This window comes from Arachis hypogaea, chromosome 5 (assembly GCF_003086295.3).
Source record: "Arachis hypogaea cultivar Tifrunner chromosome 5, arahy.Tifrunner.gnm2.J5K5, whole genome shotgun sequence".
Taxonomy (NCBI): domain Eukaryota; kingdom Viridiplantae; phylum Streptophyta; class Magnoliopsida; order Fabales; family Fabaceae; genus Arachis; species Arachis hypogaea.
Window position 1 is genome coordinate 4822602 of NC_092040.1, and position 51749 is coordinate 4874350.

General features: G+C 32.1%; 5 protein-coding genes and 1 non-coding gene across 7 annotated transcripts; 2 read left to right on the forward strand and 4 right to left on the reverse strand.

Moving 5' to 3' along the window:
• Positions 1–4592: 4592 nt before the first annotated feature.
• On the reverse strand, positions 4593–5714 carry LOC112800351 (ethylene-responsive transcription factor ERF039-like). The gene has a single exon (XM_025842585.2). The coding sequence runs from the start codon at positions 5617–5619 to the stop codon at positions 4933–4935; it is 687 nt and encodes a 228-aa protein (XP_025698370.1). The 5' UTR covers positions 5620–5714; the 3' UTR covers positions 4593–4932.
• Positions 5715–11429: 5715 nt separating this feature from the next.
• LOC112800352 (peroxisomal acyl-coenzyme A oxidase 1-like) lies at positions 11430–17122 on the reverse strand. Its single transcript, XM_025842586.3, has 14 exons — positions 16784–17122; positions 16590–16698; positions 16448–16509; positions 16072–16281; positions 15797–15884; positions 15560–15722; positions 14736–14934; positions 14115–14312; positions 13463–13594; positions 13152–13272; positions 12895–13005; positions 12482–12551; positions 11915–12098; positions 11430–11809 (listed from the first exon to the last, which is right to left on the reverse strand). The coding sequence occupies exons 1-14, from the start codon at positions 16919–16921 to the stop codon at positions 11600–11602; spliced, it is 1995 nt and encodes a 664-aa protein (XP_025698371.1). The 5' UTR covers positions 16922–17122; the 3' UTR covers positions 11430–11599.
• A 766-nt stretch (positions 17123–17888) lies between these two features.
• Positions 17889–17960, forward strand: TRNAQ-UUG (transfer RNA glutamine (anticodon UUG)). Its single transcript has one exon. It is a non-coding gene; the product is annotated as a tRNA-Gln (tRNA).
• A 1274-nt stretch (positions 17961–19234) lies between these two features.
• LOC112800353 (transcription factor KUA1-like) lies at positions 19235–21896 on the reverse strand. Its single transcript, XM_025842587.3, has 3 exons — positions 21313–21896; positions 20581–20789; positions 19235–20088 (listed from the first exon to the last, which is right to left on the reverse strand). Exons 1-3 carry the CDS (start codon positions 21608–21610, stop codon positions 19597–19599), a joined length of 999 nt encoding a protein of 332 aa, XP_025698372.1. The 5' UTR covers positions 21611–21896; the 3' UTR covers positions 19235–19596.
• Positions 21897–24588: 2692 nt separating this feature from the next.
• LOC112800354 (E3 ubiquitin-protein ligase HOS1-like) lies at positions 24589–31556 on the reverse strand. The gene is made up of 10 exons (XM_025842588.3): positions 31264–31556; positions 30088–30460; positions 29787–29921; positions 29515–29690; positions 28617–29006; positions 28353–28511; positions 27399–27887; positions 26666–26803; positions 25088–25800; positions 24589–24945 (listed from the first exon to the last, which is right to left on the reverse strand). The coding sequence occupies exons 1-10, from the start codon at positions 31378–31380 to the stop codon at positions 24777–24779; spliced, it is 2859 nt and encodes a 952-aa protein (XP_025698373.1). The 5' UTR covers positions 31381–31556; the 3' UTR covers positions 24589–24776.
• A 519-nt stretch (positions 31557–32075) lies between these two features.
• On the forward strand, positions 32076–33504 carry LOC112800356 (uncharacterized). Of its 2 annotated transcripts, XM_025842590.3 has the most exons (3): positions 32076–33016; positions 33093–33164; positions 33266–33504. In XM_025842590.3, the coding sequence occupies exons 1-3, from the start codon at positions 32342–32344 to the stop codon at positions 33269–33271; spliced, it is 753 nt and encodes a 250-aa protein (XP_025698375.1). In that variant the 5' UTR covers positions 32076–32341; the 3' UTR covers positions 33272–33504. The 2 variants fall into 2 exon arrangements, with proteins under 2 accessions (XP_025698375.1, XP_025698374.1); XM_025842589.3 differs by having other exon boundaries at positions 33093–33313.
• The last annotated feature ends 18245 nt before the right edge of the window (positions 33505–51749 follow it).

A 51749-nucleotide genomic window follows, 5' to 3' on the forward strand; every position in this document is an offset into this window, starting at 1 on the left:
AACTTTAAAACCTGCTATATTCTGATACTGAACATATAATACTCTGACATTGAATATACATTGGCAGATGCATATATAACATTGCTATGGAAGATATATTGACAGACGTATAACATCGTAAAGAAAAAAAACTGACATATACATTGAAGATACATTGGCGGATGATGTATAATATTAGCTATATTCTGGCTTTGAAAATATATTGGCAAATATGTAGACCAATAAAACAGGTGACCTTAAATATGTTATATTCTGATATTCAAGATACACTGACAAATGTATAGCGTTGCTAATTGGAGAATCAAGATATACTGACTGATATATGCACCAATAATAATAATAATAGTGCAGAATTAGTATTTGTCTGTTTTATAGATGTGATGCATGGACAGAATTGTATTTTTTAGGTAAGTTTAAAAAAAATAAATTAGAGAGATTTTAGTATTCTCTGTATATATTTTATTTATAATTTATTTTTAATATATTTATTTATTCATGAGTTTTTATCATTTTTTATGTATTAAAAGTTAAGATAATAAAAAAGAAATGAAATAGACCAATGTGTGATTGTTTTAGGCAATATTGACTTCAATAAAAAAATACAAATTTTGAGAAGGAGAATGCTATGCATTTGGAGTATTATTAGAGAATTATAAAACAGTGGATAATGTTAATGATTTAATGTTCATGTTTTGTTAGTACACAAAATTCTGGAACATCTACAATATTTTCTTTATGTTTTGAGTACTCTTTTGCTTTATAAATATATATTTTTTACTTTTTAAGTTTTTGTTTTATTTAATTTTGTTCTTAATGTTTTTTATTTATATAAAAAGTATTTAAAAAAGTTTAATTTTGTTCTTAATATTTATATAGAGTAAACGTCTAAATAATATTGATATAAACTAAAAAATATTAAAAAAATTAAGTACAACTAAATGTTATTAGAAGTATTTTTGATAAAATCGCAAACGTTATAAATAAAAAATACTATTTTCTATGTATATATATATTGAAATTTAGATCACATTTATAATTTTTATTATTCACCTTATATAATTACATTAATTATATAATATACAATATTTTTTCAAGGACAAAAGTCAAAACTATAATATTAAATTAGGGTAATGAACTAATGATATTAGTCAAATTAGGAGTCTATGTCTTTCTCTCTCCTTGTAACAAACTCCAATAAATATTTTTTATAGTTTAAACTTTAATGGACTGCCAAATACTATGCTTTATCCTCTGTTGGCTCTTAGGCACGTCAACAAATAACCGGAAGTAACAAATGATAATAAATCATCACAGACAAATTCTAATTAAAAAAGTTTAGACCCAACAATAGATGTATTAGCAAAATTAGTTGAAGTTTTTTTTTTTCATTAGGTTCAATAATTCTCTAAATTTTTATAATTTTTTAATATTTTAATTAAATTTTTATAATTTAAAATTTTTTTAATTAAATTCTATATTGAATAAAAATTTTAAATTAAGTCTCTGTTAAATAATTTTTAAAAAAAATATTTTTATAATATTTCATTTCTCTTTAACGAGAATTATTGATAGAGATCGATCTAATTAATTTATCTAAGACAAATGCCAAATTATAAACTTTTAAATTTGAGAAACTTATTTAAAAATTTAATAAAATTACAAAAAAAATCTAAGGGCCAGCAATTTTATCAAATTCTGACCAGTATGTAACCAGCAAAGAAAAGTGAACAATTGGATGAAATTTCACACCAATTTAACACCATTAAAAGTCTCATTAATGGCTATTTGATGGCTATAAATCCCAAAAGTTGTTGGCCCTAACATTATTCAATTATATAAACCTATGAAATAATTAAAGAAAAAATCTAGTAGGCCAGGAATTTTTATATTTTGTAGCCAGCACTTAACCATAAAAAAGAAGAATAATTTTTCACATACAAGCGTTTTTTTATACAAGTCTTTACAAGTCATAACGCGCTTCGAACCGTACTGCACGTTTTCACTGCACCTTCCTCTTCCTCTTCTTCTTCTTCCTCTTCTTATTTTCTTTCCTTTCTTGCCTTCTCTTTCTCCATCTTCATTTACGTGCTTTTCTCTCTGTTTTCTTTCTTCGTTATTCTTGATTTCCATTGTTTTTTTCACTGCACCTTCTTCTTCTTCTTACTGCACGTTCTTCTTCCTCTTCCCCTTCTTCTTCTTCTTTTCTTTCGTTTCTTGTCTTCTCTTTCTCCTTCTTCATTTACGTGCTTTTCTTTCTGTTTTTTTCTTCGTTATTCTCGATTTTCATTATTTTTTTACATCAAGCTCTGAAATCATTTTTGAAGAAGAAGAAGTAGCAAAAGATTAGGAGGAGAAAGAGAAAAGATTTATGAATTATGCATAAGGTGTACTTCAACGAATTTTGGGTGTATTTCTGTAATTGTTTGGGTGTATTTCTGAAGTTCCATTATCTTCAAATTTGGCAAGAAATTCGTTTTCATGGACGAAGAAGAAGAAGAGTTGTTCATAATGCATAGTGAGTAGTGCGCTTTAGAAACAGGAAGTGGTTGAATAACATGCATTTATTTACTCTTGAACGTGGGAGTGTAATGCATGTGTTTTGTTGGACTTGTGTCAACTTGTAAGACTTGTAAGCCAAAAAAACTTGTATGTGTAGCAGCCCTAAAAAAAGAAAAGTAAGTAATCTTCTACCATTAAATGTAATCTCACACCATTAAAAATACTATTGATGACCAATTAATTATTATAAAACACAAAAATTACTAACCTCCTAATCCTCCTCTTAAATATATTCAATCATTTTATAAAGAGGTTCAACTAAAATATAGTTAATTCTCAAAATGAAATTATCTGAATCATTAGATTATTATTCTACCAAATGACTTTTTATCTAGTTATTATTCTAGCTAGATTTTATGCACAATTATATAAGAAACCTTTTTTAAAAGTTACAACCTTTTACTCTCTTTTTTCCCGCTTAAAACTCTATAATGAATTAGTCTATTTTCCATGTCCCACCACTCAAAAAAGTAATTTTGGTAGCTTTTTCTAACAATGCCTTGAAGAGCCGGTCCCAAGAGAAGACATCGTCCATACTACATTGGTCCTATGCCTATAATTGGCATGCATTTTTAATGTCAATACAAAGAATTATGAATTAATTGTGAAGATAGTACTATCGTAAATGTCAAATTGGTTCTAATTGGTCCTGAAATATATTATTGTGAGTCTAATTAATTCTTTTGTAGATATATCATACTAAAGGTTATGTGTCACCGGAATATACAGATTACTTTCACATACCACATAATGATTTAATGGTTAATTACTTCTAGTAATAATTATTATTTATATTCACAATTAGATACATAAAGAATAATAAAATTGAAAATATATTTTTTTTTTAATTTTTATATCTGGACAAAGAATTTTGTTTGAGTAGAATAAGATAAATGATATTAAAATTAGTATAATTGAAAATTCTAAAAATTCAGTATTTATAAATAAAAATAAGATAAAATTGTCTAACTAACTTTATTTATTTTTTAAAATTTTAAAAATAAAAATAACTTACATAGTCATTTTTGTATTTTTAGAAACAAGCTAATTTACTCTACAAAAGTTTATGACATATCAAATGTTGACATAATAAGTCAATTAATCATTTTATAACATATGACATGTCATATGGCATATCATATAATATTTTAGAAATGAGCAATTTAACTTATATTGGTATCTTATAATAATTAATTTAAAGTATTTAATCTTTCGATGACCAATGTGACGTACATGTAATATTTTTGAAACTATTCTAACCATCAACCTGAAAAATTATTACATGTTGAGTGACATGTAAAATTATATTCATTACAATATATATAAAATTATGGATTTTATCATTTACCTTTTATTTTTTAAATAAATAATTTGTTTAATTTTATATATATTGTTAAAATAAAATAAAATAATTTTGTATAAAACTTAGGTATATCTACTATCATCTATATAATGAAAATTGAGACGAATTTGATGTACATTTTTTTCTAAAATATATATCTTTTATAAAGCTTTTTAATTTAACTTTAAGGTATTTATTGTATTACCATCTAAATTAATCTTACATTATTTATTATTGTACAGATTTGATAAATAAAAATAAACTAATAAATACTGTTATACCTATCATGATTCAAGTTTGTGTCACTAATAATGTGCTTAAATATAGTAATTGACAAGACATCATAATGATACTAACATGTAATAGCCAAAGAAATAGTCGTACTAACTAAGATTTTATGGTATTTACTTGAAAATGGTTATTTTTTAACATGTAATTATATTCAATATACACATGATATCGATCATCTCCAATTACGGTTGAATTCAAAAAGTTGAAACACAAGACTATACTAAGTATATATTGTTGTGTTGTTTTCATGAAGACATTTAAATCAAGCTTCATAATAATACTTTCGCTTTTATCAGTACTACATTTGATCATATCGGACTAGCTGTTTAATTATAATATATTTGCATGAACCAAAAAAAAAAAAAAGAAAGCAAAATAGAAAACAGAAAAAAGAAAGGAATAAGTAATAACACAAGTACATTTATTAATTGCCGAAGAACTGACGTACAAAATATTTATTCAAGTGCTAAAATTAAAAAAAAAACACACTTTTATTCAAGTGATGGAGTTGGAACTCAATTATATACAACACTTCTCAGAAATTCCAACTCTATGCACTCATTTTTATTCATCTCCCTGATTGCTCCTCTAACAACCTTTCTCAGAAACGAAAAGAGCTGCGTAATTTGTGTCCAACATCAGGGTGCGAGTGTGCCACCAGGGAGAACAAAAAAACAAAGAAAAAGACAAAACAAACAACACAAGAGAGAGAGAGAGAAACAGAAGAAGAAACTAACAAGTTAGTAGGGAACTGACTCCCACTGGAAAGGCTCTGCGAGCTGGAAAGCCGAGTCGAGTTGGTCGGCTTCGTTTACAAGCCAACGCGTCGAGTAATCAAATTCACTTCCTCGACCACCGTGATCCAAGTCAATTATCAGGTCAGGGAGGTCCACAAACATGTCATCATCCTTGTCCATCGATGAATTCGGTGATTCTTCCTTGTCCTTAGGGTGGGAGGAAGAGGATGAGGAGGACGATGAGGACGACGCGGACACGATTCGGCTGGGATTGGCTACGGCTTCATGGCTTGGAAAGTAATCCAATGCGGCTGCCTTGGCAGCGGCGGCTTGTATGTCCTTAGGGGAATTGGTCGGCGGACGTGGAAGGTGCGGGCCGAGTTCGGGGAAGTTAAGGATAGCAGCGCGGCCTTTGATTGCTAGAGCCGCGGCGTCGTGGGCTCGAGCCGCCATTTCAGCAGTGGCGTAAGTTCCGAGCCAGATTCTGTTTCTCTTCTTGGGCTCTCTAATTTCAGAGACCCATTTGCCCCATTGGCGCATGCGTACTCCGCGGTATCCACTAGCAGCGGCCCTCTTTTTGGCGCGTGGTTTGGGTGGTGGAGGTGAAGATTGATCGGGGGAAGATGAGGAAGCGGCGGAGTTGACAATGATGGGAGAGACAAGGGGTTTTTGCGGCGGGTCCACGTCCATGGAAATGGAAGTGAAAAAGCAAAGATGGAAAGGGGAAGGAAACTTTGTGAGTAAAGAGGTTCAAACTTGAAAGATCTTTGGGATGAAGTTTTCGGCTATGCTATCAATTCTTTTTATAATATTAACAAAATGAAAAAGACAAATATTTCTACTATATGTGTCTCAAAATTAGTAGCAGTAAATTTTATTCATAGTAATTCTAATTGTACATGCATGAACATAAACAATAGTTTTTATATATATTTTATTTAAACTAAGATAGAGTGTCCTATTTAAATTTAACTCTAGATAATTGATTTATTATTGTATTATTTCTATTCTCATACGATTTTAAAATTTGCAAATGCATACTAGTTTTAGAGTACATATAATCCTTGTTCCAAAACAATTTTATCCAAACTTAGGCTACATTTTAATGGGAGATTGATATTGAAAGACAAAAACTAAAATTAAATAAAGTTTTTATATTATATTTAGTGTAAAGTATATAAAATTATGTTATGTTCTAGTGTTTGTTTGGTTTAAGATAAATATAGAGATAAAATAAAAATATTTACTAAAATATCTTTAGTTTTTTAAAAAATATTATTAAAATTTTAGTTTTTGTTTTAAAAAAAATTCAATCTCTTGTGTTTTTATTTTTTAGAGACATTGAAAAAACTAAACAAAATTTTAATTTTTTTTAATTATCAAACACAATACTAAATTTCAGTCTCTTAATTCTAATAGAATAATAGACATGTTAGATTGATTAAGTGTGTGATTATATATCAGTAATTTTAGAGAGATAATAAACTAAAATTATCTTAGTTAATTGTACATTTATAATTTTATTGTAATATTCATAATCATATACTTATTATATATAATATTATCCAATTATGTTGGTGATAATTAATAAATATAAAATAAAATAAAAAGTTTTAAATTAATTTAGATATAATTTTATTTTTTCCTAACTATTTTTGTTAATTTATGTTACGAATAGACAAAATAAATTTATTATATAAATATACATGAGAGAAAGAAAAAATTACTCTCGAGTCTTTCAAAACTACTGAAACAATTCCGAAAAGAAAAAGAATGGGTCCAGCTGGAAAAGAGAGAAAACAGTTGTAATCTAATAATTTTATGAATATTTTGAAAAAAAAATATTTAAGCACATTTAGTGGTTTTATTATTCAAAAAGATAAAAAAAATTTTGAAGGTTTAGTTAAAGTGATTATCCACATAAAATATTTTTATATAAAGACGACAACTAAAAATTAGTTTAATATATTTACCTAAATTATTTAATTAAATATACTTTTACATACGAAAAATTAATTATTAAATTAATTAACTATCATATATTTTTATATAAATGTATGTATATTGTTTACCTCATCTTAAAATATATTTTATATTTTTAATATATATTTTATATAAATAATTAATTTAGTCATTAATTTTTTTTATGTATAATCACTACAATAATATAGATTATGTTTTAGGGTTATATGTATAAAAAAAGAATTAAAATTTGTCAAAAAAATAAATTTTGACACTATTTTAATTATGAAAATATGTTAATAAAAGTTTTGTCAAAAATAGTATTTTTAACGTATAAGTAATTGTGAAATAAATTTAAATCTTATTTTGATAAATATTGGCTGTCAAAAATAATATGTCAGAAAAATTTGAGAATATATTTTCTGTAATACTTATTGACCGTCAAAAATACTATTTATTTTGACACTTATTGACCATAAAATATTCTCAACAAAAATATTTTTACAAAGAATGAGATGAGATCTTGAAACTGAAGAATAAATTGAGATTTTAAAGATAAAGAATGAATAGTATGATCCCAAACTAAGAGCACTGTGATGTCAAAATTTTCAGAAAAAAAATAGTGGAGTAAATTGAAAACAAATGAGTGTCAAAATTGAGAAGTAATTTTTTATGGTCAAATTATTCATCAAAAAACATAAAAAATTTGACATTTGTGATATTTATAAAAAATATATATTAATTTTGACATTTAACTATAGTGTTAAAAAATAAAGTATTAAAATAATTTTCTTTTCTTGTAATGAATATAATTATTGTTTAACATAATAAATATCTATATCTTATCTATTATATTAAAATGAAGAGTGTTAGAAGATCAATAAATTTTATAATTTATAATCATTAATTAATCATTATTAATATTTTTAATAATATAAAATTTTATCTAATAATATAAAATTATTTTTTTTTTAAATAATTAAGTGCGACCAAATTTTAATAAAAATATTGGCCTTAGACTTTTTCTATTAAAATTTCTTTTCTCAGTTTCGTGACGTCCATCCAGCAGGATTAATATTAGTTCCTCATGAGTTAGAACATAAGTGGCATTTTTTAGGTATCACAATAATTGAAGTTTACTTGAAGGAGTAAGTGTCCGTCCCCATTGCCATTCGTATCTTGGAATTAAAAGTACAAAAAGAGGAAAAAAGATAGAATTAAGGAAAATGAATATGGACCGCTAAGGTCATTTTATATTGAGTTTCAGAATGTGTCGTTTTTGTTATTTCTAGTTAGAACAAACTTTGGTGGACCAATGTTGATTGTTGATCCATTATATTTATTTATATATATATATATATATGCATCTTCAAATCATAGCTTTAATGTCGTTTTTGCGGAGGCAAGATCTTCTTCCATTACAATAGTAAGGAATTCATGAGTTTATTATTATTTGTTTATTAGTTTACTCGTTTCTTTGATTTGGGGTAATATTTAATATTGAATGGACAATGTCTGGCCCATGAAGATGAATGAAGTTTTGGTACGAATTTCATTCAACTGCCACTATGTTCAAAATCTGCTATGCGGACCCATGATCACTAATGCCTGATGCTTATAATTATCCACCGCAATTAATCATCATTCTTGGCATCTTATGTTTGATTATCCTCGTGAATTTCAAGGAATCCGTGAAAGATGAGGACTCAACCACTCACTACTGTTTGCATCTACAAAGCCTGAGTCACTGGAGATGCTTCGTTACCCTAGCTCTAACTTCTTTTTTCTTTTCAAGAAATCAGAGTCGAATTCGTGATCTCTAACTAAATATAAAAATTATATCATTTAAATTATAACTTGTTAGAATGTTAGCTACCAGCTCTAACTTAACGCAGTAATAATTCAATAAATTTATAAATATTTGAGTCGAATTTGAGTCTAAATTTAAATTTATGTAAAATAAATGTGACTTTATTGATTCTCAAGTTGATTCCATTATAATTATATATTATTTATTTCATATTTTTTATTTATATGACATACATGCACGTTTATATATATTATTTGAGTTAATTTATGAGTTTTATTGGAGTTAGACTTAAACTTTATAATTAGATTCCATTATTCTAATTTTGAATTTGACTTAACTTAGTTTAATTCGACTTACTTTCACATCTAACAGGCTAATACAACCGAGATATGTTTTTTGTAATTATTTTATGAGTAAGCCATCAATAATTTACACTTATATTTATAGACATTTTACACACAATAAATATATAATTTACACTTATGTTTATTTAAGTTTTACACATATAAATTAATACAGGTTATACTAAGTTTTTTAAAATTTATACACATAAATTAATAAAATTTAATATTTATACTAACAAAAGATATTAAAAATTACTGACTCTAAGAATTTCTCTTATTTTATTTGTACTTTGAATAAAACCATAATTTACTTTTATGCCCACCTTGCAAAGTTTTAAATGAAGTATCAGTCTCTTTTAATATTTTTTTCTTCAAATTTGAAATATCTAATAGATGATAAATGTGTCGAATATTATAAGATATAATAACAGATATGCAAAATAATTCTCATAAGAAGAAATCAGTAGTTTACCCACGTATCATACTCAAATATCATATTCTCTCCGATTATGCCAAGTTGCAACAAATTAAAACAATCATTTATTTATTTCTTTGTCTAGGTTATTGTCAATCTTATAACAAAATCCGTTGGGATTGTATGGAGTAAGCAGGGACACAAAGACAAAGCGTTGTGATATGCAAATCTAGGTCGTTTTCTTTATCCTGAATTAGATGTGCACTAATAAGGTAGCAAAAATTTGGTACAAACTTTTCAAATAATATTGTAACTACATAATGTCAAAATCAAAGATAACATAACGGTAGCAAAAAGTTCTCGATAATTTATAAGGTAGCGTTTGTTTTACTGGAATAGAGACTGAAAGACTGAGACACAATATCATGTTTGTTGGTTCAGAGACTGATACTAAAATTTCTGTCTCTGTCTCCAAAATTTCAGTACCTCCAAAATGTAGGGACACAGGGGACTAATATTTTTAGAAACAGAGACTGAAACTTTAATAATATTTTATACCTAAAATACTTTCATTTTAATTAATTAATTCTAATTTTATCTTTTGTGCAAATTAAATTAGAGTTTTATTCTTGTTTCAATTTTTGTCTCTCACTTGACACCAAACAAAATACTAAAACTTATTTCAGTCTCTGTCTCTTAGTTTCTGTCTCTCAGTCTCAATTTTTCAGTATCTGTCTCTCCATCAAACGCTACCTAATAGAACAGTAGTAGTAAGCAATTTTACTCCAACAATTAATGGCTCTATCTCTTTTGTTCAACTTTTTTCCAAAATGAAAACTCCAACATGTTAGTAAAAATTTATTTAATATTTAATTGAGACATTGCTGCATAAATTAGTTGGCAAGCTATAGCTAGGTGCATTTTAATTTGTTAGGGGTAGCCCTATATTTTTAATGAACCCCTTTCGTCATATCATATCGTCTTTCAAATATCGCTCATCGCTCTCACAAGTCACAACTACAATAATACACGCTACAATAATTTAAATCATTTTAGCGACTGTACCCTTGTACCATTACAACACGAGGGGAAAATGTTATTACATATACTCCTTTTTTTATTTAAAAACAAAAAAAGAAATATGGGATCTAATATATAGTACATGATGCCTATTAATACACGTAATGTCTTACCAAAAGAAATTGTAAAATTTAAAATTACAATATTTAGGAAACAATCATCACATTATTATAATTTATTAAAAAATTACACGAATAGGAATATATATAGGAGTTATTCAAAATTCTGTAGAAATGATTATTATACACGTTTCCCTGAATCCGTCCAAAGTGAGTTGACATGAGAGTCCAATTTCTAATAATTAACAAAATTATGGTCCTAATCAATCGTCATGCTATGTTATTCTCTCCAAATTGTTGTTATCGAATCATTTAGTTAAACATAATAATTATATACACGCACTTAGGAAACCAAAGCAAGTGAGATACACATAAACGGTAACAATTATTGGTGATTGTTCGTACTTTGTAGCATTGCTGTATTATATTAGATTTAAGATCCCAAGATGATGTGACAGAAAGCCACCATAACATTGTTATTTAATTATTTTTGTGGTTGCATGATTGCCTTAGATTCGTTTATTAGCTTTAATTAACTATAGTCCGTTGGACTTTGCACACGTGATTGTTTTGGAAAATCAGCCATTAAGCAACTTCCATAATCCATACACCCATAAGGCCCCAAAACTCTCATATGACCTTTGCTTTTCATGGTCATTAAATAAATTCTCCAAATTTAATTTGAAAAAATTAATTATCTTGTAATTTCCTGTAGTACATGTCTTGTGTAGAGACTCCATACTTGTTAGTAAGATCTTTTTTTATTATTATCAACTTTAATCTAAGATGAAAGAATGGATTTCCAAAATTTGACAAAGAATTCATCAAGGTAGTCCATAACCAAAAGCATCTTCCTTCTAATCAACAATTATGATTGTTATGTTCCTCACACCTCTCTTTATTTATCCTTCCGTGCAAGTTTATTAATTCACTCTTTAAAACACAATTAAAGTAGATAGAATTTACTAGGTGTAAATTAACAAACCAGGTATTAAATCATCTAAAGCCTAGCATTACGAAGCTGCTGCTTAAGAATTGGTTGAACATACTCATGGAAGCCATCAGGAACGATTGATTCATTCAAAGGATCCTTCCATGCCTCCTCATACAATTTTGGATACACATTTCCGTCGTACCGACCAAGAACCGAACCGAGGTAGTGATCAGTGTAGTTAAATGCGTCAACAAGCGCAATCGCATTAGGCCGAACCTAATCATATGCATATAATCACACTATTAGTCTTCAGTCTTCACATTAATCACATATTATTTATAAAATTATGATATCAGATGTTGAAATTGTTTTGGGACAAACCTGGGAATACAAGGACCTCAATTGCTCATTGGCAAGTGATCCTTGTTTTGGAGTGATGCAGCCAGCAGAGAGAAATTCACCCAAATGCATGTGAAGAAGAAACAGAGCATAAACCCCACAAAGAACTTGTAATTGCTGTTTCACACCCTTTCCAGGTATATCTTGTTGCAACTTCTCAAGGAATCTGAATGAAAGAGTTTGATCAAGCTTTAGACTGATTCAAGCAGATCCTAGTTTTAAGTACAGAAATCTAATATCTTGAATAAACAATTAAGATATTGATTAATAATAGACTATTATGTTTTGAGTTAGGATCAAATAGCAACGTTGTTGATTTTTGAAAAAATTACACAAACAAAAAGTTATTCAACAGTGCAACATTTATTTAAATTGACACTGATGTCATTTAATGCTAACACATTATGTTTTCCAATAGAATATCATGGAACTCACTGTTTACCGAGGCAATCTAATGTAGTATATATCTAGAGATCAATAAAGTCAACAAGTATAACAATTAGCAGCTATTAACAATTAATTAACATAGAAAATCTTGAAGAAGCTCACTTGGAAACAACAATTAATTGGCAATGAGCCACTGCTGCCTCAGCGAGATCAGCTGAGAGTGCTTGGAAACCTGTTGTAAAAAAAGATTATTAGCACTAATCATAATAATATTTAAGCATGTTCTGCAAATTGCAAACTATCTCAACGAATGCACTTACAAGAACTTTGGTATATCCTGGGGAGTTTTTTTGGTTATTATTTAAAATTTTAAATGATAATATCTTGAAGTGCTAATGGCTTTGGTTAATTCTTTAGGACTTAAAATTAATTGATATATATATATATATATCTCTCTGTGTGTGTGTCATCTTATCGATAGTTATTTTTCTTTTCTTTTGGGAAGCTGCACAAGAAATGGAAAATTTAAGCAGAGCTCCATAGTCAAGCTTAGTTGAAGAATTTGAATCATTTACCGTCTTCAGGATTGGTGAACTTGCTAAGGTTTTGAGCACAAGCAACAGACAACCAAGCAGCCCTAGCTTCAAATGCTTTCAGCAAAACATTAGGCTCCAACCAATCCTCGGCTGCATCGAGTAAAAGTAAGTATACATAACAAAGTTACAACAGAACAATGACAGACAAATTTTATGTTAACTGAAACCATACATGAAGCTTACATCTTTAAAGTTTACATATGTTCAAAATTAACTATGGTGGTAGAGTTCAGTACCTCTCTGAACATCAGAACGATACTGCAACAGTTTTTCGACTTGACCCAAATAAGCTGTAGTACCAGTGGGCTTATTACCAGAGTCCAGCTGAGAAACAGTCTTCATAAGATGCCTTGCCACCTACATGAGATTTTTCTTGAAGTTATCAGTACAACCCCGAGATCAATACTGGTAAACCTCCTAAACCAGACAAGACTTAAGCCACAGTTGTCATACAGAAATATGAATCCTTTTAACATATTGTAAAAGACTTGTATATAATGCATAAGATGACAATAAAAAACATAACGAAAAAAGATATTTAACAAACCTGTAAAAGCAGCACATAGTTATCTCCTTCATATGTGCATGCAGGAGCATAGACTGCAAATAACTCAGGGAGACCACTGCTATTAAGGTAACCATGGCCGCCACATAGCTTGCGACATTCTTCAATTCCATCCTGCAAATTAAGCGAACTGGCCTTCATTACCACTTCAAAAAATTCAGCATTGCAAAATGAAATGCATATATTAGGAAACAATAGAAGCATATTATCTAAACACTAACATCAGAAACATTCGCATCATTTACATCCAGAAGACACGGCAAATCAAGTCAGTTATCCAACATACAAATTATATGCCTGAAGAACTGAGATAGTAACTCTACATACAATTCGTATTAATATTTTAGCCTTGATGCTCAATCATATCCCTCACATAAATGCCTTCACAGTATCAACATATCTTAAACAACAAAGAAAACGGATATGGATAGAGAGGAGTAAAGGGAGGAGGCCTATAAGGATAATAGATCATCATTTTAGAAATTTATCAGCAACACTTAAGGAATCTGACTAAATGACAACAGAGCATATGGAGAGGGGAAAAAATAATGAAGAAACTGGATGAAACAATAACAAAACCATATTTAATAAAGTAGTAGCCAATACAAAGAGTAACCAACAAAAAATGACATACAGCAGTAGCTGAAGTAGTCAAGGATTTCAACCCTGCTGTGCATGCATGAGCTTCAGCCAGTGTTGAAAAGTCGTTGACTTGCAATCTTTGCGTCACATCAGTATAAAGCCAATTCAACCACTCCCCAACAAATCTGAATGCATAGGCAGAAGCTAGCAAAGGGAATAGCCTAGCCTGCTGTGTCTTGTAATCAATCACCTAAATGTAAAGGACAAAAAAGGAAGACAAAATTAAGCATAAAGGCCAAACAATGCGAATCCAACTAATCAAATTCTACTTTTGATAAAACATTAGACCGAAATACACATTTCTGTATCACATAACACATGCACAATATATGGATGAATACTTTCTAGATTCCCATCAAATTACATAGAACAGATATGTCAGTAATAAACAAGACTAGCTGAAAGGGAGAAACTACATTAGTCAGAAGCAACTTAACATTAAAGTAAATTAACTTATATAGTTTGTATAATTTAATTTGGATACATTCTCCATTTCCGCCTTGCACAATTTATATATGAAAAAGTATATTAATAAATATTTCATTACCATTCCTTAAAAAGGAATTTGCCAACAAGCAAAAGCCATGCTTCAATGGAGTGTTTTAAATCTTACCTGTGTTTCAATACCTCCATTCTGTGACCCAAATTGTCTTCGTACTGCACTATATCTTGTAGCAATGCAAACTGCTCGTGACAAAGCAATGGATGCATCAGTTACAATTGTTTTCCTCACATAGACCATGGTACCATAAACTAATTGTCTTGGAACACTTGAGTGCACAAATTTTCCTTCTCTTGTAACCTGTGAAAACCTGAGATTAAAAAGAAAAAAGTTAGGAGTCATCACATGAATTTATTGACGGAAACTGCAAGGCAACACTACCATTTAAAACAATTGAGAAAAGTCAGGTATTTTCTATCACCAATGATCTCAACAAGGAGTCATATTTTCAACTTTAAAACAGGATAAAGACAACCCTTTTTACTGTTTCCATTTAATGTTTCTCAAATGTTATTCTTATCTAGTAGCCATTTTAAATAATAATCTTGAAGGGAAAATGTTGATATAACATTGCCCATGAATTGATTGTTGAGGTATTTAATCTGGACCAGTTTCCCTCTCACTGGAACTAAAAGCTCTTTTTAAATCTGGTTCCTGGTTAAAGAAATGAAAGGGGTAAAAGATGCTTTATATTCAAAGACAAAATATAAGTTCTTATATCGTTCAGTGAACATAATAGCCAAAAGTTTTTCCTAGGTTGATGTTACTGTTGTCCAAGTTACATTGAGTTCCCATCTTGTGGTTTGACCCAACTTCAATGAGCTTCCTTCGGGGGTTTAAAGTTCTATTAGTTTTATGCTACAGATCATTCATGTGCTATTAGTATAGTACATCACAGTTTGTAGCTTTGTACACCATGGATAAAATAAAATTACCTCATTAACATTTGGTTCCTTGGAATTCGCACATTGTCAAATCTAAGAACCCCATTATCCATGCTGTTATAAGCTCCACTTCCAAATTTCATTCCAATATCACCAACAGTTATACCTGGAAGGGGTGAATGGTCATCCAAGCTCCGCAGCTGGACAATGAAACCTTCAAATTGAACAGAGTTAATTAATTGATGTTCGAATCACTGGAATTCTGGATGATTAGACAATCGAAATTACCATGCACTCCGTGCTCTTTTCCATTAGTTATCAGACGGGCATAAACAACAGCATGTGTGGATATTTTACCCAATCCACCAGGCCACCACTGTTTAAATCAGCATCAATGAAGTGATAATCATATCCAAATGCTTTTAACAAAAAGCACATACAATATGCATTGGAAAAAAGCTAAAAAACCATTTTTTCCTCATTGTATTTGTTGATGTAACATTGTAAGATTCTATAATTTGAATCACTAAAGACTCTCACAAGTAATGATTCATATAACTTACTTTGCTGGAAGTTAATGTGGGGCTATGAATAACAAATTCGTCGGTTTTGGGATCAAAAGTTGCAGTTGTCTCAAGCCCTTGAACATTGGATCCATGACCAAGTTCTGTTTGTGCATAGCAACCAATTATTTGCATCTTATAAGCCAAAGGCAACCATTTCTGCTGCTGCTCATCAGTGCCTGATCCTTTGATAGCAGGCACAAACATTCCCTGCAAAAAGAATTTCAATAACAAAACTTTAGTAGAAGCAGATTATGCTTTGATCTTACAACACACACTGTATTCCTTTGAAATCCAAAACTTGAGCACTGCACACTAGTACTACTCATGAGTAAATTTTCTAACAATGCAAGCACAAGAAGAAACTGAAGTATACCCAATGAAGATCCGTAAAGGCAGGTTGGTCCACAAAGAACCTCAGCTTATAAGCTTCCTCCTCTGGAAAAATACAAATTTGAATTCTTTTAGCAAAGATAAGAAACCGAGAATGCAGAATAGAGCAATAAAATAGGTCTCACCAGTAAGACGAAGCTCGTTAATTCTTTTCCAAGCATGAGCTGCTTTCCTCAAAGTGTTCTTAAACAACTCCTTTCTACCAAGCATGGTTCTATCATCCTTTCTAAACACCTACAAATCACAATCAGAACCATCATCATTCAGTAAACTCCAACAATTTCAAACAAAAATTGAAGACACAGGGGAAAATAATTACAGGATCGGTGGCAACGAGGCGAGAAATCCGGTCAGATAGGTCAAACGCGTGGCGGGAACCCGCCCAAACGATCTTCATCTGTTCGACATCGAAGTCTGCTTTGTTTCTCTCGTCAGCCAAGTGGTCAACGCCTTCCATTTTCTCACACCTGACACCTTTGGTTTCAACTCTGAACTTTCAAGTATGAAGAAGGTGTTTTTCCAAACGTTGTTAACTATTGACTGTTTTTCCAAAGCTACAATGGTGAGGACCGGCCTCTATAGTGGATATCCTCTTTCTTTTATGCCACTATTATTCTATTCGTTAGTGCCATTTTTTGAATGTGAATAATACTACTCTACTTTAGTCAATTAATTCCCACGTTTTATTAATGTTTGCCATTACTTTTCTGTCAACTATGAAGAATGTTCACTTATTTCGATCCCACCGTCCTAATAGTACCAAAACAAATGGTTTTTAAATATATAGAATTTATAAAAGAAGTTTAAATAACAAAAATGTTACGACATATCAAAATTTATTATTTTTATTATTATTTAGTCATTAATTTAATTTTTTAGTTTAATTTTTTTAATTTAATAATTTAACATATTTTATCTTGTATTTTTAAATATTGATGAATGATGACTAACTGATAATTTAAAATAATAAATTTTGAGATGTTATAGCATTTTTCTTAAATAATTACCAAGCCATACATATGCTTTTAACTTTTTAAGAAATCTATAACAAATTCTAAATCTATTTAAACCAAAAATCTAATACCAAGTTAGGTATCATTATTAGCTTTTTGTATAAACTATTCAAGTTTGAAAGCAGTAACCCTTAAGTGAGCATTAGTAACAGTTCATCCATCAAGTTCTGGACTTTGATATCATCCTTCAATTCTAGAACTGTGGCTTGTGTGGTCATAGACTCATAGTTGTTCAGTTAGCTTTTAGCCCATAATGCTCATATAATTTTGTCTCTAAAGTTTGATTTATTTAGCGTATAAAGTATATTGAAGTCACCCATCATTCCATATGCATGGTTGGCTCTCGCCATCCACACTGCATAACAAATATATAATTGTGACCATTAGATGCTGACACACAAGTACTTCTATGGTTCTATGGTGTAGTGGTTAGCACTCTGGACTTTGAATCCAGCGACCTGGGTTCGACTCCCGGTAGGACCTAGTTTTTCCATTATTTTGTCGCCAAATAAAAAAACTTCACTTCAAGAGGCCGAGTCTTAAACTCTTAACATACTCTTTATTATTTGTTGGCTATGCCTAAAAATTTTTGCCTGACCTATTAAAAAGAATTAAAAATTAATATTTAATTTTAAAATATAAAATAAATAATTATTAAATATTTAAAATTTATTATAAACAATAAATTTAGCAAAAAATATGTACCAAATTGTAAACAACATAGAATTCATCTTATTTGTTTTTACTTGGCCTATGCATATAACAACATTTTTCCTTTTTCTGGTATCCTAAGACCTAACTAAAAGTATCATGCATGTAGAGACACGTGTTCAAAAACCATGCACGGCCGTGAATTCCCAGAGTTTAGTTTAGCAATGCGAACTCCTTATCTCACACGTATATTCGGTATATTCCATTCTATACCGGCAAGATAATGAAAACTAAGATAGCGTTTGTTTTGAGATATCGAGACAAAGATTGAGAGATTTAAATTCAGTATTATATTTATTGGTTCAGAGATTGTACTAAAATTTTTGTTTTTGTCTCTAAAATTTCAGTATTTCAATACCTCCAAAAAGTAGAGATAAAGGAGACTAAAATTTTTAGAAATAGAGACGGAAACTTTAACAATATTTTATACATAAAATACCTTCATTTCAATTAGTTAATTCCAATTTTACCTTTTGTACAAATTAAATTAAAATTTTATTTTTATTTCAATTTCTGTCTCCCACTTTGTACCAAACAGAATACTAAAATTTATTTCATCTCTGTCTTTTAGAAAAATAGATCCTCTCCATTTTTTTGAACACTTGGAGAGAATAAAGTGTAATCTCCCACCTTTAATTCTATAAGTGGAACCAAAATTAAATAAGAGAGAAAAATAAATAATAAAATTGAACACTAGACACCATCCAATTTTTTTTCACTAGAGAGGATCCACTAACAATATTAGATTACACTCCCACTTGGTGACGGAAGAGTTACAGCCGACCAAACATTACACCCTTGAATCCTAGGTTATGGTACATCTGTAACTCTTCTTTGTCTTTCATAAAATACTTCATTCTCTTAATGTAATGAATAAGCATCGATTTATCCATTGAATTAATTGGTCCATATTTTTTCAAAGTGCAGTGCCTAATTATTGCTTAATTGTTTAATACCTATGATCAATTAGAATAACACTCATGCAGTTGATTTTCTTTTTCGTCCCACTCAACTCAGGTAGAAGATAAACGAAGTGAGGCAAAACATGGAAAACTTGCTACCTAGCAGTTACTTGTTTGCTAAATAAAAGGGGAAGCACAACCTAATAGATTGTTATTCTGCACAATCAACTTTACAATACATGAAATGACCCTGGTAAATGAAATGATTGAACAAACAAACAAAGTCTAGACCCAAGTAATAATTCCTAAATGCTACTGCTGTGCTGCCTACCAACATTGAAACAAACTAAATTAACCACTGTAAATAGGGCAAAAGAAAAAGGTAGAAAAATTATTAAGGATATTCCCACAACCACAAGATATGTGATGACCACATGGCCAGATTTATGATCCCTACATTCATAGATATGGCTACAGGACACACCCCTACTTGCCAGAAGGGGCCCTTATAATGCGTGGATTGCGCTGCCGTTCATGTTCGAACTATCGCACGCTGGAGTTGCATGAAAAGCTGATTGTCTAGAAGGTCCTTCGAGGAGTTTTAGGGACAGGGAGGATGGGGCAGAGTCCCCAATGGAGTCTCCTAAACTCAGTTTTGACATGCCAACCAGTTCATCAACATTAATTGGGCTTTTAGAATGCACTGCAGTTGGCTTCAACACTTCATGAGCTTCCTTCTTCTTAGTAGGCTCTGGATCATATCCTGACCAACAGGGAATAGGTAATTGGAAGACAGGAGGATAAAAGGTAGGATACAGCACTGGGAATGGTGATCGCGAGTTATCTGACTTCAACAAGGCCAATTCCCTGTCATTTGAGTTAGCAGAATCCATGGATTCACACTCTTCATCGAGGGCTGGAGGCACAGGAGGCAAGGGGTTATTGCCTTCTGTTTCGACCTGTAGCTGATCTTGCTGCACCATTGGTGTGTCCGCTGACTGCAAAATCACAATTCAACATTAAGAATCTAGAAATAAATGAGAAGGTTCCAAGCACATCAGATGAGGGAAGAAGATACATTTTTCAAATAGTAGACATCATTAAAAAGCATAAAACAAAAAAATGTCATGTTTGTCTCCTAACTTCACTAGGAACAATACTGCAAAAATAAGATCACAATTTAAAGTGATTTGTCTGAAATCCCATGATGCCAAACATACTGCAGAAGAAGAAAATTAGAAAATGGATGTACTTTTAGATTTTTTACCAAAATTAATTGACCATCAATGTATTGTGTACAATATTGATTTCTTTCACAACATGAAGCTAGAACAGGTCACACAATATCTTATAAGGAAGCAAAATCAAATAATCCTAACCACGGGCTTCAAACAGTATAAAACATTATGTGCCGTCAGTTCCATCGAATGCATCTAGATGCAAAAGAAAAACAAATTTGATGCATGAAATTTGCAAGTTAGGGTACTAACTTCATCTGCGACAATATCAAATAGACTGGAACGTCTTTTGCGCCTAGACACATTGCTTTGCCTGATGAAATATTTTTGAGCATGACTGGCCACTTGAGTAGGTGTCCTTGATGTGACATAATTTCGTGCAATTCCACGCCAATCACCTTTTCCAAGCTTCTGTAATCCAAGTAAAAACATTCTGTGTTCCTCCTCAGTCCACGGGACACCTGCACATCAATGAAATGATTTTCCATACTTAGTAGATATTCCTCAAGTCATCATTTAAGGTTCTCCCAGCAAAGAACAGGATTAAAAAATCTTCTATATAGTCAATTATCAAATCATCAAATCAAAGAGTTAAAGAATGATCAAGTGCATGCTTAAGTTACCGGCAAGTCAACCAGAATAATATGTTTTCTACTATGTAAAAACCTAAGCATACTCCACATTTATACACTAATGATGATTGGAAGTTCGAAACTTGATCACACGACATCATTCAAACTATTCAGCCAAGCCAAGCATCAAGCACAAAGCATTCAAATAAATTCACTCATGAAGTCATAAAGCTAGCTGCTTTAACTCGTTTTCCACACAACGAAACAAGCCAATACTAAAAAACAGACTACTGGGAAACAAAGATCACATAATTGTAAAAATAATAACACTCGAGCAAAACGGAAATTTAAAAGAATTTAGCAAATTTAAAAATGAAAAACTTCATTTTTTTATTAGGTCGAAGAATCGAACCCCTTTTTCGTTCACGCGAGGTAGAAGACGACCCAGGAACAAAGTCTTCGGAGGCATAACCCTCGGCGGCGGCGTGATCGGGGGTGTCACCACCGCCGGGAGAACCCGGATTGTTGGATGCATGGTGGTGGGACCCGGAACTAGAACCCGACGCAGCATAGTGGGTGAGATTTCCCATGCTAGCGCTCTTTCGGATCGACCCGTCCGTCAATCGGACCCCGAAGAGCTTAACCCCTCTGTTGGGGCACGTCCTCGAATTGTGGCCGTTGTTGCTGCAATGCGAGCACCGTCGCGTCATGTTTCCTTCCAACGCCGCAAAACGGATCCGACACGGTGGCGATAAGCGGTGGATTCTGAAATCGGGTCAATTGGGATCCGAATGAGTTCACCCGATTCAAGAACGGGTTTTTGTTTTTTCTCCCTCTGCTTGCGCTGATGGGAGTGAAAGAGGAGGCGCAAAACTGAAGTTTAGCGTATTTATCTTCGTCTCTCAGATAAAAAAGGGAAATGATACTGTGCTTCGTGCAAGTTTTCATTGCCATGGTCCTTTCAACTTTTGAACGCTTATCACGATGACTTATCAGATCCGAATCAGATCATCCTGGTTGACTTATCATTTTTTCTTTTATTGTTTTTTCAATTTTTCAACACGACAAAAATGCTGAAAGCGTGACGCTTTTTATCCCACTTCTCTTACTTTAGTTATGTGTTTAACATTTTTATTTTTAGAAAAATTCTAAACGTTTTGACAATTATTTCGAAAGATAATAAATCTTTAACTAAAAAAAATATACAATTTGATTTCTGGTTTTTTTAGTATAAAAATTAATTAGTCCTATAAAAATAAAAATTAGAGATTAAATTGTGTATTTTTTTTTGTAAATCTCATAATTTTTTTAAAGTAATTGATAAGGATCAAATTAGATATTCATTCTTTTATTTTTAATAGGTAATTTACGTTAATAAAATAAATGTACCAAATTAAAATTGAATATATATTATATCCTAAATATATTTATATAAATCGAATAAAATAGATTTGATTTATACTATTTATATATAACTGGAATTTGTTTAATTTAATTTACTATAGGTATCTTTTATAAGTAACAATAATTGGATTTACTATTTGTATAAATGTCCATAATTATTTATTTATTTTTTATTAACTTTAAAATATAAATTTTAATAAAAAATATCTTTATCATATGATGTCTCATCCCATTATAAGATTGCATATAATTTTTAACATCTCCAAATTAAACAATGTCTTGCTCTCATGCAAAATAAATGACTATGAAATTCGATTTGGGAACTGAAGGTGCCAACAAAGATACAGATTTTTGTATGGAGAGCGGCACATGAAAAGCTTCCAATGTTTAGCAACATCCATAAAAGATTTTCAGCTATTGCTCTTTTTTGTCCAAAATGTCAGATAGAACCATAAACAAATACATTGCTTAACACAATGTCCAATAGCAGAGACATTTTAGAAGAAGTACACATCGGTGGAAAATGAATGTTAGACATACTAGACTGAATTTGCTTTAGAATGTGAAAGATCTGCAATTTGTTCATCTTTAAAAAAAAAAAAAAAAAAAAAAAAAGAGGAAGCTTTGTGAAGAGTTAGAAAGGAGTAGAAATTAATGAATGCTCGTGACCTAAGTTACTTTTTCTTTCTTTAAGTTTTTTCTCATTTTCTTTTACACTTCGAAAATGTATTGTAGGAGAACCCCATTTGCTTTGTTTTTATCGTTTTTGACACTTGTAATCATGTCAATTTTATAGAATGCAATTTATCTTTTAAAAAAAAAAGGAAAAGAAAATATTTTTATTTGAATTTAAATAAAATATTAAAAAATCAAAATAAATAAAAATAGAAATACAAATTTTGTGTTTTAGTTCAACTTTTAGAAAATTTACGTTTTTACAAACTTTTAGATTTAAAACGAACAAAAAAATTTAAAAAATTTCTTAAAAATCATACTCTAATTCTTTAGCATACAAAGAATTATTACCAAAGTTAGTTATTATAAAGTATAGCCTTCCAAAATATCATATAAACTCAAACATTTATGTTAATAATCTATCTGCATATAATAAATCGAATCAAGCTAATTCGATTTATACAAAAGTGTTTAAGACATGATGTGTAACTAATTCCGGTTTAAGACATCTATAAAATTTTGAACTCAATTTATTTTATCAATGTAAATTATCCTTTTCGATATGTATGTATATGGTTTCCGTACACTATCACCATTTTCATTTTGTTAAAAAGTTATCCATTTACAGATAAATCATGATGATATTCTTCTCATAATTATCCGTGGGACAATTTGAGAACATTTTCTTGGTGGTTGTCCACACCACTTACCTTGGATGTTGGGAGAAAGGAGTGGATAGGTTGTTTCTTCTTCACTTCTTTGAATATTTATTCAAGGGAATGAGTCAATGAGTGAGTTAGAAGTTATTTATGTCCATAAAATTCAATTAAAACCTCTCTTGTTAGAGATAATTTGAGTGGAAAAGCAAAGGGAACGCGTTCTCATTGAACTAAGTTGAATTGAGCCAATGACTTCTAGGTCAACAAAAATAAGATTAAATTTTAGGTGATTACTGATTTCTAATAGTAATGCGCAGATTTAAAAGTTGACAAGTTATCTGCAAAAGGGAACTTACTATTTTACCACTTCCTGATTATAATCTCTTCTTAGGGGGGTTCTATATAACCTTTAGCGAATAAAACCACGCAGTCCACAAGAAAAACTAAACAAAAATCAAATTTGCACAACGACCAGACCAACGATTTAGCAGGGCTCGACAAAAGAAAACACGATTTAGTAGTTGACTAATATAGTGGAATCGTACAAAACAGGATAAATGGATAATGGTAATTTATAGAAGCTGTATCCACCTTTTATCCCATTCCAAAGGCTCATCTTTTTTATCACTACATCAATCATTCTCACTTCGTCTTCATTCCCACATCATCTACTAAGGAAAAGGTTTCCACTGTTGATCCCCTTCTTAGAGGAAATATCACGCATAACATGACAATATAAAAGCATCTACATCCAATCTTAGAAGGCGACTACAATATCTTCGCGTACATAATACAATATCTTCGGACGAGACTCTTTCAGCCACCACGACGGCCTTGAATTTGCTTAAAACATGATATGATTTTTTGTATGAATCATTCTTCGAAGTTCCAACCATGAAATATATAATTCGGAAAAAGGCTGAACGGAAAAGGAAAAGGCCAACACAATGTACTATTTAAGACTAACATTTCCTTCATCGAAATATTAGCTGCACAACTAAGACCAGCGTAAATGTCCAAGTAAAAACTCCTTTAAGATACAAATCTGAACTGAAAATAACTCTCTTTCGCTGGTCTTTCCCTGTTTCTATCCAGAAAAAAAATACAAGAAACCCCTTTTTTTCTCAGAAATGTAGTCTCATCTCTTGGTAAACCTGCTTCGCCTATTTGTTCTAGTTGGAGTTGCGTGGTAAACTATATCCATAGCTCTTTCCAGACCCTGCTCCTCTTCATCGCTGGTTTCGTCAGATCTCCACCTAGGTCCACCATTGATATTTTCTCTGGCATCTAATCTCGTCTCCGTATGGCTGTAGAAATGTTCAGAAAGAAGGATTCAGCGCAAAGTGTAGATTGCGGAAGGGCATGTAAATGTGGAAATTATAAGAAATAAGCCTTATCAGTAAACAAACCGGCAGGGAGCAAAAGAAGAAACAGGTAACATGATCTCACCTCCAAGAAACGTCCATTGGATCATTAGCAGACGCTGCATTCCAACTTCTATCACCTTTATGTGATTGGACACTCTTACTAGATATATTAGGAAAGTTATCAGCAAATTCTTTGGAATGGCTGCGCATGGATCCAATAACGGGGCTGGCTGAAGCCTTCAAGGAGTACATAGGACTGGCTTTTTTAGTATGGCTAAAAAGCGCACTCCGTTCATCTGGTGACATTTTGTCCCGCATATTTTCTTGGGAATTGTTTGGTGATGTTTTGTTAGCACCCTTCAGAGCTGAATCATTCATGAAACGGATCCTATGATTCTTTGGAGTTGGAGTGTGATCGTACCTAGGGATTTTGCCACTTTTACCTTGATTATTTGAAAACCTCATGTTACTAGGGATTAATCCTTCATGACGATCTGATGGGGTGCCAAAATTACCAAATTCGGGCCCAATAGTAGGAAAAGGCATGCCTAATTTGGTTGAAGTTCCTAAAGTTGATGAACTCAACAAACCAAATGTATGATCTCCATGCAGCATGTCGGAAGAATCTGTGGATGAGGGAATCAATAGACTCGTTGACCGGGATTCCCGAGTCCGAGGAACATCAATCTTAGCAGGAATTGTAACTTCTTCATGAGAAGTAATACCACCTTCAGTCAAGTTTCCACTTCTCAGTTGTTGCTGCTCAACTTCTGGAAGCAACTCCAAGCACCTATTCTGTCTCATTCAAAGAAATGAATATTTACTGAACTAATGCTAATAATATGCTCAATACACTAGAGTTTATAAAGTTTAAAACATCAACATGACAGTTTGCCACATCATGCATATCAGATATCACAATTTCTGAGGCATCTAAGCATGTTGGCATTAATAATAATAATAATAATAATAATAATAATAATAATAATAATTATTATTATTATTATTATTATTATTATTATTATTATAGTGTTTTTATTAAATTGAAAACGCCCTATAAGATCTGGGAGTTCCCATTTTGGTTCCCATACCATGTGGTAAATGGCTTCGATCTGTTAGAATGGGTAGCTCGCCTGCAGGTCCTAGTTGGGGAATAACTCTGGTTACAAGTTCAGGTTTTCCATGGGAGATAGAGATAGTACCAACAACTGTTAATTTATGTAGGTATTTTGTTGTTGATTCAATTCTAAATAAGAACCTAAAAGGATTTTGTAGGGGAGGAAAAAAAGGAGAATTTCGGAAAAACACAAAATGGGAATTGTAAAAATAAAACACAAAATGAAAATAGAAAATGTTTTCTTAAACCAAACAGGCCATTAAATTCCTTTTCATGCATCTGCCAAAAAATTTTGGAAAATTAAATTAAGGGAAAAAATACCACTTAGTTGTCGTGTTTATCACCAAAGACACTTCATAATAAAATACCCTCCTCCCCCCCCCCCCAACAAAAAAAAAGCACTAGAATGTGAGTGCAGGTAATATAGGCTGCTAGCCATAAATAATGAATGATGGTATTCCAAGGATAAAAATATAAATTCATGAAAAAAGTATATATATATATATATATATATATATATATATATATATATAAAACACTTACAATCAATTTGGTCCTCCAGCAACTAACTGTTTCTAATCTTGGTAGAAATTCTTCTTGGATAGAACCTTTTGAAATGGCATCTTGCTCCAGCTTTTCAAGTTGAATATGAACTTGGTATGCTTCAGAGTATCTGTAACGCTGAACAGAGAGAAGTTTATAAGCTACAATTTCGTTATTGTTTTACTCAAGCAAATTATCATCATAATTCAGAAAGGAGCTAATACAGTCTTGTCCACCCGAAACACAAAAAAAGGGACAAAACCCACACCCACACAGAGACACAGAGAGTAAAAGAAAACACAAGTTTAAGATACACAAAGTTCACTTCTATTGAAAGCAAAGTATAAATAAGCATACACCATAACAGAGATTAAACTCACATATTATGAACTATTTATTAGGCTATTGAAGCCAGATATCACTTTCTATGCAAGAAAGATGTAAAACTCAGGTGTTATCATTCCTATTCACTACGTTTTGCTATGCTAAAAATACAGATGAGATGGCCAAAAATACATGATTATGTATCAAGAAAATTTCACAAAGGATCCATTAAACAAGGGAATTGCATGCAAATTGATAAGCAAAAAGTGGTTACTGTTCCTAACTAGTAAATATGTAAGAATAAGTAATCAGGAACTATATCATACACTTGAATAGGGTGAGATTGTTGGGAATGTAAAGTGAATAAGAGTTTCCAAACGACCACTGAAAACAACACAACAAGAAGTACCTGCATATAAAAAACAACAAGAAGACTTCCAGTAGTCCTCGGGGGTTCTTCAGTAGCACAATCCAAAAGACTCTTGTGTATATATTTCTCTTCATCAGAATTCCATGGCAATTCTAGCATTCGATCCACTAAGTTCCTCCTAATACAGAGGCAACAAATCTCGGTTACCAAGACCTCCACCCAATTACTAAATTGCCCTTTTGGTACATCAGCAGTCTCCAAAGGTGCTCCTTTATTGAAACTCTTTTCTTTCACTCTTGTGCAGAGAATCCTCTGATGCATAAATGCTTCAGTCAGAAGTCCACACTCGATCCTTACCCGCACTGCAGTGACAGCATCTCTAAGTGAAATATTACGAGGCCCACCATCACGACCAGCCCACCTTAAAACCATCAGAGCTGTATCAGGGCTATTCCTTTCTAAAAGTACTTCAGCAATTTTAGGGTGTGATGCTGCGCCAGAAATTTCAGGAAGAAGGCGACAAGCTTCCTAACAGAATAATAAAATATATTAATCTCAAAAGAAAAACAACAGATCAACCTTAACAGCAAATATTACAAAATGTAACATGGTCATTGCATAAGGACTACAAGACCCATAGCTCCTCATTCTTCTTTTCGGAAGGAGGGATTCTTAGTACACTTATGGCTTAACAAACAGCTGTATATTTACTTTGATAAATACTAGACCAAGACCCTCTAATTAAATGGGGAAGAAATAGCATATATAATATCTCTGACTCAAATCCCAATTACTCTTACCACTTTCATTTTATGCCCATAAATTGCCTAGCATTGTCTCCTCATACTAATATGATGGTATCAATAGTCAGCAGCTAAAGGAAATTAGTGAACCAAACTTGATACATATAGAATCAGCATTTATTTATTTTTTTTCAAACTGGTTAAATAAGCATTGAGACTCACTGAACACAAATATTATGTTATTAGTCACCTGTAAAGCCTCCTCAGTATCATCATCCAGGAGATAAAAAGTAAAAGACTCAAGTAATGAATGCCTGCTAATATTAAATGTCACTGCAAAGTCCTCTATTAACTCCCTCCATTCTTCATCAGGAATTGTCCAGTGACGATCATACAAATAATACAGAAACTGTAGAAGTTAAGGAAAGGCATATGTATTGCTATAAATTACAACTATTACCACCAAAAAATACAACATCCCACACCCACTATAAAGGAAAGGGTAGAAGGATACGATTGCTTGTTTGGCAAGCACAACATCAGAACTTCCACGTAAAAAGAGTAAGTCAGCAGCAGCATGGAGATTTTTGAATGGATAGCAACCCAACACCCGATCAGTATCAGACTGGAAAACCAATGGTCCATCCTTCTGCAAAGATGCAACATCACCTCCCTGTATTAAGCCCTCCTCTAAATCAAGATTATTCAATGCATCTTCAATAAATAGAGATCCAACATGTCCTGTTGACTCCACAGATTGACTTATTGCATCAGGCCAAGCACGTCTAATTGCTTCTGATTTCCGTCTGCGGACATCTGAAGCCCATGATGAACTATCGGTAAAACGAGATCTCACATTCTCCAAAAAATAATGTCTTGTACACCAGACAATAATCTCCAGATGCTGGGTTGGACAATTGAAATAACAAATCAGTGGCCAGTATTAAGATTGCAAAATGAGCTCCTCTTTATTCTTAAGGTTCCATATTTACAGGCAGAGAGGGTGAAGAGAGAGGAAGCTCAATAAGCTTGGCAAACAATATTAATGAAAGACCCAAGTATAAATGACCAAATGTCAGTCCCTTCTACAGAAGGCCCTCCTCATACACAAACACGGAAAATCAAGTGTGAATTTCTGCAGCCAAGGTTCACTGTAGTAAACCACATTTTGCAGATTGCAATATAAATCCCATCCAACATGAAATACCCAACATTACTATAACAAAATCGTAAGCAACGGCTAAAAGTAACAGAAAAAGAAGATAATATCTGCATATATATATAATGAAGATGCTCAGCCGATCAGCATGAGCCAAGCAAGCAACAAGTGAAAAACTAAAATATCAACCAAAAAAAATGTAAAAACAGTAATACAATCACTCAATCAAAAACAAAATCTTGCAAGACTAAACCTGCTTTGTCTTTAACACGCTCTCTTGGAGATGATGCAAATCATGAAGTTGTGCTGAAAGAGTACCCTTAAAAGATGACTCCAAAATGTCTAGCACATTTGATATGCCTTTCAGGTGTAATGAAAATCTCAGAAGTGAACTCAATTTCTCTTTCATTTGAAAAACATCAAGATTATCTAAAACACTGTTAGGGAGCACAAACCTCGGAAGCATAAAATATACTCGCTATAACTAGCTTTAGATACCAACAGTTAAAAAAGGTTTGAGGATACAAATTCCCTGTAGTTCAGCTATGATATTTGTGAATGTCCTCTTGCACCAATCCTTCACTACCACTTCATCCAACAAAAATGCTATAACTGGATCACTGGAACCGGCAGTTTCATCCATACATACATCTGTGATGTCTGAAATTTTGGTTCAAGAAAATGCAAAGTAGATAAAGAGAAGGGGGCTTGTCAAAACAACAGAGAAACACGAGAATAATATTCCTTCTTTGTCGTTGTTGTGTGTTTTGTTTGTGAGGGGGAGGTATAGGGAGGGGATGATAAATGACAATGTATAAAAGGATACAGTGGCAAATTAAAGAAACCAAGTTATTCTCAAGTGCAACGTCAAACAAAGAATAAAGACGCTGTTTCTCCCCATCTTCTATTTCTTGAAATCTCTCATCACACCTTTTGGAAATAAGGCCAGCTTCTATGCACTCGTAATAAAGTCGGAGACGCAGTCTATCACCACCCTTTGGAATTGGGATTCTGCATATTGGGCAGATATCACACCGTTGACTACATTCTTCACATAAAGAAGCATGCCCACATGAATTCAACAAGTGAAGGACATAACGACCACAGCTTCTCAAGTCTCTAGTTGCTCGGCAGTGCTCAACTTTGGCTTCTTTCCACAACTCAATTAGATCAATAGATGCCAAGCGTTCCAATGTAGCCTGAAAATAAATTTTCCCATCTCGTGTACTGTTATTATTTGACAAATATGAAATGAAACCTCTATTCTGCTCAATAACATGAAAAATGGAACTAACGATTTTCAAGTTCTACATAAAATACAGTTTCCTTCTGCATCTAAACAGGTATGACTCATTTCCAATGCCACGTGCTCACAACAAATAATTCAGACATGTTAGGAACCAAGAAGTAAGAACTTCATAAGATTACAAGTAGACCTACTGAAGGACAGGACAGGTCTCAATTGTTTAGTAGATTAGGCTCACTATGCAAGAATCACCAACAGTCATCTAAATCACTACAGTGGTCTCAGTTTGTAGTATAGAGCTGGAAACTACAAACTGGGCCGTGCAAGTCGGGTTCCAGAAAATATAATAGAATTCAAGGGCTAAATTTGTGGTAAGGACTTATAGATCACTAGATGTGCCAATATAAATCAATTTGAAACTACTAGAACCATCCTTAATAGAAGTGAACGACATTTTCAATGCATCTCATAGCATTGCAGCATTGCAACCAAAACAAAAAATAAATAACAGAACACTTGAACATTAAACCACCCTTACATGAAGAACTAAACGATAGCTCATGCTCACAATTTGAAAGCGAGTCCAATTTGAAAGCTCAGCTCACAGATTGAAGTAAACCCAACGCAACATGATGTAAAAAATATTCCAATAGGGCAAATGAGGGGGGAACATACGGAAACAAACAGTACCTTAGTGATTCGCAGCTAGGGTTTTATGAAGCAGCTCAAAAGAGCAACAAGTACAAGGGTGAGTACCTGAACAAATGGACTACTGTAGTTCGGTTGCAGCTTTCGGGACGAAGATCTTGCGGTGGCGGTGGCGCCGCCGGAGCTGGAGGGAGTGGTGGCTGGTCCGTTGAGCCTTCTATCCATTTTCGCAGAGATAGTAGCGACGCTGAGCTGGAATAGGTAAACGGTTCCGTGTTACAGTTCAGTGAAGGTCCCCTTTACATACTCCCAACTCACAAACCGCCGTGCTTCTCGGAGAGGGAAACTCTCACGGATTGGAATTGGAGGGTTTTTGAAACAAAACATACTTTTCTTTTCTTTTTTGTTGAGCAATTCTTTTCTTTTTTTTTTTCCGATTCTTCCTTCTGGTCGTTTTCGTTGGGTTGGGCCGGGTTCCTATTTAATACACATGGGCCGAACAGGGTTGAAGCCCAATTTGAAATCTTCATGGTTCGCTCCTTCCATCCATGCTTGTGTAGCTGTGTTAAGTAAATCGCACCGCATTACCGCAATGTCATTGGCAGCGCTGACAGCAAGTCAATATTTCTCGTTAGAACTTAGAAGGATGGTTTGAAAAGTTTTGTTAGCCTAGTAATGTATGAACTAAAAATACCAATGAGCTTCACAATTTTATTTTAAAGAATTGTGCTATAGCCGATGAAAGAATGAAAGCTTTTCCGTTTTATGTTTGATTGAAATGGATGCAATAGCACTTAGCAGTGATGGTTATTGGCATTGGTGATGCGTAACCATCAAATGCTCCCCGAAGCAAGACAGCAGCACATTCCGAAAATAAAGTTGAGGACCGAAACGACAATATGAGTAAAAGGAAGGGGCAAAATATAAAAAAGAAAAAAGAAAAGAAGGTCGCAAAATTTGTAGCGTAGAAGGAAGTGTTGTAAGCAGGTTGAGCAGCTGGTTTTTGCATTGCCATATTTACAGCCCCCTTCACCTTTCTTCTGCAGAATCTATCACACATTCTTCGCTGCTCCTCTCTAGGGTTTCACCTTCTTGCCTTTCTCTTTCTCCCTCTCTCTCTCTTCTTCTTCTTTTCGGTTTTGTTTGGCTTCGAACGGAAGGTTAGCAAAGGCCTAAGGTTCCCCGAATGGCGACGGCACCGGTCAAGTCTCAACCTCTTCACAACTTCTCCCTACCTTTCTTGAAATGGGCCTCCAAAAGCCACACCAAGCCTAACCACCGCCACCGCTCTCCCCTCTCCCGCGACTCCTCCTCCTCCCAGCTTCCTCCCCCCGCCGATCACGATTCCGAACCCGAAACCCGCAGGCTCGGATCCAGAACCGTCAGATACCGATTTGGATTCTCCTCCTCCCATATCACAGAAAAATCTCACACTGAACAACAAGAACAAGAGCAGCAGCGGCAACAAACTTCCGACCGAGCAGGCAACAATGTAACCGACGATGATGACGGCGGCGGAAAGAGGAAGCGTGAGGACGGCGAAGAAGAAGCCAAAGGCGAAGGTGAGGAGTTAAAGGTTGAAAAGCCTTGGAAGTTGAGGCCCAGGAAATCAGCGTTCCCAAGGGGTTCTGGGAATGGGGAAGCAGGTGCGGCGGTTACCGGTGGGCCATCGTCGGAGCCGAAGTCGGTGCGGCTGAGGGAGATGGCGGATATGCAGTGTCAAGGTGACAGGAAAGAGAAGAGGAAGTTGTGGATTGCTCTTTCGAAAGAAGAAATCGAAGAGGACATATTCGCCATCACTGGGTCGAGGCCCGCCAGAAGGCCGGAGAAAAGGCCCAAGCATGTTCAGAAACAACTGGATGTACTGTGTATTTCTCCTCTTGTTGTTTCTATTTTGACCTTGATCATCATCTGAGTTTGTTGTGTTGAATTTTCAGTGTGTTTTCCCTGGCTTGTGGTTAGTAGGGGCAACCGCAGAAGCTTACAGAGTTGCTGATGCTCCAGCCAAGGTTTTCTTTCTTCTTCTTTTTTGTTTTTATGATTGATTTATGCTACATGACTGTTGATTGTTACTTTGCTATTATTCTTTGGATATGGTGATTTGTTGCAGCGTTAGATGAGCATGGTAGCAATTGAGGTGGATTTTGTAAAGAGTTCCTGAAAAGAATTGTTGCAGAAGAATGAACTTCACTTGATTACTTTTATTTACTTAGAGTTAGTCTTGTAACCTCATAGTCCTTCTCTGTAGGTAAACAGATATATATAGTAGTATTAGTACAATATTATGTACATATGATTAACAGAATGGATTTCAATGATATATCAGTTGCAGAGAGAGCTCTTATGTTATGACTATTGCATGTATTGTGAGTTTGAATCGATGATGAATGCCAACAGTAAACCCTCGTGGTCTTTGAAAATAGCTGACTAATGCATATAAGGACTTTTCACTTATGCACACATTTGTACATCTCTTTGCAAGGTACATTAATGGCACCATGATTTTGGATGAATGATTTGTGTATCGTATTTATTCAAATTGCTTTGAGGTAATGGCGTTAGGTAGTACTTGATAAAATGGGCGGATGGCTTCACCCTTTGTACTTCTTCCCTATTTGTTACAGGATGAAATAAACCATACAATATCTACTCTCTAGTATCTAGCAGCTATTTCTTCCTTCTTTTTCTTGCCGGGTGAATGGCGTTTGTCGTCTTCCTCTTCTACTACTTTTCTGTAGCCATGAAAATACGTCACCTTATGGTAAGCATATTATTCTATCCTCCTTGTGTAATTGTGTTTGGCTTACATAATGTTGACCCCCCAAGGTTTCCCTGACCAGACCACTTTGTTCCCTGGAATGGAATCGCTGTTTATCTGAAATTAATGTTAATTCTCGTTTAACCGAATTTGAGAAACCTTTTTGGGTTACATTTTTGGTCTGAGGGTCCAATACTTGTAATACAGCGCAGCACCAACAGATTCATCAGAGCACCTCGCCGGCTTTGCTAGCATCCGCCACCGCTTGTATTTATCCCCATTTCGCAAAGCTACAAATTACAATTTACAAAGGGATCAAAGTCAATTGGTCAAACACGTTTTTTTTAAGTCAAACAACCAAAAACACAGGTTTTCACTCTCTAATAACAAGTTTTTTTTTTTGTTAATTAAAAAGTAATTCAAATATACAATACATAATCTAAAAGAATTTAATACTTTTATACGAAATAATATTAGGAGATTATTAAAATTTATTATTTTTTATTATTATTTAGTTATTAATTTAATTTTTTTAATTTAATAATTTAATAATATATTTTATCTTATATTTTTAAATATTAATAATTAAATGATAACTAAAAACAACAAATTTAGTTGACCTTCTAACATTCCACTTTTATACGTGTCAAGAGTGTTTAGCCATTAGTATATGAAGATAGTTATTGATTTTCTTTTCCAAAAAATAAGCCCACTAGTGAATCAACATTAGATAGGCGCTAATCTTTTCCAAATTACTGTTTTATTCTTATGTTTGTAATTTTCCTTCTCACTTCTTTATTCTTTCTCCTAAGTCCTAACACTATTTATAATACAGCCACAATTTTATTTCTTACGGTCAGCGAGTGACTAGCAACGATCGACCTCAATTCTTAAATCATAACTTCTAAATATTTTCAAAGATGAGGCTAAAAAATAATTTCAACAATAGAAAAATTTACTAATATTAGCTAATATCAAAGTTGATTGTTTATACATTTTCTTCCACAAATTATGATATCTGTTCACAACTCATTTTTTATAACACAAATAATGAAAGAAATAAGTAAAAGAAGAAAAGTGCATAACACCTATGTTCACACAAGTGATAGCTTAGTGCCTTAATTAAATTAAGGTTGAGCCAATTTGGCTTAGAATTGACTACGTATGACTTGTACATATATAACCAATGTTGCCGTTTTAAACTACTATCAAAGAATTTACCCAACTTGGACTTTATTTTTATTTTCAATATAATGTGTTCGTGATTAATTGCTAACTGATTACTACAACTGAACAAGATATGATATAATGTGAGTACTGAGTCCACTCATAAACTATACATTGGTCCGGAGCGAATATCCAACTTATAAAGAGGGACCAAAATGCAGCTAAGGCTTAGCTCAACTGGTAACACCATGTGCCTCTTAATATACTGCACCCGGGTTCAAATCTTGGTGAGTGCACCAAGTATTGATTATGAACTCTTAAAATGTGTGTGGGTGAGTGTGTAGCGTGGGTGAGTTGTGATACCTAGGATTGGGGGTTGTTTAATCCACTTGACCAAAAAAAAAAAAAAGAGGGACCAAAATGATTAAGCAAAAAAAAAAAAGTACCAAAATGATCTCCTTTGTGAGTATTTATGGGCTTTACTTTTGAACATCGAGTATTTATGGGCTTTAAACTAATATGTTACAATGGTCTATGCCTAAGTTAAGACCAAGTGGCCTTAGGCATCATCTTCCATAAAAAAAAAACCTTGACAAAAATAAAACACTTGGAACTATTGTATTTTAGTATAGTTGTGTTGTTTTGTAAGTATAGGTTTTCAAATCAATTATAACCTGATTAATGATAGGGCTGAGATCATGCCTACCTAAATATTTTAATCTGAATGATATGATTATTGTTAAGCAATATCCGAATTATTAGGTAAGCAATTATTAGTGCAGATCAAAATTAGATGGTCCGAAACTTCGTGGTGCTTTGCAAGCAAGCAATCAACCCAATAAAGTTTAAAGAAACCCAACTGTCTCACTTTCAATCAAAAGTTATTGCAAAGCAAATAAACAAAATGAGCCTAATGCATTATCTAAATAATATATCATATATGGTTATGCAAGTAGACCACGTTTTGCACCAACAAAAAGCTTCCTTAATTGCTCTCTAAATCTGGCCATAGGGGACACCCCCCTCCAGCAGCCTACCTGTTTATACATTCTTTATAGCAACAGGATGGCCCTCTCATGCCCTCATGCATGCCACCTATCTTAACCTTTTCTTTAAAAAAAATTGAATTATCATTATTTAAATATTACTATAAATATTTATTAATCTAATCTAATCTAAAATCTCATAGTAATTTTTTTTTTCTTTTTAAAACTCGACCCCAAAATATTTAGTTAAAAGATCAAGATACTTATCATTGTGTGTATACTCATCTATCTTTGTTTACTAATTTCATGTGGGCCTTCCCCTAGGATTTGGGGTTTGTATATTATAGCAATATATAACACAGTTGAATTTGAATGAGACTTTATGGAAGAAATCTTACAAGGCAAAAGATATCCGAACAAAGTATATTAATCAGTACTAGTTTGTTTAAAAAATAATGATTGTCTCATGCTTCATATAATTACTTGGAAACCTTTCATCATTTGAAGAATCATGGAACGAAATGATTGGGTTTGGTGTTGCCCCACACCCATGCTATGATTAAAGAAATCGTAATATACCTTCCTCCAGATCATGAAATTTATAAATAATCATTGCACCATCATGTGCCATGATACTACATATGCTCTGCCATTTCTATTTTTATTTTAAAGAAATCATAGGTACTTGATTTTTTTTTTTTTTTGGTTACATTTAAGTTAATATTAATTTTTTTTCTTTTTTTTACTACAAACACACTGAGACCCTAAAGCATCAAATCCAATCCATCGATCTTGTGTAATTCCAATTATACCCTCGGATGTTTTTCTTTGCACTAATCAAGCATGGGCATTTATGTCCTTTTGTGGAAAATTGTCCTGTTCAAGTTTCACGACACGAGAAAGTACCCGCTAACATCCACCGCACGTGCAATCCAACACGAACTGAATCATCGATTAACGATATTAACCAAAACCTATTAAAGAATGGAATTAACGGTTAATCACATGATAACCAGCTCACCGGGTCACATGGCCAGGTCTTTCAAAAGCTCTCAACTCTCACACAAATATCATATTATTCACTTAATTATTATTATCTTAGCCAAGTTGGGGTTGTAACTGTTCCTTATAAAGGTTTTGGTTGCACGTGCACGTGTGGAGAATCCAACAATCTAACAGCCCTTAGTGATTGAGCATGAAATCCAACGGCAGAAGATGGTTAAGAAGGTGGGAGGAAAGTGAAATAGAGGCTGAAAAGGGAAAGGGAGATATGCATGATTGGTTTGGTGTTAGTAGCATTAGGAGTAAGAGAAAAAAGAAAAATAAAGATTTATAGGGAAAGTAATGAGGTTTGACCGTAGACCAGATGAAAGGAAGTTTGACCAAAAGTGGTGCACGTGGGAGAGACATTCTACACGTGTGCTTCGCTGTCCATTAGACATGGAGAGTGGTGCGCCAAGTAGGATCCACGAGGCTTGCCCACAGCTCGAGGCTTCAAGTAGGAGACCATTGCCTTTTCTTTATGCCCTGTTACCTTAACTTATCTTAATTTTAAATTTTATGGGGAAAATAAGGAAAATAATGGTTACTGCAAAGGACAAAGAATCAAGTAAAATATAACTTTGAATCAATCTTTTAGAACTACCAAAGTTGGTTAGTTAATGAAAAGAAATGTAGCTAGACTGGTGAGTTAATAGTTAATATAATCTCTAAGATTGCGTTTATTTTTTTAGAATATATTGAGAACAAGACATAAAAGATAAGAAAAAGTATAGGGTATCAACATATTATCTGTCAACTTATTACCAACAATGATTAATTATTATATTTTAAACACATATATAAAGAGACACATCAAAAAAATATATCTATAAAGACACTTCTATTAAATACAGTTATAAAAAATACATTTTTATTAGACACATTCACAAAGATACTTCCATTAAACACACTTATAAATAAGAGTTGGCAGATATTGGCAGAAATGTTATTGGTAACGTAACGGGATTGAAAAGATAAAGATACTAAATTTAATATTTTTATATTTTGTTTAATAATAAAATGAAACAAATGATAACAATTTAATTAATTCTCATTTTTTTATTCAAAAAATTTGAAGAAGAGAATATTATAATAAAAAATAGAATTATAAAAAATTAACATAAATAATTAAAAAAATAAAAAATAAGTTGTATCTTTTGTTAGTATTTCTGCGTCTTTTCTGTTATGATAGACACAAAATACACTAATTCAATATTTTTAGATATAATGTTTATGTCCATGTTTTATCTGCCAAACATGATTTTGTATCTCATTACCCCTGTTTCATTGTCTTGTCCCTGTAAATAAACACAACCTAAAAGGTTACGTGTATATTAATTTAATTTTTTAAAAAATTAGACGTTTTAAATTGATTTTTAAAAGATACAATTAGAAAGTTAAATTTATTTATTTTTATCAATTCATTAATCATATTAAGTATATACTAAAAATTAATTATTAAATTACTTATTGATATAAAATAAATATTAAAAGTAAGTTAAAAACAATTAAGTGATGACAAGTAGTATAAATCATTTTGTGACATGTTCTTATTTAATTAAGTATGATCAATTTGATTATTTTTGTTTTTTTTAATACAAACTAATTTAAAACATTTGAATTTTTTGAAAATCAAATGATGGAAACTACACATGATTTTTTTTTTCTCATTATTAACTTAAACTATAAAACATGAAACTTTTTTACTTCTTTTGTTTTGAGGATATTCTCTATTATTTTAACATTTTAGTATAAATATAAATCGATATATTTAAATTAAAATAAATTATATTAAGTTATGCATACCAAGCAAATGTAATATGTTATAGGTAACATACATGTAAGTATCCTCGAAGATTAGTCGGCAATAGGAGCGAAACGAATCTCTTAATTAAGAATTGTTTGTGATGAGTTGGGTTTTTTAGCTAAAAGGAAAGATATTGAAAGGAAAAACTTAATACTTTATTAGTATAATTTTATAGAAAAAAATTGAAAATTAACATTTTTCAAAACCAATATCTATCTAAATTTGTCATTTCATTCAATTTGACTCTCTCTCGTTTGGCTCTCCCACCTTCCCCTCTTTTCTCTCTATATATTCTCTTTTGTGGAGAAAAAAATAATTATTATATTTGAAACTAAAAATATTATTCATACACTATAAATTAATCATTAAAATTAGTTATTATATTTTTTATATAATATATATATATAATTCAATTTATTTTTAATTTAAATTTTATATTTTAATATATATTTTATATTAATAACAAATTTTAGTGTACATTTAACATAATTAATTTGACACGAATAATAATCGCCATCACCGCAACGATACATTAACTTTGTCAATAGTTAGTGATGGTAATTTTTTTCATTTCCATTTATATGTGGTAATATAATGTAACGGTCATATATACACATACATGGGACATGTATATGCGTTGAAATTAAATTAAAGGGCCCCGACAAGGCAATAGCAAGTAACGTGATATATCTTTTGAAAATATTAGGGTTACTATCTTTAGTGAAAAAAAAAGGGTAGAAAGTTACTTAATATTATTTCAAATACAAGACAAAATATAAAAGAGTATTGGTCACATAATATTTTTCATGTAATTTTTCTGAATTTCACTTGCATTTGAACTAACACTAGTCTATTCGACACGCTTAATTAAATTTGTAGTAATTAAAAAATAAATATTATTTACATACATTTGCTTATTTGAAGATAATCTTATCTACACATACTTCTTCAATCATGGACCCCTATCCGTTTTTCCACAACAATATGCATCATAGTACCAAAAATGGAGAAAAATCAATAGACATAAGATAATGTTTTCAAAGCACTGACATTTACCAAATTAGCACTAACATCTGTTCACAAAAAGTTGAAGAGGAAAAAAAAAAAACTCCTACATAGTATTGTGAACGGTTAAATAATTTAATTAAATAGATTAAATTATTAATAATTTATAATATCATTTTTTTATAAAAAGATGTTACTATGAGAATATTAAAAAAAAATTCATCAGCATTTCTCAATCTTATTTACCAAAAGAGAATAATATTTGATGAATCATATGATGATTTTAAGGGAATGGAAAATAGGAGGGTGTGGTGGTTGGTGTAATCTATCATTGTTGAAGCGTGATCAACTTTGATAACGAATATAATTATTAACAAATAAAGTCATATTTATTAAATCTCATTTCAATTGGTGTTCATATATTAGTTGTTGAAGATGCTGACTAGATTGTATGTGATACTTTTATTATGCCATGAAAGAACCACAAATCTTGGCCTTTGGAGATAAACAATGATGATAATGTAATCAGTTGACACTCACTATCGTGATTTGGTTGGCCTAAGACAATTATTTAAATGTCTTTGACAAAATTATGCTATTATTGAAATGGTTTAGGAATTGAATTGGTGATTTATCAATTTTCTCCCACACATTCTCTCTCTTTGATCATAATAGGATCTTATAGTAAACAAAGCATGCACGAAAAGATTTTCATATCGTAAGATATTTGACAAATACCCACCGTTGGTTATTTTCCGCAAACTAATTGTGTCTTTGTGCCATAAGTTGTATTAATGCTTATTTAATTATTAGTGTCCTAATTTAAGAGTGTACATATGAAAGAGATGAGGGAGACCAAATTTGGGGTTAGAATATGCCTTTGCACTAATCAAACATCTATTAAATAGTTTATATAAATAACCTATTAACAAATAAAAGTTTCATCATGTCAATAAATTATAATTTAAATGATAATATAATATAATTTTCTTATCTTTATGTAGAGATTTTAAATTTAAGTTTCACTTTTAATTTTAAAAAAAATCATCATACTATTTACATAATGTTCTATGTAATAACAATTTTCAACCATGCATACTCCAAAAGATAATTGGTAAAATAGTAAAAAAATGTTTAAAAAATAATAAAAATCAACTTATAAAAACTTAATTTATTTTATTTTTTATTTATTAATCATTGTTAAAATAAGTAAATAATTTTAAATATAATAAACATATAATCATAGATGTTACGTATAATAAAATTGACTTTATTTTTTATTTATTAATCATTATTAAAATAAATAAATAATTTTAAATATAATAAACATATAATCATAGATATTACATATAATAAAATTATAAATATTAAATTAAATAAAGTAACTTTATGGTATTGTCTCTTTAGTAGTGTTATTCTCAAGTTATATGCTTATATCTATCAGGTACTTGTGTCTTTGCTTAGGTATATATATATTTTTTTTCTAAAACTATGGTGTATATATAAAATATCAACTATGAAATTAGTTATTATGCTTTTTTTTTCCGTCCGTTATTAACTACCGATTAATTTAACGGTGAATATTAATTTTTAATTGATAAAATTTTAGAGTTTGTTATTATCAGAAAATTTTTAATTTATTTAAAAAATTAATATAAAATTTAAAATTTTAAACTAACAAAATTTAAAATTTTATGATTTTTCATAATAATAGGTCTATAATTTTTTATTAAAAAGTCACAAACAAATTCATAAAAAATGCTAAAACTCTCTGGATAATAAAAATGTTAATAGAAAAAAGTAATTATACAAACGGAACAAAATTAAGATTATAAGTAATTTATGTTTATTTATATATGGGACAAATTAATTATACAAAGGGAGTGCAAGTTATAAACAAATGGGATAAATTCACAAAGAATCAATCAACATATATATCATGAGATATTAAGATTTTAAGTAATTCACTAACATGTATATGTATATCTCTCAAATGATATATTTATTTAAACTTATACAATTTTAGTAACTTACAAATCTAATTGAAGGTTTTGCATCATAAACCATTAATCTATAAACAAAGAATTACTAGCGCTGAAGACCTATTGCCTACAGTCGCATTTTCTAGAATAGCAAGCTATATATCTTCAATTGCAAACTATAGGGATAAGTATTGTTTTGGTCCCTAACATTGAGGGTCAGAATCGAAACCGTCCTGATGTAATTTTTTATTTAGAATCGTCCTTAATGTTACATTTCATTTTAAAATCGTCCTTTCTAATCATTATTTTTTTAAATGACAAAAATACCCTTTTTTTTTTACCATTTCATTCTTCTTATTCTTCTTTCAGGAGAAGAAATTCTCTTGTTCTTCTTTTTTCAGAAGAACAATTTCTTATTCCATTAACAAATTAAAAATACAGATTCAACAAAAAAAAAACACACAACTCAAAATCAGAAATTCAAGAAATCCAAAAACAAATAAACAATAAATTCAAAAACAAAAAAAACAACAGCAATTCAGAAATCAAAACAAGAACAAAACCAACAATAAAAATTAAGAAATTAGGAATTATGATGAACAAATTTATTATTCAAATCCAGATTCAACAAATCAACATACAACAATGATAAAATCAGAAAATAACAAACTAAAATCAGATTAGAAGCAGACCCAAAAGATGCAGAAGTAGAAACACTCAAGCAGAAGCAGAAAGTAAAAGACGAAGCAGAAGATGCAGATGCAGAAGATGCAGATGCAGAAGTAGAAGCACTCAAGCAGACCCAGAAGAAGTAGAAGACGAAGCAGAAACAGAAATCGAAGCAAGAAGCAGAAGCGGCGAGATGCAACGGCAAGGAGCAGCGGCGAGGCGGCGAGAAGCATATAGCGCCGTCCCCCTCCCCCTTTCCCCTTCCACTTTCCCTTCCCCTTCTCCTTCCCCTTCCCTTCCCCATCTCCCTTTTCCCTTTTCCTTCCCCCGGGAAGTTTTGTCATTTATACAAAAAATTTATTAGAAAGAGCGATTTTAAAATAAAATGTAACATTAAGGATGATTCTAAATAAAAAATTACATCAGGGACGGTTTTGATTCTGACCCTCAACGTTAGGGACCAAAACAATACTTATCCCCAAACTATAAATATAATCAACACACAAATTATATTTAAACAAACAAATCAAAGTTCATATATTCAAATGAGTACATTGCAACAAACTCAGTAAAATTGACAATAATTAACTCAGCAAAATTAATTAAGAAAATAATTAATTCAGACAACAATCAATTTTGAAAATTAACAACGACCAACAATAAGTCAATAATTAACTTAAAAAATTAACAAGCGAAGATTAACTCAAAGAATTAACAATAATCAATACTAATTAACTCAGAAAATAATTAATGCACACAACAATAAACTCATAAAATTAACAATAATTAACAATAAGTCAATAATTAATTTAAAAAACTAACAAGTTAAGCTTAATTTAGAGAATTAACAAAATCAAAACTAATTAACTCAAAAAATAATTAACTCAAACAACAATAAACTTAAAAAATCAACAATCATTTAAATCATCATCAACTTAGAACAAACCCTAAATTACACCTAATCTAACCTAACATTATTTAGTTTTTCTAATTACACTAAATTAATATAACAAACCCTAATTGCAAACTTCATTAAAAAAATTAATCAATAATTTAATAAAATATCTAACAAAATCCTAAACAAACAAAAAAATTGAACAAATACAAAAAATATTAAAAAAAATATCTGTGATAATGGATACAAAATGGTGGATGCATGGTGGTGACAGAAGGCGGTAGTAAAACCTACGGTGGTAAAGCTAGATTTTGATAATATAACAAACAACCAAAAGGACAAATGGACAACAATCTTAAATTTGGTGAGGTGGATCCCAGCCACGGTGACGGCGACACGGTGACAACATCCGACGGCAAGGGACACCAATAGTGGTGGCGCGGCAGAGACTTTCCATGAAAAATCTAGCAATAGTGACGACGACGTGATAATATACGATGACAATGTGGTTTATTGATGCGTGAGCATCTTTTCTATATTTTCCTAGTGAATTTGCATTTGAATTGTTAAGTTTAATCAAGATTTGAATATCTTTTAGCCACTACCAATTCTATTTTGAGTTATGTGTAATTTTGTTTATTTCAGATAGCATTCAGATGGATTTAATGAAATTTTTGAAGCAAAAGAAAAAAAATGAACTATGCTGTCAACCTTGACCTCATTGCACACCAATAAAAATAACTCGAACTATAGAGATCCAATTGAAGTGATTCTAGTGGTATTGAAAAGCTAACTTCCAGATCTTTCAAACGATGTATAATAATATATACTTCTTCTATATCCAGCATGCTCAGCCATACTAGCGCCTAACTTAGAGTTTCCCAAGTTAGGCGCTACATAAAGAAGGCAGCGTCCAATTCATTCGGCCATCTCTAAGTCTAACTTCACATGAGTGAAGTTAGGCGCCAACCACATAAACAAGGCATGGTCCCCACGTGATTGAAGGCATGCACGAAGATTGTTTATTTATTTCTTGATTTAAAATTTTTATTTTTTATTTACAAATAGAAAAAGATATTATTTAATTTTAGAAAATATATATTACGTTAATTAGGATTAGATATAAAAGAGAAAAGAATTATCCCTTCGGGTTCATCTCTTCTCTCTTATCTCATTCCGCAATTTACAGTTTTTTAAAATCCTTATTTTCTCTTTGAACCATGAGCAACTAAACCACTACTGTTAAGGTTAGGAGATCTGTTTATTGTATGGATTGATACCATTAATTTTTTATTTTAATTCATGTACTGATTTTTATTTCAAGAATTGTTTTTGTTCTTCATCTTATGAATCTGGGTGGAATGGAAGTATGACCCTTATTCTAATTGAGTTCTTGTAAACCTTGGAAAAGCAATTTACTTGAACAACAGCTTGAAAATAATTTCTCCTGAACTTCTAATTATCTGGACTTAACGAGATACGTGACATATAATCTTCTTATATTTGGGTAATTAGGATTTCTGTGGCATATAAACTAGTTTTGAACTTAACCTTCTAATTGGAATCAAGTGACTAAGGAATTGGTGGTTAATGAAGGTTAGAGGAGACTAAAAAGGTCTAAAGAATTAGGGTTTAGTCACATATATTTTGCCAGAAATTGAATATTGCATGATTAAAATAGTTGGTAAGAAAAGTTAATCTAGAAAATAAATATCTTTGAAATCTTAACTGTTTTACTCATATATTTCACAAATCGTTTACTGCTTGCTTTATGATTTTCTTAAGTTACTGTTTAATGTTATTGAACTCTCAAAACACTACTTTTTGTTTGTCTAATTAAGTAAATCATGCAATCATTGTTGTTTAGTCTATCAATTCTCGTGAGATCGATTCTCATTCACTTGAGGTACTACTTGGTACGACTTGGTGCTCTTGCCGGTTAGTTTGTGGGTTATAAATTCTGCACCACTTACCGGTGGCAATGGCAGCTCGAAGTGGTGGCGGCACAACCTTTTTCAATAGAGCCGAGGGAGAGAGACGAGAAAGAGAAGAGACGAGACAGAAGTTTTGTAGAAATGAGGGAGAAAGATTTCGCGATTGAATTTTATCTCAAATTTACCATCGGATTTACCAGTGAAAAAATCTAACGTAAGGTGTTCGTCGTTGTCTAAACATTGCATTTTACTAAATTTTGTTACCGTCGAAATTTTTTGATGAAAAATTTGATGATAAATTCGGTACTAATAAAATTAATTTTTGCGTCTCTATTTACTGTCGAATTTAATTACAAAATTTTAAATCAATCGATAAATTATTCGAGGGACGAATTTTTATTGGTAACCATAAAAAAATCTACTGCAATCTACTGCTAAATTTGCCGATAACATCCGACCATATTCACCATATTCACTGCATTTTTTGTAGTGTATATCTATACACAAATAATATTTTTGTTGATATACTTATTTAAAAATGTTATCATTTTATTATTATATACTAGTATAATTTTACTTTTAGTAAAATTTACACCTTACTTTTATAACAATAAGAAGATAAGTTTACTTATAAATATATAAAGAAACAAAAAAAATTATCAACTTGTGAATCTTTCTTTAGCAGCGGATTCGTAGGTACACAGCTATTTGAGGTTGAGGTTGAAGTTGAAGCTGGGTCATTTAGCAAATTCAATACAGTTGGCAATGGCATCAACATGAAGATTCCATAATAATTTGAAAGGTACTACATACGACCTTGGATGCAGTAGAAGAAGGTCTAGTTTACCCAAGGGAATGGAAGGATAGAATTGGAAAGTTGCAGAATTCAATAATTTAACTGGTCTGTGACAGAAGTAACTGACAGGTGTAGTTTGAATAGTAGAGACATGTAAGATCCAAAATGAGATTCTTTACCATGAAGACATGACTAAGTGTGGTGTGAAGTCTAATCAACCCTAGGTTCCTGTAGTTGTGGGCCCCACCGAGAGACAAGGTTAAAGAACTGAAATTGTAGCACCAATTGTCCACGACCAATGATTGAAAGAGAGGAACCATACAAAAACAGGGGCAACATGGTCATTTCGTTACATCAATATGGAAACAGCAATGCCAATGAAACGAACAAAAGGGTCCGGGGTTCACGTGCAACTCACATGCTGTACGGACCTATCAAAGACAAGCTGGTCCCTTATTTGCTTTGTCGTTTAACCATCACTTCCAATTATTGGGGTGCCTGATGACACGACATGCATGGTATTTCACCCCCCAAATATCTTTCTTTCGTTCTTTCCTTTTCTTTTTTAATTTCTAAGAACAACGAAAATGAAATAGTCCCAAAAAAAAAAGAGAAAAAATTTCTACGTTTTATTGTCTTGCCTTTCTCGCCTCTAGCTATAATATAATATTATATGATTAATAAAATTTATAAAAATACTGCGAGTATATAAAAAATCAATCATAATATATTATATATATCTTTTACTTAATTTATTTTTAATATTTATTTTATATTTTAATATATATTTTATATAAATGATTAACTTAATAATTAATTTTTATATGCAGGTAACATATTATAAAATTTGTCATTTTAGTCAACATCAAACAACAAAAGTATTTTATATTAAATTTTAAATTATAAATTTTAATAATATAAAAATAATTAATTGAGTATATTATTACACAATTAGTGTAAAACAAATATCCCTTTTTTAAAAAATAAACAATGTATATAAATTTAGTGAAAATATATACATATTGTATTTATGTAAAATTAATATTTAAAAATTATTATATATTTAATATATTTAATTAAATTATTATTTAATATAATTTTAACTATTAACTTTATATAAAATCAACTATACATTAATTTTTATCATATGAATTCAGATTTTAATGAGTTAAGAAAAATGAAGAGTTAATTAGTGTAAAAAATGAGGGAGTAGAAGTAGATGATGAATAGGAAATAGAGGGAATAATGAGAGGAGAGAGAAGAGGAGGGGGAGGGGACCTAGTTCACGTGAAAATCACATGGGGAGAATGAGAGTGAGGGCTCGCCTCGTACGGGGAAGAGAGGGATGAATAATGATGATGGGTGGTTTTGTCGGGTAGTGGCGTTAGGTAAGTGCACAACGCCAGGGGACACGTGGGACAGCTAGCACGCACTCGTGGGGGCACTTTTAATCATCACCCGACATCTTGTCTCTCTTTAATCACCCCCCTAATCCCTTTCTTCCTTTCCAATCAATCATTTTTTAATCTTTTCAATTTCAAAATTTAATTTTAATGTATGTGAGACTAAAACAATTAAAATAAATATATTTAATTATATAATATAGTATTTAATAACAATAATTAATTTTTATTAATAATATAAATAATTTAAAAAATATTATTAAATAATTATATAAAATATTTTATATTATTAATATATTAAAATTAAATTTATATAAAAATATTTTAATAATATTAAATGACATTTGATGCATACTATGTAAATAATTTAGTCATATATATGAATTACGTATAATTTTCTTTTCTTATTCTATCGCATGTTTAACCGTTCGCCTTTTAATTTTTATTTGAGTAAATGATATTTTTGTTTTTGGTCATTTTTTTCGCGGACATTTTTGTCTTCAAGCAATGGAAAATACATTAAAGTCTCTAACCCCTGAAAAACATGGATATTTATGTCCTTTCGTTGAATTCAACCGTTTGCACTGGATGGAAAAGGCTGAGCTGACAGAAGTGGCACGTAACGGAGGCGAGGTGGCATGGAGCATTTCGTAACAGAACATATAAGTCCATAGAGACAAAAACAACGCCGTTTTTGTATCCTCCCCCATTCTTTTAAATTTCTCTACCATTTTCTTCTTCCTTCGTTCTTCTTCCCTTCCATTCTTCTTCCTCGGCCCTGCCTCCATCACCGCCGCACAGTCCCGCCTCTGTCAGCCACCATTAACGTCGACGACCTCCTCCTTCCTCTCTTTTCACGTCTTCTTCCCTTTCTCACTTCCTTACTCCCATTAGTCTCTCTCTCTTCTCACCCTCCTTCCAATGTGAGATATACGAGGGCGAAGAAACAGAATCTGGAGAGAGATACGAGGGCGAAGATGATGATATAGATGATGAGGATGGAGATGAAGTTTTTGTTGAATGAATACAAAACATGGAATCGGAATAAATCCTTGGAAGGGATGACTTAGGGGCTGTGACAATCTCCTTCATATGAGAAGAGGAAACTTTACGCCTTAAGGCACTCCAACTACTCTCTCTTGCAGGAAGATGGGTTTCATGTTCATCAGGCTGAACCTTAGCACTTGATTTGAAACTTTCTACTTTACTGTAAGATTTATCCATCAAAGGCAAGAACTTTGAGAATACTTCCCAGAAGTTAGCAGGTTCATGAGCTTTCCTACTCACTTTAACGGGTCCTTCCGCTTTCTCATAGCGAATAATCTGACCAACAGCACCTCTGGCATCCCTTTCCATGATGGGATCACACTTCATACCAATCCAAACAAATATTGCAGTGGGAATATGTTCCAAAAAAGCTCCACTGGAGTCCAATGCAAAGAGGTAGGAATAAGAGGAACTGCATGCACCCTCTTCTGGCACTGCAACAACTGGCAAGCAAACCCTATATTCGGATCGGCAATACCCCTTGCAACCTTCACCAACTGAAAAGTCAAAAACATTTCATGTGAATCTCATTGAATTTTTTACTCCCCATCAGAAGAAAAACAACATCCCAAAGGTCAATTTCAACGGTTTTCTCGCAAAATAAACAAAAACAACATGGAAAAAAAAGGAAAAAAGAGTTCACCTTTACAATTATGCAAATTGAGGACCCTCAAGCATGTGAAACCATTGGCAATGACGTCGAGGTCGGAATCGGTGATGCCGGGATAGAACGACCGCAAAACAAACTGGGCAAGGTCCAATTCGAGCATGCGCGTGAATCTATCAGCCATTCTGCGAAGCCTGTGTGGACCTGCACGCGCCGCAAGCTTCTTCCTTTCGGTGCTCTGCAATCGGAGCCACCTATTACACACCAATCCAAAGATCTCCTTGTCCTTCTCGCTCTCCAGCTTCGCCAGGATCGACCGAAGCTCGTCGTCACTGAGAGTATCATTTATGCAGAGGTTCGAGGATCCCGATCCGACACTGTTCATTATTGTTCGTGCGGAGGAAAACCCTAACCCCTCGAGTTTTGAGACTAATTTTTGCAGAGAGGCGGCGGCGCGGCAGTAGTTGGTTGTCGAGAAGGTTGTCGCGGACGAACGGTGGGTGGAAGGAGGGTAAGAAGAGAGACTAATGGGAGTAAGGGAGTGAGAAAGGGAAGAAGACGCAAAAATAAAGGAAGGAGAATGTCGCTGGCGTTGATGGTGGCTGACGGAGGCGCGGCTGTGCGGCGATGATGGAGGCAGGGCCGAGGAAGAAGAATGGAAGGGAAGAAGAACGAAGAAAGAAGAAAAGGGTAGAGAAATTTGAAAGAATGGGGGAGGATACAAAAACGGTGTCGTTTTCGTCTCTAGGGACTTATATGTCCTGTTACGAAATGCTCCATGCCACCTGACCTCCGTTACGTGCCACCTCAGTGCCACCTCTGCCAGCTCAGTCTTTTCCGTCCAGTGCAAATGGCTGAATTCAACGGAAGGACATAAATGTTCACGTTTTTCAGGAGTCAGGGACTTTAATGTATTTTCCATTGCTTAAGGACGAAAACGTCCGCGAAAAAAAGGTCAGGGACGAAAATGTCCTTTACTCTTTTTATTTTTTTAAAGTTAATTTTTTTAAATAAAATATTAAGGACAATTAATCTATTTTATAGTTAAAATATATAATTTTTGTGAAATAAGTAATAAAATATTATATTTATATATTTTAATTAATATGTTTATATTATTTAGTGTTATTTTAATTTTAAAATAATTTATTTTAATATAAAAATTATATAATATTTATTACATTTAATCTTTGAAGATAAAAAATTATTAATCTATTATATAAATTAAATTTACAAAAATGTAACGCTAATTATATATTGTGTCGATTTTGGGGCAAATGACTTGATTAAACCCAATGGCTTTCAATGTGTCGTGAATGTTCCAAACCAATAAATGCAACGTAAAAATCCTAAACCACATTTTTATATAAATCGAATGAAGTGAATTCGATTTAGCGTAATACGTAGTAAATCGAATCCAATTGATTCGAATTAGGTAAAAAATGTAGTTCAACTAAAATCGAATCAAATCAATTCGATTTGAACAGATGAACTTAAATAGAATGTAATAGATTCGATTTATAAATGAACGTAAATCGAATCGATTAAAATCAATTTATACATGCACCAACGTTATGGTAAATCGAAACTAATTGTTTCGATTTACAAAGAAATTAGGTATATAAAAACGAGTTCATACACGAAATTTTGTAGAAGAGTGAGATTCACAATGGCTAGTGATGAGAGTTTTGTAGCTCTTGTGCACTATAGAGGGTCAATAAAAAGGAAAACGCGATAAGGAATTAAGTTTACTGACAATGATCTGTTGAGTGTTTTTCTCAAATCTTCGACCAATTTCGCTGAGTTTAAGAATACTATACTCTAGAGACTAGGACTGCATGGCGTGAAACGGGTGGAGAAGTTATTCTATAGAATTTCGATTTCTGTGTTACGCGATAATGTAAAGTGCGATTCATTCGTTATTAGCAGTGACGAAGATATGCAGGTGCTGTTTCATTGTCGCCGTCAGTTTTCTGAGGTGAGGACTTCGGAGTTGTTGGCGAAGCTTGTGGATGTGGCATCTAGTTCTGGAGGTTCGAATATGAATCTACACTCCACAAGACATCTAGCTAGCTCTAGTGTCGTGCCCGTTGGATCCTCGTCAGCAGTGTCGGTGATTGTACCTGTGCTAGATTTAGTGACTTCACCATCCTTTGCCGTTAATCTGAATCCAGGGGCGGAACTACATACTGCAAAAGGGGGCAATGGCCCTCCTAATTTTATTTTTTTACATGTAAATCATATGTAAATTTTAGTTTAGTCCAGCTCAAAAATATATTTTAATATTATTTTATTGTGTAAATAGTTTTAGCCTCCCTCTATTATTTCTTCTAGCTCCGCCCCTGTCTGAATCGCAGCTGTGATGCATTAGTTGGTGAGGCTGGACTGTTGAGAGAGGGTTCTTCCGCGGTGCCCAGCTCTCCTCCATTTGTTCCAATTTTCGGAGAGGTTGGAGCACCCAATGGGATTGAGGATGCATTGCATGTTGATGAAGATG

What these genes read in the sequence shown, in the direction of transcription:
- LOC112800351 (XM_025842585.2), bottom strand. Translation starts at nt 5,619, where the DNA reads ATGGACGTGGACCCGCCGCAAAAACCCCTTGTCTCTCCCATCATTGTC.
- LOC112800352 (XM_025842586.3), bottom strand. Translation starts at nt 16,921, where the DNA reads ATGGAAGGCGTTGACCACTTGGCTGACGAGAGAAACAAAGCAGACTTC. An exon ending in TGACTACTTCAGCTACTGCT is followed by an intron (nt 13,595 to 14,114) that starts GTATGTCATTTT and finishes CTTAATTTGCAG; the next exon opens with GATGGAATTGAAGAATGTCG. An exon ending in TCGTTCTGATGTTCAGAGAG is followed by an intron (nt 13,006 to 13,151) that starts GTACTGAACTCT and finishes TACTCGATGCAG; the next exon opens with CCGAGGATTGGTTGGAGCCT.
- LOC112800353 (XM_025842587.3), bottom strand. Translation starts at nt 21,610, where the DNA reads ATGACGCGACGGTGCTCGCATTGCAGCAACAACGGCCACAATTCGAGG. An exon ending in CTCGCGTGAACGAAAAAGGG is followed by an intron (nt 20,790 to 21,312) that starts GTTCGATTCTTC and finishes ATTGATGTGCAG; the next exon opens with GTGTCCCGTGGACTGAGGAG. An exon ending in TTGATATTGTCGCAGATGAA is followed by an intron (nt 20,089 to 20,580) that starts GTTAGTACCCTA and finishes GTGATTTTGCAG; the next exon opens with TCAGCGGACACACCAATGGT.
- LOC112800354 (XM_025842588.3), bottom strand. Translation starts at nt 31,380, where the DNA reads ATGGATAGAAGGCTCAACGGACCAGCCACCACTCCCTCCAGCTCCGGC. An exon ending in ATACTGAGGAGGCTTTACAG is followed by an intron (nt 27,888 to 28,352) that starts GTGACTAATAAC and finishes TTATTCTGTTAG; the next exon opens with GAAGCTTGTCGCCTTCTTCC. An exon ending in CCAATGGACGTTTCTTGGAG is followed by an intron (nt 24,946 to 25,087) that starts GTGAGATCATGT and finishes ACATTTCTACAG; the next exon opens with CCATACGGAGACGAGATTAG.
- LOC112800356 (XM_025842589.3), top strand. Translation starts at nt 32,342, where the DNA reads ATGGCGACGGCACCGGTCAAGTCTCAACCTCTTCACAACTTCTCCCTA. An exon ending in ATGTTCAGAAACAACTGGAT is followed by an intron (nt 33,017 to 33,092) that starts GTACTGTGTATT and finishes TTGAATTTTCAG; the next exon opens with TGTGTTTTCCCTGGCTTGTG.